The sequence below is a fragment of the Genypterus blacodes genome, unplaced genomic scaffold (genome assembly GCF_046128005.1).
Source record: "Genypterus blacodes isolate CSIRO-AG114 ecotype Tasmania unplaced genomic scaffold, CSIRO-AGI_Gbla_v1 ptg000156l_1, whole genome shotgun sequence".
Taxonomy (NCBI): Eukaryota; Metazoa; Chordata; class Actinopteri; order Ophidiiformes; family Ophidiidae; genus Genypterus; species Genypterus blacodes.
Window position 1 is genome coordinate 3402689 of NW_027466957.1, and position 72089 is coordinate 3474777.

Sequence of the window (72089 nt, forward strand, 5' to 3'; positions counted from 1 at the left end):
CTCTCCAGTGTTTATTTAGCTCACTGTTTCTCTAAGTTGAGCCCAATAAATATGTATCATTAAAGTAAGCAGGTCTTTTGTTAATTCATGTAGAACTAATTAGAATTTAATGACAGCTTTTTATGGGGCTGAATCTGAATCATCCAATTAATCACAATTTTCTAAACAATATATCAGTATGTTTATAACTTAAGTTATGATAATGCACATACATTTGTGGAGTGAGATGGTGACAAACTCTGCTCTTTGATGTCTTAGAACAATGTTTCTGCCTGGTCAAAGCAGAAAGCCAAAGACGATCACATAACATAAAAAAGGTCACATTCACAGTTAAACATTTTCAGTACATCTTGATTTACCAATTTTCCTTTGAGGGTTTTTTTGTGTTGTGCAAATCAACCTTCATTGGTGAGGTTTCAGCAGTTTCTATTAGCCTCATCTTAGAGCAGCTCTGTTTAGTGCTCTGCCTCTCTGGCCATGCAGACTGTGAGGCTCATCAGACAATTCCATTATACAAAGAACACATGGATTTGCAAAGTTAAGGTACCAAATAATCATATAAAGAAAAACATTGAAACATTTGATTGAATGCTCATTTACAATGAATATTAAAGTTGAAGGGCTAATTTAGACTTAATAGGCTGTGTTTCCTTCAAAATAAGGTTCAAATATGTTTCACAGCTCCAGACAGATTTTGTTTTGGGCCAAAATGGTCATAAATGTCTATTTTGATAAAGGTTGCTGACCTCTGCACTACATGATTAGAGCTGATGCCTGTTTGGATTCACTTCCCAAGGCAAACCTCAGGCAATAGCACAGGATTTGACCTTACTCAATGAGAATCACTATTGTTTTGACCTGACCTAATTTCTAGTGTTCTATGTCGGATGTTGTTTCAGAGAAACCATATGCACCGGTAAGGACCCTGTTGGCAGTAGCTCAGTCCATAGGGATTCAGCTTGGGAACCGGAGGGTCGCTTGTTCGAATCCCGTATGGACCAAGTAAGTGGACCGGTAGGTGGTGAGCTGCCAGTTTGCCTCCAGGGCACTGCCGAGGTGCACGTGAGCAAGGCACCAAACCTCCAACTGCTCCATGGCCGCCGTATAATGGCTGCCCTGCACCCTCTCTGTAATGCATGTGTTAGTGTGTGTGATATGTAAGGGGGGGTGCATATGCGTGTGATTTGATCGTGAATTGCATGTAATATGACAATAAAAGTATCTTAATCTCTTAATCTTTATCTTAATCTTATTGTCTGTGGACTGCTGAAACAGTGTGATGCCAGTGTGGACTGTGGATAGTGGTCTCCTTCATTCAGGGCCACTGGGGCCCTACTTACTTAATTAGTTCATTGGGCTCATCTTTCTTCATTCGGTCATTGTGACTGTTTCAAACCAGACTTTGCATTCATCATCATCAAGAGAAATGTGTGGTTGGGCTGCAAATGTGATGTAAAGGCTGTAAAATGAAACATTTGATCAAGAGAGTCTCTGAAAGCAACACAGTCAGTGTGATGACCATATGTCCAAATGGTAGAAATATAATTAGAGCTGCTGTATGACGTTGAGATCACTGCCATATTCAGCCTTCCAATGCATTATTAATAAATGTTATAATTCTCAACCTTGCCAGTTTTGGCAATGTGGATTATGCCACTTTCTCTTTGTGGAGGGGTGAGATATAGCACTGATGAATTAAGTGGCTTTGTCATTTGCAGAGTATAAATGGAATGAACCCCAGAATAGAGAGCTCTTTCATCTTTTCAGATAAGGCCATCCTGATTACATCTAAATGTAGAGCAACATTTAGAGGACTATCAATCAAGTGACACTTTGGAAAAAAGGGGTGGGCACCGGAGGAATTATGCCTCCAAAATGGCCTCACTCCCTCTAATTTCCTGTGACAGCATGCATTAGCTCTCATCTCCACCTTACAGCCATTAGACTGGCAAATGAGAATGGCTGCTGCTTCCACCAGCAGCAGAGGCGAAGCCGTTGTGGTGTTTTTGTCTCAAAGCTCGCCCCCGCCAAGCTGCCTCTGCATCTCCGCCTCTTTTAAGTGTGTTTTCCACTTTATCCACTCTATCAGGTTTCATTCATTTTTGATCTTCTGGGCCCCATCAACCTGTTTGGCACTTGGGGTAAGCCTTTTAAAAGCTCAAAGTCTTTTTTTCTCACTTCCCCTTGCTAAGTACAGTAACTGCGGTCAGTCAAGCTTCAAACTAACTAACTATGTTGCAGAGTCCTTCTACAAAATCAGAATACGACTTCCAAGTGTGGCGATGTGTTCGCTTCAGCTTGAGTCGTTTGACAGGTTAGTTTTTGCTGCTTTAGTGGGATCGGAGGAGTGTGTGTGAATGTAAGAGAGAGAGAGTATTCCTTTCTCATCAGGTGTGCTTGTGTAAAATGTGTTGTAATAGAAAAGTGCTATCGTTCATATATTTTAGGATTAAATAATATTTTATTAATGCTTTATAAATTGGTTATAATCATGAGAACTGTTTGGTTTGACAGGTTGAGAAATTTTCATTTGGCTGGTTTTGGCTTCATTCTTTACATATATTGATTATAGACTTTTTTCATGTGGCATCACAGGTAATTTAATAATGTTGTTCTGTATGCTTAGCACTACTTTATTCCCTGTTGTATAATGCAAGATGTAGCTGTGTTGGAAACACTCCTTTCAGATTCTGCTCCATGTTGACATCACTGCATTGCATGACTCCTGAGGATTTGTCAGCTGCACATTCTTATACCACATCCCGAATGTGCTATATTGGCAGTAGTGGTCGCAGGTAACTTGGAGCCCTAGATGCCATAGGGAGGACTACCGTTTGAACTTTGGCTACTCTGTGACAATATTTGGGGACATTAAATACTACGTAGTAAAGAGTAAGCTTCCATGCTTTGCTAAGCTAACATCATCACAGTACTAGTTACTTTATAATATTACTACAACACAAGTAGAAACATGATGCATACAAAATCATTAACCACAGCTGAACCAGTCTCCCATTGAGTAAATTAAGGTAACAAGCTAATTATAAACCCCAGTCAGACCTCCTCCACTGTCATTCTAAACACAGGCCCTCCCCAAGGCTGCATTCTCAGTCCTGGGTGAAAGTGCAATTGCACAGCTGCAACACACTGATCAAATTTCACAATCATAGGGTGTCTGATACCCAACAATAATGGAAAGGTGTACAGGGAGGAGAAACACTTTCAACGTGATGTAGGATAAAGACCTGAACACCTCCTGCCTGTGCAAATAGGCCAAGAAGCATCTGTTCTTCCTGAGGACCTCGAAACGAAAATTACTCCCTCAAAAGTTGCTAATCAATTTCCATCACTGCACAATTGAAAACACTATCCCATCCTGGCACTCCAGCTGTACTGCAGCAAAGAGGAAGGACTTGCAGCGGGTTGTCCAAACGGCTCAGTGGATCATCGGCTCCTCACTTTCGCAAGTGTGACATCCACTTGAATCGTTGTTGGGTCCCTGGCCTCCAACATCATGAGAGACACTTCACACACTGGACACTCCATGTTTGTTTTATTATGCAAATGACAAATTTAGTATTATTATTTGTTTGATTATTATTGCTTATCTTGTAAACACAACGGAGGAGCTACTGTAGCAGCGTCCTGCAGCGAGACTGTTAAACCGTTGAAAATATTGTCCAAACCATTGTCCAAAGGATCTTCATATGTTTCAGTGATTTGATTGATTGATTATCAATTTGTCAACTCTCTGACATTTAAAGAAATCTCATAAGCAGTGTTTCTAAAATCTTAGAGAAGACATGCTTTTTAAATACATTAAAAGTGGCCAACGGTAAATTGTAAAAAATGTATAGTGTTGGGACCTAATGTGAGCAAATCATGCTTTGGTTGCTCAGAAGAGGGGATTCAAATTTCAAAGAGACACGATTACTCAAAAAGTAGTGTCAGCTTACCATTACAAACATTAAGAAGTACAAATAATCTGTTTTATCTGCCATCTTGACCAGGACACCCCAGAACAAGAGATAACAACAAGTTGTTGTTATAATAGCGCAATACCAATCGATAAGTAATTGGTAAATGTTGTAATTAGTAAAAACTGCTGTCCTTAATAACAGATGTGATTACAACTTTGAAATGATTTATAAAGTGTACTTTGTTAGATACTGTGGTAACAAAGACAGTTTGTGAGTAAGACAATGATGGAATTATTTGATTTTTCATTTAAATTCTAAGTGCTATGACCACCTCCAGTTTGTGTGCGTGTGTGTGTGTGTGTGTGTATGCATGTGTTAATTTGAGGACCATCACTAGGGAATTACTTCAAAGGCTGCCTCCCATCATTGATGATGAGGTTTGTCCCAGTTTAGATTCCCATTGGACAGCTAATTAGGATCTGCAGCTGGTTTACATTGTCATTTCATTTCACAGAGCGCCACATTATGTCATGTTCACTATAATGCCTGTATGAATGTTCACACTGCAGATGATTTTATCATTGAATTTACAGTATTTCTCCATTTATCTCCAGTATAACTAATTGCCATGATGACGAATTGCAGTGATACTGGCTTTCGCTCGGACCTTAAGTTCTATGATATTGTGTTGCTAGCCCAGCTCATCCACCCATTCCTAATGGGGACTTTGACAGCAGCAACTCACAGGGAAGCCTGTTTGCCATGTGACATCAACCACTTCATTTGATTTGCCCATGTCCATGGAGGGGCAGTTTAGTTTCTTTTAAATAACAGTCTGACAAAGCATGAATCACTAGCCACTGAGCCTCCCTGCCACCCCACTTCTTCATTTGAGAATTGCTTATGACTTGCAAGACAGTGACCTGGTTTCACCTCTCGTCTGTGCATGGCAAGCTAAGCTTCCTAAGGTTTTGTGCAGGTTCACCGTGTACACGTAACACTGGGTACATTATACACTAGTCACATAATTACACAGTTGCATTGATTGTGGGGAACACCAGCCAGTGAGGGGTAACAGAATATAAATGTTGTAGTGCCCCAGTGTAAGTATAAATGCACACCCACATAGCCACAGCGACTGGATGTAAAATAACAGCAGGTGCTGCTGAGACCACAAAATGCATAATTGAGCACTTTGAGTTACTGCTGTTTCCCTGTTGTGCCTTTAAAAAAAGGAAACAACCATTACAAACACATTAACTAGGTTTCCACCTTTTCCATCTCAGGTATGAAAATGCTTTGTTAACATTTTTAGTTTTTCTATGCATTTCCATTTTTACTGCTCAAATTCAGTTTAGTACGATGTTCTTGTGGAGTTTTAAAGATTATGAGCTTTGGTTTGACATATTAGAATGATTATGTATGCAATTGTGCTTGTCATGTTTGTTAGTAAAACTGTTTTTCTATTCATTGTATAACCCTTGTGTCATAAATCATATGGCTTTGCTGATTTTGTTTTGATATTGTCTATAATGTTGTACTTTCTGCCACATCCATTGTGATGTCATATAAACTCCAGCCACATGACCCAGATTACAAATCACAAATGTGTAACTCTACTGGACATAACAAAAAAGACTTGAACATTAGAAATCATACAATTCTACAAATGTTAAGTTATAATATTTCTAGTTTTTGATCAGATTATATAGTTTATCTGCAAAGAATTAAGGCCTCTTTGACTGCTAACTGAGTTAAGTTTCAAGGATTGAGACTTCCACATATGTTATAAAGCCACATTCAAGATCTTGTCAAAAGTCTGCAAAGTTATGAGAAAAGTGGGTGTATACTTTTCACAAACATCCTAACTGCTCTAGCGAGTCGAAGGCTCAATCTCATATCATCTGTCAAAGAGCTCATCACACAGTCATGATTAATTCATTCACCGTGAACAGTGGACTGCACATGTAAATGTACACTTTAAATTCTGAATTTAAAAAATCCAGAATTTTAAACAGAACAATCCCAAATTTGCTTTTACAGTTGAAGTCCTCGAATCAGTCCACACACGTTGACAAAACACTACATCTTGTCTGTTTCAGACAAGATGAGAAAATAAGAAATCATAACAAATAAAAACCCACAATTCCAAACAATGTTGCCAAAACAAAGAGTTGAAGCGACTCATATTGACTGATATTTACACACAAAGCTTCATCCACCTGCTCCTCCTCCGAATTCCACCGAATAAAGAAGGATGCAGGCACAAACATTAAACCTGCTTTTCTGCTGTATCCTTTCTTGACTCTTTTTTGTCCTGCATGTGGGTCCTCCTCCTAGCTCTTGATCAAGCTCGGTTTTCTTGCTCTGAGCTAAATTCTTGCAGTTGTTGCTGTTGATATTTTGCAGATAACATACATATCTTAAGTGACCAGTGTTCGTCCAGCTACTTTGAAAATGCAGCTTTTCAATGTATGTGCTACTTGTGCTGTAATTTAAAGTTTTGTCTACAGTAGTTCAGCTGTTGCCAAGCTATTCCCTAACACACGACAGGCTGGTGAGAAAGGATAGCTAACCACATTGCAGTTACTCCAACAGGCATCAAATATGTGTGCAGTTTCACAATCAAAGCAAATATCTAGATTGACACCATTTATAATTTCAAAAGAGTGCATGTAGTCTATGGAATCCTCAAAACAACTCACAAGCCTCCGGCTGAGTGCTGGGCTGTTGGATTTCACCCCGGGGAATTAGAGGGTCACAATTACAATTTCTCATCTGAAACACAAAATGTGCTTTGAAAAGTTCATCAAATGCCCCGAGTGAGCGGTTTGCCTGGCATGGAATGAGATGCTTATCCATGGCGATGTAGAAGTTGTCAATCTTGCTCTTCTGACGCCCAACAGCGAGGAGGTATGCTGCTGACCTTCATGGTTACGGAGATGCTCCTCCAGACTGCAGCATGACTGGTGTTGAGATAAGGAACAAGAAAAAGTTATTCACAAGAATGATCTGCAGCCATAGAGAAAACTAAAAAGTAGAAATGATTGTTCAAATATCTTCTGACTGGCTATTTACACGTTACTCATTTACACTTGTAGCTAAGAAGGTGACTTGCAAAATTATTAAAATAACCATAATATTATAATTATCTTCTGAAAGGTTACAAGCCTGTCAACTGCATCACTTCCACTGATTTTTTGCGCAACACAAGGGAAAAAAACGCACATTAGCGCCAGCGCCAATCAACAGTTCATACATTAAAAATTCAGGCTTTGTTTTTCATCGCCTTGTGCTTTCATATGATTTGTTAAATCATTGATAAAGTCTGAAGCAGCTGCTATCGCCAGCTAGCTAAAATGAGCTAATCACCGAGACACATTCACTGTTCAGTCCGAGCCACAAACAAAGGCTTTGTATAGCATATATCCTCCAAAGCTGTTTGGTTGCACGTAGTGCAGTTCACAGCATCAGTTTATAATTTTTCAGTAAGTTTGACTTAATTCCACTTACCATGTAAAACACTGAGCACCATTTAACTCATAATATGTTAAAATCACACTTCCAGAGTTGAATTCAACTCTGAAATGTTTAACTCTGAAATTTCAACACTCCAATTTTTGCTGTGTGGAGGTGAGTTGGATCAGGTGGCAGGGAAGGCAGCCGGACAGACCCAGCAAACCCTAGCATGGATCTGCATGGTCCTCAACTCCCACCTACGGAAGATCTCCACGAGCATTCCGGGGGAGATTGGGGACACGGAATCCAAGTGGACCATATTCAGAGCCTCCATTGGAGAGGCGGCTGGTAGTTGCTGCGGCCAGAAGACCATTGGTGCCTGTCGTGGAGGCAATCCAAGATCCCCCTGGTAGACACTGGTGGGGCCTGTGCATAGAAGGTGTTGAGTTCATCTGGGAGAGAGGCGGCGGGTGGGGCATCACTACTATTGTAGCCTGTGATGGAACGTAGTACATTCCACATGCGTCTGGGGTCAGGGCTGTGGTAAACAGACTCCGGCTTGTCCCTGTAGGATCTTTTGGTGTCTCTGATGGCCCTCTGGAGGTTGTATCTGGATCTCCTCAAGGCCTCCAGGTCCCCTGAGTTGTAGGCAGACGACCGTGCCAAGAGCTAAGCACGGACTTCGCCCTTTACCCAGGGTTTCTGGTTGGGGAAACACCTGACACTGACATTCGGAACGACATCATTGATGCACTAAGAGATGTAGGCAGAGACAGACTGTGTATTCGTAGCAAAGAGATAGAAAGACACCTCTGAGGCTCCCCGGGCGTCATATGTTATATAATCATACTGTAGAGGTTGGTTCTTTAGAATGCTCAATTTTAACACATTAAACACATAAATTGCTCCATATGCAGAAAGTTATTTTTCCACAACAAATCTCTTGTTTGGTGGTGTATGGTGGATTGGATGATTGAAGTAAATGAATCAATTGTAAAATTGCCAATATGTCTTGTTTCTTCCTTGTTACTGATAGACTTCAATCATCCAATCCACCAAACAACACCAAACAAGAGTCAATGGCAACAGCAGAATAAGCTGTTTGGCATTGGCAGAGAAGATTTGGCAAATTTTTCATGAGCGCAACCCACATACTCAGCTGTGCTGCTAATCCCACAAATGCATGTTCCTTACAAATGAGGCACCATTTAAAAGGGGACTAAACAGTCTTTCCAATGGTATAAAATGTATCGCCAAGAAGCATTGTTACAATAGAGAAATAATCAATCAAACACAAATTTCCAAATTTCCACAAATTGTTTTTGTTCGATGTTTAGATTCTACAGCGGTTCCCAGAACCTGCCCTGTTGACAATATCTGATACAATCCACCGTCAGGTGATTGAGCATCTTTTTGCACACTCACCAAATATTGCTACTTCCCACAGCCACCTGGTTCGTTAGATCACAGCGGTAAGCAACCCCCTCTCAAATGAGCTGCTCGACAGCATTTTGGTGCAGTCTGTTAGAAATGATTAAGCAAAGGCACAATTTGTGATTTGAGAAGGTTTAATTCACGCTTTCATGTAAGCAGACTCAAGTAGAGCAAATATCTGAGCTTAATGCTAAAAAAATATCTGACTGAGCCCTGAGCTGCATAGTATTTTATCCATTGGATAGATACAGGCGAGGTCGTATCTGACTGAGACAGATAGACAAATCAAATAATGCTTTGACTTAATTAAAAACACATTCGTGGGATTCACTGAATATCTAGACAAATGCTGACATACCCAGAGATCATATGAGAACCTTGTGACCAATAAGTAATGCATGTTGTATGAAATACAGACATCAGAGGTCACAACATATTCACAGCAAGACAAAATGCAACCTGAGAAGAGATAAATTAGGTTTTCCCAGTATAGCTGTTTCTAACATGCCTGTGTTTTTGGATAAATCAGTGCCTATTCAGGGCAGGAGGTGATGAATTGTGTTTCTTATTGTTATAACTTTATCTTCAAAGAAGCTCATTACGATCATTTTATCCAAAGCGACTTACATTACATTACCACCCTTCGCAGAGGGGGGAGCAACTGAGGGTTCGGTGTCTTGCTCAGCGGCAGGTACTCGAACCGGCGACCCTCTGGTTCCCAAGCGGAAGCTCTACCCACTGAGCTACTGCCTCCCTACTGATGAAAAATGTTACTACTGAGAGATCCTTTTTAAAGGAGGGGTGGAGTCAAGTCATTTGCACATGAGGAGGCACTCACATATCACATTGTTTCTACTTTTCTAAACTTGTACAAAATGTAGTCATGTGTAGTCAGATATGGGCTTTTCAAGTTTTCTCTAGTTTCAACAATCGATGACCCGCGGGTCAACGTTTTTTCAAATTTTTTCAATATTCCCCAATTTGCTCCAAATTGATGCCATTTCTGCCTGGATGCTGCATCTGAAATTTTAGCTCTCTATCTCCTTCCTTGTCCGAGATATGGGCTTTTCAAGTTTTCTCTAGTTTGACCCACGGGTCCACATATAGACTCCCTGTACTTCTCTACTTCTAGGATCAACTTTTTGTCATTCTTCTTCAACAGTTTCTCACTGTTGTGGTTTGTTGTCGGGCAGTCACATTGGTTATCATGGGTGCTGATATGAAAATAACAATATCAGATTGATTTACTAATTTCCTTCACAGTGAGTACATGCAAGAAAAGTTCTCCTGTTCGCCTGAAATGCCATTCCCTTACAATCTGCCCCATGCCACCATGCAATCATTTATATATATATAAGTGGAAATTCCACCAAGTGTGGCAATGTCCAGTGTCAGGCAAACCTGGGAAAGACATCCTCCTTGCACACTGCAACTTCAACATTTAGTCCTGTTCACCGAGCTGGAAAATCAAACTCAAAATCAAAAAAAGTTCTAAGGCAATGTGATGCGTGTGGCCACAGGAGGATCCAGCCTCAGGCAATAGGATGTGTGTGGCCACAGGAGGATCCAGCTAGCCAACTATGGAAAGATAATACATTAAAACCTTTGCGTGCCTGTATTTGTGACCCATGAATTGAAGTGGGAGGAAATACCAAGGGAAATATTGTGGTGTGGTATTGATAATTTTCTGGAATGAATATGCAAGCACAATGCATCATATACACAGAGGTGGATAACATATAAACAATTTATTGGTATTTACTAATACTTTTGGTTATGTGAACAGTCTGGTTGGTCCAATGGCCATTTCTGATGATGATGATGATGATGATGATGGGCCCTTGTAAGACAATTTCTACTGGCATGCAACCAGACCTATTCATCACTCAGATATCCTTGTGGCACATCCCTGATGAGACAGCTCAAGAATGTGTTCTGAAAAGACAGAGCGAGAGGAAATAAATTCAAAGTGTGGATAACCACTATTATTGTCACCAGGCTGTGGCCTGTTTGGTATGACACCTGTCCACACATCAGCCCTGTCATGGATCTGGAAATTTGTCCTGTTTCATCTCCTTTACAGATGTCTTTTGCAGTGCCGCTCTCTCTGCTGTATCCTCCAAATATATTTAGAACTTGGGTTCATGCTTGTAGCAGCAGTCAAGTCTTGTGGCTTGTGGAGTACAAATGGAGAGCTTGTCTGGGGCTGCTAGCCCACTGGCTCGCTAGAAAGCCTGTTCAGTGGCAGCTGGCCAAAACAGGATATCAGGGAACACGTCTTGCTTGCTGCACATGCATTAAAAAGTTGAAAAAGTTTTCAAAAACGTGTTTAAATTTTGTTTACCGAGCCATTGTGAAGAAAACATTGCCTCAATGATAAATTGTTCAATTAAAAAGTTGATATTTCCCCTTAAGCTGTCTCTGCTCTACTTCCCAGAAGTAGAACAGAGACAGTGTTTTATATAGTCATGCTACATGTACTTTGGCATACATTCGAAATACCCTGAATCAAGATTAGACTCTGGTAGTCTGGCTCTCCTCAGCTCCTCACTGAGGTTGACTTTTGACAGCATGATGGTAAGTAAAGTTATGAAAAATACCTAGAGCTGTTTTTAGCCAGGCTCGTGATTTGGATGTCAAAGTCAGTCAGTGAAATGGTAAGGTAGTCAAGATGTGTTGTCAGCAGGTGATTGTCGTGGAAAAAACTTGGAATCTCTATTTGTGAGTAATCCAATTATCATAATGGGATGTGTTCCAATATGCTATGTTCTATTATACAATTTTTACAGTGGTATGAACATATTTCATGTAATTCAACCAATCTGCAATTGGCTGATAGTGACTTAATCGGGAACGGTACGTCTGGGTATTTTTCATGTGAGATGTTGAGATGTTCATGTTCTGTGGTTGCCAGACTAAATTCTTCTTTGACTGTAGCAACTAAAAACATCTGTCCATATGTTATCTCATCAGTGTAACTTTTGTATTTATTTCAGAGGTGTTTGCTGATTTAAGAGAGAAAAGCAACTCCAAAGAGAGATAACTGCATATCACAGGTGAGTCGTACTTCAAAATCATAACTGAGGACCCTGTCATCCTATATGTTCCTTTTGTTCCCTGGTTGTTTCTAATGATGAAGCTGTTTTTTTTTTTTTTGCTTTTTCTTTGACGCTTTCATCTTATAAATATGAGAGAGACCACGAGCTGCACAGCCCTCAGTGAGGTCAATCAAAGCTCTACAAATGTACAGCCATTCTTTCAAAGCACACAATAATCTTTCTGTTTTCATTTTGCATCCTCTCAATTGGAAGTGTATCACTTCTGAGAGTAAAGGCTCTCTCGGCTGGTGATGAAGTTTGTTTATTATGAAATACGTAAAGTTCAGGTATGGATGTGGCTGTGGCAGTATAAAACTGTATGCACTTTGTACTCCATAGGTCAGTTGTCATAGTAGTGTATGACATCACTCAAGATTGCATGATGACAAAATATGTATATACATATATTAAAATCAGACACCTTTTTCTCTGTATTGCCAAATATAGCATATGCATGTTAGATGTAAATTCTACAATATGAAAATTCTGTACACCAACAGAAAAATATGTGAGCTCGAGTTGGGGCTGAGCCGCACGTCAGCCGGGAAAGAGCCGCATGGCATAGAGGCACATCACATGATCTATACTGTGGGAGTATATTCAGTGATTGGCTGCATTTTGGTATTGGATACCATTTTATTTACTCTGTGTGGGTTTAATCTTTAAAGAAACATGTTATAAGGGCATAATGTGTCTGCTGAATAGGAGAATTTCTTCTTGCGTGTTCTCTCTGTGAAGGTTATTCTGATCATCTGGTACTGCTCGTGGGCCTGAAGAAGGATGAGAAAGCGGTCGTTAAGAACACATATAATGAGATAAACTGCATCCTGGTCATGTATGTGTAGTACAGTAAGACCCACAGTTATTTGGACGTGTGCGTGCATGTGTGTGCGTTCAGTCTGTGTGTCTGAATGTCTGTGTGTGTGTGTTTGTGTGTGTGTGTGTGTGTCTGTGTGTCTGTGTGTCTGTGTGCGTGTGTGTGAGCCCTTTGGTGGGTGAAGGGATGAAGTGTTAAAAGCCTTTGTCTTGAAGCTCAGGTAGTTCTTCTACTCATATGTATGTTTTCTGGGTCTCCCATGGTGACGAGCTATCAGTCTTCTGGGGCTTGTATATTAGGCTGAGATTGTTGGAGCCAGTATTCTGATTGGGAATGTAACCTTATGTTGACCATATAATTCTTATAGTATTTATAAAAGATAGATGTATATTTTACATCTTACAATCGCATATAAGTTGAAGTGCTTATTTCAAATTTGGAATTTGCATTTGGAGTCTGTTGTAGTTAAATATGCAGTCATCACTACATGAGATCATTACTTTAATACATTGTACATTTAACTGAAAGTTGCCACAGGAGGCACAAACCTGTCCAAAATGTGTTCCTATTGATTCCACAATATGGGCTATACATAACAACCTTCGAACTACATCAGCTGTGAAAACAGAAATCATTCCCCATTTATTATGACCTCTCGGCAACCCCAACCTCTGTTATTTCTTGGGGGGTTGTTTATATTCAGTGTATCAGTGGTTTTAGTTGTCTAATGTTGCACCAAAAGCATGATCAACTTTATTAACTTTTATGTAAGAGCACATCATTATCATTATCATTAATGGTTAAGTGGTTTTGTGACTATCATGACCCTCTCTGTGTCTATCTGTGTCCCAACATTATGGGCAACAGTGTATATCTGGCGTGGGTTCAATGTGAAGAAAAAAGGGATGTGAATCCTTGCACTAAATTTCACCATGTTCAGTTTTCAATGCATTTGCCATAAAAGCAATATTACGAGAATTAACTTGTAATATTATGAGACACATCACACATACATACACAAATCCACCCACCTACCCATCCATCAGTTCTCTATGCCTGCTCGTCCTATCGTGGGTTACAATTATTATACTATTGTTACATTATTATAGTATTGACAAAGCAGCCTAGGGACACAGGCCTTACATGTGTCAAAACAGACTGCCAGATATTTCTCTGTAGACATGAAGTTATTGACTTTTTGGAGATCATTCCATCTCCTAGGATTATAGATTTCCTTTTTTCTATGCACTGCAGCAATTAGGCATGTAATACTCTTGCATTTTCCTTACCAGGGTTGTATTGGCACTCATTTTCATGAATCAAAGTTTTCTTAATTACTTTAATTGTTCTGTACTAATACAGCTGTGATTTAGTCTTCACCAGATTCATCAGATAGACAACTTGTTGGAAAGACTTGTTTACACTGGAACAAAGTGATTTACTTCAAGGGATGGGGCTATAAAAGAGAGTTTGAATGAAGCATCAAAGGAGGGAAGGGGGTGTTTTGGTGTAGGTTTGCCTTCACAATACAACCCTGTGTATTTTACCATACTTTTACCATACGTATTTTAACATACATATCATACCACAAAAACTTACCAAAAACTCTACCGTCTAACTGAATAACATGCCACCTTGTGAGAAGTGAAGTAAATGACATCCAGGTTTGTACAGCCTTTTGTGATTTGCTATTGGAAAGAGATTCTTGGGAAGTTTTCCTGAAATTTCACTTTCCCTGTTCGTTTAATTTACGTGAATCATTTGTATGCTTCTCAATTCTTTCCTATATGTTGCTTCAGGAAATAAATGGTAGTGAGTGGAAACAAACAAGAGCGTAGACAAAATGTTGTCTTCTTTGCAACAAAAAGCATCTGCATCTATGGCAAATCTGAGGATAAATGTTCTGCATTTTACAACACCATGAAAAGCCCAAGAAACTATGCAGAGTTATCTTTGTGCTGTGAACTTTAGAATAGAGTGAAGAATAAAACAGTAGTGCTTCTCTGGCCTGAACAAAGACAAATAAAAAACAGTTGATGAAATAGAAGAGCCACAACACCTCTCCAATCCTAGACCCAGATGGTCTGTCTCTGTGTAATAGCCCCCCCATGCAAGGCTGGGTTAACACAGGTTAACCAGCGAGTATTTCCACTGGGGTTAAATGTTCCCAACCCTCGACAATTCCAAACATCTCCTTATTAGGGAATCTTCTGCAGTGTCTCCCACAAGAAATCTTCCCCCCAAAGGGCCAAAGGAATATTGAGTCGCTGCGAGGTAAATAGATGTTAAAGGGAGCGGTGGGGTATTTCTTTTTTCCTCACTGCAACTTCTGTGCTTAAAGGATTGATTGTGTCTCCCATCAGACCAGTGTTTGCACACTCTCTGATCCCCTAAAAGAAGCAATGGTGGCTGCAAAAAGAGCAAAGCATTTAGCTTGACAGTTGTGTGTGGAGCAAAAGGGATAAAGGCTTAGGAGGCAGAGACAAATAAACCCTTCTGCACCAACTGAGCTCTGACTTCAGAGTTTAAATTAAAATATTTTCACTGCACAAACAAGCTCCTACATAAACAAAAGCCCCTTGGTTCTCTGACATTTGAGTGTGTGAACTGATGCAATGTATTCTTCAACTGTTATCTGAAACAAGGGTTGGATCTGACTTTATTCTCCCCCTTCTTCTCACACAACTGTCACTATAGTGCTTCACATTTTTCTTTCATTATTATTTCAGTATATAGTTGGCCTCCAACTCACCAATTGGCTGTCACAAGGTCTGACTTCTAGGAAATCTATTTTCCTCACTAGCAAGCATAACTTATTATGCAGTCTCTTACAAGTTAAAGCACCATTAAATGGGAAAGTTATTACCCACATAGTGTAAGGCACATACAAACACAACCCGTTGGCTTTTTCGTGAGCATGAAAAAAAAAAAAAAAATCTTTATAGAATAAATGTACAAAATAAAACTCTACAGTACCAACAATACCAACACTGCACCCTATGAAATATATTCTACAGATACACCCATTATCTAATATATCCAATTATTTTATAAATGTGTGTCCACATGAAGCTCTGTTGACTGAACATTTCCCTTGGTCTTTCCCTCCACTTCCTCACTCTGTGGCTCACTGAAATGACATAAAATAAGACAGATACTAACACACAAGTTATGATCATCATTTTGTGCAAAAGCAACATGGAAATCTTATTTTACGAATCTTCAAAACATGTATTTACTTTCCATGGAGGGCTGACTGAATCCTCTTGTGACTAGACTTATCCCACCGCTTAAGAACTCTCTCCTTGTCCAGTTTAATTTTACAGTGAACATGCATAATGGCTCCATTTTACAATATATCGTTCATGCACTCAGGTGTATCAGCAAGGGACAACTATGTTAACTTTCTGCAGCATTAGTGGCATTATGACACTGGTCATATCAACCCAAGGTTTTTACTTTCCTGGCTACAGTGATGCACTAGATACTGTACCTATAAAGGTTTCTTAGCAAAAATGTTATTATATGTAAATAAACCTTTTACTTAAGTTAACATCTGACTGCTTGCGATAACACTAGCTGCTTGATATACTGTATGTAAGTTTCATGACCAGCTAGGTAGGAAGTGCCGCACCAGTGTGCTCAATCACCACACACACATAGCTGCCAGGTAGATACTCATAGGAGACATTTTCAACCCTCGACTCTGTACACAGTTAGATAGCCAAATTTTTATTTTTCACTCCGAAATAATTACTAAGATCCAGACCTCATAGCTGGCTACGACCATGCACATAAATAACCATATGTTGTGAAGATGTCAGGTTCATGCTTTATTTAGAAATATATGCAATGGAGCATGCCTGGTGAAAATGATGCGGAAAAAGAGGACAGCAGTTCTTCACATTTGTTGTCTGCATGTTGATGCATTACAAATCCCGCCTGCTTTCTTGTTTTTCAGGTTGGAGTCCTGCATCATCATGCACACCCGATGAAATTAAAAAAAGACCATTTTGTCGTTCTGGGGCTGGTGTTGATGTGGCTGTCTGGCTGATTCATTATTTCTTTTTGGTGCTAATGGTGAGACCATGCAGGGCATTCATGGGATAACTTCTCAATGCTGTATGTTGTGTGCCAGCATTTCACACACACGATCATCAGTAAACAGAAAGTCCCTTGGTTAGGTTTAACGGCTTGCTATCAGTGCAGAAAACTGATAGGGATGCCAACATCATTTTTTCTGAATACATCAATATGCATTGCCGAGAACATAAGGTTGAAGAGAGTTTGAGCAAGGACACACTCCTACTTTATACCATAGGAATCAACTAACAATGGTAGGGCTTGCCTTGAACTCTGCTGACTGTGTCAAAGTCTTTGGTCAGGTCAACAAAGGTGGAGAACAGGTCAGAATCATGTTTCTTGACACTTCTCCGAAGCTGAAACACTATGTCAATTGTTTTCCACTCTTTCCTGAATCCAAATAGACTTTCTGTCAGAGGACTAAGCACAAGGTGATTTTGAAGACAGTTGAAGAGAATCCTGTTTTTTCCTGAAATTGAGAGCATAGCTATATCTTGATGGTTGTCACAGGCCAGACGTTCCCTTTTGTGTTTGAATGATGGAAGCATCTTTGAGGTCTTGTGGAACTGTTTCTTGCTGTTCTTGTTGTGACAAGGCAACAGTGCGACAAGGCAATAGCGTAAGCCTAACTCGAGATGATAAAATGTGAAATAAACTGAAACTTGGTAAAAAATGTACAGGAGTAGCAGCTGGCCAAAATACAAACATAGGCAGGTTTATGTTTTGTTAGTGGGACAAAAAAGGATGCAATAAAATCAAACTTTATTCATATAGCACCAAATTACTATTTTATTAGAGTTGTTTTCAAGGCATACCCCCATGAGCAAGCACTTGGCAACAGCAGCAAGTAAAAACTCCCCTTTAACAGGAAAATTGTGCCCTGACCAGTCGGGTTTAGAGAGAAAGATAGACAACACAGAGAGACACAGCAACAACAATGGTACCTATGTTAATATGACTAAGGACATTAATACAAATAGAATGCATGGGTCTCAAGCAGGACAGGGTCTTCTTCTCAACAGTCGTGTTTGCATTGCTGCCCATAGACAGACAGGAGCAGAACTGAAATATGATCTGATTTGTTCAAGGGGGGGCCAAGGAGGGCCTTAAATCTGCCCAGGGAGTACAAAATGAGTTGGTTGAAAAACAGTGCCATAGATAGTGACATTTGCAGCTTTGTGAATGAAACTCAGCCAAAGGGCAATAGGCCTTTAGCACAATATAATTTATATGCATTCACATTGCCATGGATGAAATGCAGTGGAATTCACTGCCCATAGGATATGCCTGCACAGACCATAACCCCAGCACCAGAATGGGCCACTCTGTTCATTGACATTCGTTGACAACAGGAAACCTATCACCCGCCCAGCACCATACGCGCTGCCTGCCATTGGCAATGTTCAACTGAAACCACAATTCATCTGTGTAGTGATCATGGCTTCTCTTCCTCATCTTGATATACCACATCTGTGCAGGAGGTTGATGACATAGGGGAAACATTTTTGTGGAGATTGGAATGGAATTTGTATAAAGACGCTTGCACATTAAGACAAGGTTTGTGTTTGGAATTTGGTTTCATTGTATTGTGAAAGGTATGTGTCATATGTATTTGTTTATTGTAAAATATGAAATATGACATTAAGCTGTATTAAATTATGTCTGGCTGGGGTTTATTGGGCTGGTCTGGGTCAAAGGGAAGGATTTGCTTTTTTTTGGATCTGCTAAATGAATATAATATCTGTCCACATCATTTGTGCTCAAAATCAGTTTAACTACACTAATTAAACTTTTTTTTTTAAATTGTCCTACAATATAACATGTCGAAATCCACAATTACTTTCCACAGCCATAACTACGGTGGCCGAGAACCGCCACCGCTGCAAATAAAAGAAGCGCTGCAAAAATAAAAAGCTGGTGCAAAAATAAAAAAGGCGATGCAAATAAAAGAAAGTCTGCAAAAAAGAAACGCTACTGCAAATAAAAGAAAGTCTGCAAAAATAAAAAAGTCGGTGCAAAAATAAAAACGGTGATGCAAATAAAAAAGCCACAACGGAAGTGGGTTACCGGGGACTGTTTTTGCCGATGCACCTGTGTGAGTAGAAGACGACGCCGACGCACCTGTGTGAGGAGAAGAAGACGGCGACGACGACGACGAGAAGAAACTACGAGTAGGAAAACGAACTAGAAAGTAAGTGAACATGATAGTGTTTAATGTCGCTACGTGTACTTTTTAATGTGTTATTTGGTTAGGCCAGGTAACCCCAGGTTTGAAGGTGAACTGGAGAATGCCGGTGTATTGTTAGCTTCGGCTAACACGGGGAGACCACTAACCAGATGTCAGTTTGACATCATAGCTGGAGTTTGAGTTATTGGATGACATCGTTTTGTTAGCGTGATGCCATCACACTCATTTATTTAAGTAGCTTCAGATTCAAACAGCTTCAGCAGCATTGGAGACACACTTTCTGGACCAACATCTGACTGTGACTCTGTGAGTGAGCTCGTTTTGTGGTGACTATCTACAGTGAAGACAGCTTATTACTGTCGTTGTTGTTGTTTGTATCATTAATAATCATGCTAACAATAATCTAAGGCGTGGGTAACAGAAGTTATGTGGATGAATGTGAAGTTTAAGCTGTGTGGGGTGGCCAGGGACCTTTGAGAAAGAACCATGACCATAATGTCAGATTGAATCCTAAACTTGACTGTTTTTGCTTTGTCATTTACCAGGTCATGTTTTGTCCATTCTGTGGGGTGAACCTTCCATCCGTCCTGGTATATTGTGGCTCATGCTGTAGAAATGTCAGGTTCCTAAGGAGTCTTCAAGATGAAGGTACATTTCTTTCTGACAGTTAATGAGGTTCTTAAACATGATGGATTGCTATGCTTTTTCAGAGAATATACTGTCTGTTAGTCATGAATATACCACTTCATATGGTGAAATCCATAACAGAGGCATGTGGAATACAATGAATTTGAAGACATGAAAAATTAAGAAAGTTTCTTAGTCTAGTAGGCTACTGATCCCTGTAAAAAAATCCTATGCAACAATTTTGAGTGTTTTGCACTATGCTACTTTTATATAAAGACATTTTCAATTAATTAACTTTAACGAGTGCATTGAATAGCTTGATTCCTCAATAACTAATCACTAACTACCATGTCACCCACACATGATAATCTTAACAATCTCATTTATTCACCTCTGTAAAAATTGAAAATGTTCATTATGCAGTTCATCATTTAGCCTCTAATATAGTGTCCTCCGTCCTACCCCTCAGGTCCTGAAGCTAGTACTCCAGTGGATGAACTTATCCAAAAATATTTCACAGAGGGCCATAGTTATGAAATAATAGTGGACTTACTGAAAACCAAACACAACACATCAGTCAGTTTTCGCAATCTACAAAAAAGACTAAAACATGCAAGCCTGACCAGAAGGATCAACTACACTCCAATTGCTACTGTGCAGGCAGCTATTTCCGAGGAGCTAAAGGGATCAGGCCAGCTTTTAGGGTATAGAGCGATGTTGCAGATTCTGAAACGGAAACACTCTCTTGTCGTCAGACAAGACGATGCACCTAATGGCAGAGCTGGATCCATGTGGAACAGAGAATCGCTGCAGACGTAGATTTGTTCGAAGGGCATATCATTCAATGGGACCAAACGAAACCTGGCACGTTGATGGGTATAATAAATTAAAACCTTTTGGAATTGGCATAAGTGGCTGCATTGATGGCTTCTCCAGAAAAATTATGTGGCTGAATTGTGGAAAGACGAACAACGACCCTTCAGTAATTGCTCAAAACTACATCAACTGTGTAGTTGAGCATGGAGTTTTTCCAAAGCGGCTCCGCACAGATTGCGGCACTGAAAATGGAATAATGGCCGCCATTCAATGTACCATGAGATCAGAGCATGCAGACGAGTTTGCAGGAGCTTAAAGCCACATGTATGGCACTTCAACATCCAACCAGCGGATTGAAAGCTGGTTCCGGAAACAAAGGTTTCTGTCACTTTTAATTCATTTATGTTTTACTTGACCCTGGATTATTGTATTTGCTGTATGCATTTATATTATTTCTCAGTTTAATGTATATTGCTGTGCTTTTTAAAGGAAAGGGTATATTGTAGTGAAATCTCCAAAAGGCATGAGTCAGTAGTAAGTGGACTTGTACATTAATCTAAACCTCTTGAAGAACGATGACCTGGATGAATTTGTGTTTTCTATCTAGGAGCCAATTTTGGATGGATCTGTTCAGTGACTTGAGGGAGAGGCATCTCTTCAATGGCAGCCCTGCAAACACAAAGTTCACCTCCTGGAGTCACCTTATTTATTATTAATTACGTAAAAACTGAAATAATGTGGTGCTCTAAAATGTGGGTACTTAACTGCACTTGAAAATATTTTGTAACATTTTGATTATAAAATTTAAGATTCACAATAAAGTTTTCCCTCATGTGCAATGCTTTCTCTAATATTTGATACTTAGTTTAACCTAAGATCATTGCTTGTCTTTGGGTCTCTGCATCCTTGTCCTGTAAGAAACTCTGGAGATAATTGTAATGACCATGAAAGTGAAACTTAATTGATGTGTTGCTCAGTGTGAACACTTTCCTGTACTTGCTCCTAGCAATTGTGGTTTCCCAGCATCTGCCCAAACCCTGAACCACATCACCAGCATCATGCCAGTGCCAGCAACTCCTGCTGGGGATGAGCATGAAACTCTTTTTGGAGAACTGCAACGACAGAGTGGTGTAAGAGCTCCTTTGCAGTGGGAATCAGCTGTAGAGAACTACATCACCCTGAAAAACATGGCTGGTCTGTAAAAATTTTAGGGACATATTTGTGTTGTGACAACACCAAAACAAACTTCTTTTTATGTGTTGTATTTGCTGCTGCTGTATATTGCTGCTGTCATTTTCTTCTCTCCCCTGTCATTTGGCAGAGGCTTTTGTCCAAAGCAACGTACAAATGTCTGTAATAAAGTTGTCTATGCCTGAAAAAATCTTAAAAAAAAAAAAAAAGAACAGTCTGTAGTTTTTTTATTTATTTTTTATTTAAAGAAACAAGCTGAAGCTGCAAGCACATTCCTGATATCAAATACAATAAAAATGTGCGGTCTTGACAACAGTCTAAAAATGAAATGTTTAATATAATGTACACAAACATGGATCTCTAGGTCAGAGCGTGACACATTCTTTTAAGTAGTTTAAGCCTTGATTGTGTGACAATATTTTCAGACAAGGCTAAGTGTGAACGATAGACTATGTTTCGGAGCTACAATTACCAGAGCTGCTGAATCAGTGCTTGACTCTCCATCTGCAGGTTCCCATATCTGGAAGTAAAAAACAATATATCAGTGAGCACTTCAAATTTGATTGACAGAACTAGAGCTGAACAAATTTGAACATAAATATTGAAGTTTGTAAAATATGTGTAGGCCAGGACACTGCAACATTTACTGTAATTTAAAATGCTATTTTGGCACGTTTCATCAGAAACATGGCTTCTATGTAAAATCTAGAAACATTTTCATTTTCAGACAGAACTTACAATATAATCAATGTAAGACACAACAAATGTGGCACTCACCAATGTATCAGCTGCACTGAATTCTGCAGAGCTTGGACTCATGATGATCACCTCTGAATCCGACAAAGTAGTTTCGGAGGCTGCTGGTGTCCACAAAAAGGACAATTCATTATGATCTGCAAAAAACAAACAAAAAAAACAAGTATCATTAGGTTGCTTTGGACTTAAATTGCATGAACATTTTAGCCGTCAGTTCAATACCTCAATCTGACATTATGGTCATGGTATTTTCACAAAAGTCCCTGGCCACCTCACACAGCTTAAACTTCACATTCATCCAAATAACTATTGTTACCCACGCCTTAGATTATTGTTAGCATGACTATTAATGATACAAGCAACAACAACAACGATAGTAATAAGCTGTAGCCGTCAGTTGCTTCCACTCTCGTTAGTGGTCTCCCCGTGTTAGCCGAAGCTAACAATACACCGGCATTCTCCAGTTCAACTTCAAACCTGGGGTTACCTGGCCTAACCAAATAACACATTAAAAAGTACACGTAGCGACATTAAACACTATCATGTTCACTTACTTTCTAGTTCGTTTTCCTATTCGTAGTTTCTTCTCGTCGTCGTCGCCGTCTTCTTCTCCTCACACAGGTGCGTCGGCGTCGTCTTCTACTCACACAGGTGCATCGGCAAAAACAGTCCCCGGTAACCCTCTTCCGTTGTGGCTTTTTTATTTGCATCACCGTTTTTATTTTTGCACCGACTTTTTTATTTTTGCAGACTTTCTTTTATTTGCAGTAGCGTTTCTTTTTTGCAGACTTTCTTTTATTTGCATCGCCTTTTTTATTTTTGCACCAGCTTTTTATTTTTGCACACCAGCTTTTTTATTTTTGCAGCGCTTCTTTTATTTGCAGCGGTGGCGGTTCTCGGCCACCGTACATAACACTGAGCCACCACAAATAGATTGCTAGGTCATTTGTTATAGTTGCAGGTTGGGACTTCTCTTCAATCATCCACAGTCACTATCAGCCAATGTAATTCCAAATAGATTTAATTACAGTTACCTCTCCAGGACCATGACTCCCACCCACACAAACCAATACGCACACATTTTTGGAGGAATGGAGAATGTCGTGTCTGGGGGCCATCAGCAAGGAGCCTTGCGCCATGGGAATAATTGAGATGGCCTGTGAAAAGGGTAGTGAGGCTTAACCAACCATCGACACAAGTTCTTCTATACTGTCCAATTATAACCGGCAGCCGCAGCTACCTCCTGAACTCTAATTATGGCCAGCAAAGCTCGGCTGGTCAGGGAACCTGTCACCCCTCTTCCCTTCCACCATCCCAGCCTGTAAGAAAATAGCAAAGTCAAAGATAATGTGTAATGTCTTCTGGTGTTTCAATGTGTGTGTGTGTGTGTGTGTGTGTGTATGTGTGTGTGTGTGTGCGTGTGCAAGAGAGAGAAAGAGATATACAGGATGAAGTCTGCAATGGGCCACAGGATTAATTCAACCTTTTGTATTGGTTAATTAGGCAATAGGTAGTTTATTGGTACAGATAAAATACAATTTGTAACCTGATTAATGTAAAATAATGACTGTAGAAAATCATAGAACACAGAAGTCACCATGGTGATAAAAATATCTCAGTTCATGATTCTGCATGTAATTGATTAATTGAACAAATTAACGATTAATGGATTTCAAGATTCTTTTTAATGTTGTTTGTTATATTTCATTTTGTGATCATTTAATTTAAAGACAGCTCATTTAGGTAAAGATTTACAGTCAGTCTGCTTATAAATCAAAAGACGTCCAACCTTCAGAGCAGAAAAAGCAGCTCTAATTGGGCAACCTTCATTTTTACACATCAACATAGTACAAAATTTAAGGGCCACTCAAAACAAAGCTTTCAGAGCAGTCCAGGATTTATGGGTTTGTCTTACTGAATTAATTTCTATTGGCACCAACAGATTTGCAACTGACAATGTTCAGCACATACATCTACTTTCCACACTATTTAAATGAGGGAAATAACAAAAAGCAGAATGTGTCCCCTTTAAATGAAAGGGAAACTGGATATTAAAACACAATAAAAGGTGAGACAGCACATGGTAGGAAACATTTATATATGATTAAAGCAACATAAAGTACAAACAGATGAAATAATAATCAAATATCATAGTTAACGGTCACCTATAGATTTTTAAGAGCATAATTTAAATATATCTTGAATTAATCACTGTGAACATAAACATGAATCCTTAATATTATTCAACCCTTCAAAGAGTATAGGCTCTCAACAGCTGCTACCGTAAAGCTCCATTTTTTTCCTAGAATATATACAAAGGGAGGCTGATGCATAACAAAGTAACAGGCAGCAATACAGAGACAAACTAAATCCTGGAGTAAGCACTGACTTGTAGAGTCATGACACTGCAAATTGATACAGTTAAAAACAGTTATAAAACTTGAAATATGCAGTATCCTGGGCCTTAAATCAGAGTAAATGTAATGCTCAGAGCTTGGTTCATTTCCACCACTGACCCACGACTCAGATTTGCCTTCCTATTTCAGTTTCAATATGCCCACACAGTCTAATCCAGAGGTGGGGAACCTTTTTCCTATAGAGCAAGGGTGTCAAACTCAAATACACAGTGGGCCAAAATAAAATACTGGGACTAAATCTAAGCCAGACTCCATATTTCTTGATAAATGGACTACAATTGTGCATGTTTTCCCTTCTTTCCAGATATACGATGATCAACTTTTTCATATGGAAACATACTTAAGTTTAGCTTAAACATTAAGTCTGGAACAAGCACAGCTTAATATTAGAAAAAAGGCTCTTATTTTATCTTGATGCCCTTTATTGCTTTGCACTATCCACTTTGCTGTTGCAACATGTGCATTTCCCCCGAATAAAGGATTATCTTATCTTATCTCTTATCTTAAACACATGAGAAATGGATTTTCAAAAAAGAGTGGCATACGTTTCTTCTTTTTATTTAGATAAATAAAAGAATACTTTATGCCTCTTTCTATCTGTAACCTTTCAAGTTAATTTTCAATGGGAACCTTTTTTTCACAGACGACAAAACAACCAAAATTAAATAAAAATTTCCTTCAATGAAAATCCAACAATTCAACTATTCACAGTCCATGCCTTGGAGTAGTAAGACAAAAGTGCATAAAGAAAGGCTCAGAGTGCTACACTCTGATTTACTCTGATGCACATAGATATGTGCTGCCGAATATAGAGAGCATTTGAGCAGCTTGTGGACGGAGATGGGGAATTGTGTTGGGGACGAAACGAGAAAACAGAGTCATACTTTGACTTTGGAGTCAAAGTTTCACTGGAGTTCAATCAGCTCCATTTGGATGTTGGTTGGTGCGCGTTCCACGTCAACTGCAAACTGATTACTATGCAGTCCAAACTTACATTTCTGGGCTTCAAAGTGGACAAATCACCAGGTAAACTCGGCGCTGAGTATGTGGAGTTATTTTTGTTACATGAAAAAAATATTTTTCTGATGACTACATATATGGTACAATATCACAGATCACTGGAGATAATGTAGGGATACATACAATTCTTGGTTTTAATGATTCATTTAGTAGCCATCATTTTAGTCGCCTTTGTTTGATTTGACAAAGATCATTTTGGAAAGTGCTGGCAATGGCATTGGTCTATTCTGACATTGTGTCTTGTGAAAAACATCCCACTGTTTGGTGACATTATTCCTGCAGGGAACAAAAACTGGAATTTGTTAGTATTGATACTTTGAATAATGAACATAGTTTTTTCACCTTCTCTCAGTGTAGGAATGACTATTTTTAAAGCATTTGATTGTTGACCACCACAAACTATTCAACAAACACTTATATCCACATAGAAACTTGATACCAAGCATCATTTTATGATTTTATTATCCATCTTCTATAAGGAAAATTGGCCCCTTGTTACATATGTGGTGTCTGAGGTTTGCAGCCAAGCACAAGCTGTTTAAAGATTCTCTTAAAAATTTCAAAAACATAACCAAATCACTTGCTTAAAGGCATCAGATGACAATTGCCTATCCCTGGGAAACCTTCACCAATAATCAATAATCAAACGCTTGAAATTATTTTGTCAAAAGAAGTTTTCTCAAATAGTTGGGTTAAAGTTGATGGTGTATAAAGGTGGACCTCTTGTTTGCAGTACAATGGAAGAAGACAGTCTTCAGTCATCTTCCTTTTCAGCAGTTCCTCACCCAGGGCATATGATGTGTAAAAATTATCAGACGTAATGTTATGACCCCTCAGTCCTTCAGCCTTGTCTGGTACCACCCTCATGCCCTGATTTTTTTCGGGTGCTTCCCCAGGGGATTTCCAATGTACACCTGCATATTCCAGGCATAGCTGGACTTTGCATCACATGCTGCCCATATTTTATAACCGTATTTGGGCGGTTTGCTCGGTATGTATTGTCTGAAGGGACAACGCCCACGAAATGCAACCAGACATTCATCCACAGTCACGTGGGGTCCTAGATTATACAGGAATATCGTCCTGTTTCAAAGCCAACTGCTAAAGGCCGTCCTAACAGGTGCAATCATAGACTATCAGCAAAACAGGAAATTCTCTTCAGTGTGATAAGTGATCTTAGTGATTTTAAATAAAGTCTTATAAAATTTCATATTTTCACGTTGCTACGGTTGGGCTGCAGAACCCATTTTAGGTCAATTCTGGAAGAAAAAGAAACATATAGAATTCAGACCAAAAACAATAGGGTTCCAGCACCTGTGGCTTGGACCGCTAATAATACTCACAAAGCGGTTCAAGGACGATTACAATCCAATGTTTTCACATGTAAATGAAGCCAAGAACTACATATACATATCCTTTGGGATCAAGAAGGAATCTTATAACTCAAAAATGCACAGCAACCTTACTACAGTTACAATATATAATTAGTATTTATATAGCACAACTTCACAAAAGTTGTTTGTTGGCTTTGTTGTTCTGCTGTGTCGCTAAGGTTTATTGTCCTATTACCTCGCCTCCTTTTCCAAGTTCTGTTTTCTGCTATTGAAAAGCTTGCTCTATCATGGCCTGAGGAGTCTTTGGAGATTGCCATCTTTATCAAATGTATTTGATCATTTGCTGTGTATTGTTGTATTATTGTGCAGTTGTATGCCTTCTTTTTTTAGACCCCTCTGTGGGCTTCATTTGTCCGTTGGGACTCATAACCAATCCCAGCTTTTTGATTGATGCCTTCATTTCCCACTTTCTGCTCACCCCTAAAGCGATACTTGCACTCCTTTCTTTCACGCGCCAAACACTACGACAACCATCAGCACAAACCATTGCATATATGAAAAAGTGAGGTATTATTCAAAATAGGTTCTCTTAATGACTGCCACATGGAACGAAGTAACTTGGCCTACATTTTTTGAGTGAGAGCTTTATGAGGCGCTGTCTCTGTTTGTTACTGCTAGTGGTTAAAATGTATACCTAACCAAGATCAATTAAATACAACATTCATATTCCATTTGTGTTTTTTCTTTTTTTTGTATACTTTTCCTTTATCGCTCTTTCTCTCTCTTGCCCTCATTGTGTGTTTTTGTGTCAGAGGGGAGTGATAGCAGAAAAGAAAGAGTGATAGCAGGAAATGGAATGCAGAAGATGTATGCGGAAGAATTGTGAATAGCACCGATTGTGGTACCAAGGACAGTGTCACTGCCTCACAATGTGCTCAGAACTTAAGACATTACTTTTACCAAGCCCCTCAATATTGATTTCTGTCGGCTTGTATTGGTGTATATTCATTTAGACCTCAGGGTTGTATCTCTGCTTTTGCAGATGATGTAATATCTATAATGCCAAATCAAGATGCCTCTTGATTCTATTGGGAGGTGTTCCAGGCATGTCCAGCTGCAAGGTGGCTTTTACAATCACAATCAGAAGAACTTTATTGCCGAGTAGGTTTTCACTTGCAAGGAATTTGTCTTGGTAGTTGCTGCAATCAACATATTAAGAGCAATATATCTTGAAATAAAACATACACCGTTATTTACAGAAAGTATAAATACAATTAATAATTGTACAGATGAATGGGTCTATGGAGAGTCTATGGAGATTGGAGTATGGAGTATGTACTCTATGGCTATGAGTGTATAGGGTGTAAATTAGGTAGATCCAGCATACACTACAGAGATAATGTACACTATCCAACCTATCTGCCCAGAAAGAGCTGGGGAATGTAGATTAAAGAGATACATCTGGGCTACTTTGCTTAATTTAGCAATAATATTTATGTGTTTTAGCTATACACTCTTCTAAACCCACAGTGCTCCAGCTTGAAAAGAACAGGAATAAATAATTAGCAGTAACAAAGAAGGTATTAACAATACTTCAAAATATAAATAAATAAATCTAATAATATATGTATTGTGCATTGTCTCTCTAACTTACTAGTAACAAACATCTTGTGTGATTGAATTTTAATTGAAAATTGAAATTTACTTATTCATGTTAATGGTTAAGTTGGCAAAAACCACTTCCTTATGCATTTTCTCATGCTCAAAATACTCAATGCTTCTTGTACATTCGGTGCTGTCCATGATTTGATTATTTTGATCCATAAGTCTAACTCAGTGTGCATGTATACATACAGCTGTTCCAGAAAGTTCAAGTCTCCATATCATGTGGTCCTCATATGATTTACCCTTCCTGTTTTATTGGGAAACTCTCTGTGTAGTCTCTGTTTCAGGCCTCTTCACTTCTGATCCTCCTGTGCTTCGCGACAGTGTGATTACCTGCCTTCCCTAATGTCATTCACCTCTGTCTCGTTGTCTCCTCCCCTGTCTTGTATATATACAGTGCTGTGAAAAAGTGTTGCCACTCTTACATATTAATTCTGTTTTTGCTTTTTTGTCACACTTAAATGTTTCAGATTATCAAACAAATTGTAATATCAGACAAAGATAACATGAGTAAATACAAAAAGCTGTTTTTAAATGATAATTTCATTTATTAAGGGAAAAAAGCTATCCAAACCAACCTGACCCTATGTCAAGGGTCGGGAACCTTTTGAACTGGGTGAGCCAAAAAAGTGAAATACTTTTACATGTATTTCCTTTCAGCAATATGTGCCGCGATCAGTTGGTGTGGTAGAGGGGCGGGGGGGGTCGTCAGCCGGTCTTCAGCTGGCAAAGAGCCGCCTGCGTGTTCAACAATGTCAGCTCAGAACTGTCTGTGAGCTAGTGATGTGTCCTTTCGTGTCGAGGCTTTGAAGCCTGTGCCGAGTAATCCAGGAAGATTTTTGCGAAGTGCTTATTGAAGTGTGTTGGTGATGTATGTGGTGACGTTCGTAGTGCGAGCCATATGCGGTCATCAAAAGAGCCATATATGGCTCGTGAGCCATAGGTTCCCAACCCCTGCCCTATGTATTATATATTATATTACGGTCATTTAGCAGGCGCTTTTATCCAAAGCGACTTCCAATTAATGCAGGGCAGCCATTATTCGGCGCCCTGGAGCAGTTGGGGGTTTGGTGCCTTGCTCAGGGGCACCTCGGCATTGCCCTGGAGGCAAACTAGCAACTCACCAGCTACCAGTCCACTTACTTGGTCCATACGGGACTCGAACCAGCATCCCTCCGGTTCCCAAGCGGAATCCCTACCGACTGAGCTACTGCCGCCCTATGTGAACAAGTATTTGCCTCCCCCTTGTTAGATCATAAATTAACTGTGATTTACCAATTTTTAGGAAAGTTGAGTTCAATTTCACTAGCCACACCCAGGCCTGATTACTGCCAGACCTGAAGAATCAAGAAATAACTTGAATAGAACCTGTCTGACAACATGAAGTAGGCTCAAAGCAACACATCATGCCCCCATACTCCAAGAGCGCATCGACGACTCATCCAGGAGGTCACAAAAGAACCCGGAACAACAGCTAAAGCACTACAGGCGTCACTCGCCTCATTTAAGGTCAGTGTTCATGATTCTACAATAAGAAAGAGTCTGGGCAAAAATGGTAACCATGGGAGAGTTCCAAGGTGAAAACCACTGCTGACCAAAAAGAACACAAAGGCCCGTCTCACATTTGCCAAAAAACATCTTGATGATCCTCAAAACTTTTGGGAAAAGTCTGTCTCTTGCCGCCAGCCCTCGGATCTACCCTGCTTGTCCAGAAGAGGCCTGACTCTCCAAAGAATGTCTTTCTTCATAGCTTCCTCTGTTACATCCAGGTCATTGACAATCTTCAGTGAGTTTCTCAACTTGAAGAACCTGTTCCTTGTCATTTTCCGGCTTATTATTGGCACTTTGGTTTTGCTGGCCCTAAACATTTTGATTCTGGGAAAGCCAAGGCAGGCCATGTGGATTGACGTGCCAAATAAGATCCTCATTTGTTCAGCGGTGGTGTTAAGGGAGACGCCCCTCATCTGTAGCTCTCTCTGATTTGTGAATGCTGCCAAGTCTTCAAAGACTTTGTCGTCAATGTACAGTGAAATGTACTGAAAAGGACTCCAGTTTCTATGAATGGTGGGGTCATCTTTGCAGTCAGGAGGCCTGGGTAGCACAGGTTGGAATCTATGATGGGGACACAAACAATCAATGAGGTGATGAACACAATATCTAACCTATCTTATCTGTCTATTGATCTATCACACGTGCTGGTCTTGGCCCACAGAGGACGATGGTTTTGCTGTTCATCATCTGTTCGTCAGCGCATCTGATGAGCCTCCTGCCTCTTCTTCTGAGCTTTCCCTCTGCAGTAGCAAGCTCATTGTTATCATTTTCCTCATTGACAATTCAAGATTTGAATCTCCATCAACTATTCGGTACAAAATTATCTCTGCCTCGGTTCTGCCTCCTACAATAGTGTCAAAATGAAAGAGGTTGAATGAAATATAGTTATAAACAACTATTTATTTATTACATCTATTACTTTACATAGAAAATACATTCAACTTGTTTATTACTCCATAAAAGGAAATGTGTTGTGGGGCCAAGATTTGAATGTAAACAAAGAACAAGCAATCTAGTTAGCTGTTTAGCTAACCCCATTAAATCATCCTCATGTCCATTACAGTTGACATTCATAAAATTGCTATTATTTTCTAACAAAAAGTTTAACTGAACTCTGACTCCAATTTATGATTCCTGCCATGTTCATAAACAAGAAAATATATGATTACCAAAGTAAAAAAAACCCCAATATCTTAACAATTTGACTTACCTTTTCTCGTTTCCTGGCATTTGTGTTTTGCTGCCGTCGCCATTTTGTCTCATACCTTTTACGTTCTTTGTTTTTGTCAAGTACGAGTACATTTTCTTCTCAGTTCCCATTTTCATTTAATTTCTGCTGTCTGAGACCGACAGGCCTACTGGCGAGAATCCTTATTCATTGGTCTGATAGGCATATGCATATAGATGAAGTTCATTTTCCACCCTCATGTAAACAGCAAACAGAGTATAGCAAGCTGTGCTTGTGTGACTAGGGATATTTACAAAAAGTATCTATATCTATGGCATTTATTAACTGTCCTTTAAAATCATCATTAGAGTGGAGACAACTGGCCAGTGTGGACATAGTTTTAGGCCAACAGGTCAACTTCTGTCGTGTTTGCAACAATTGGATGTTCATTTTGTCTTACGTATGTGCTCAAACTCCAAACTTATCAATGACTGCATGTGATGTTGAAGTAACACAGTCTGAACCTGGTCAGTGCATTGTAAAACAGCATGTCTTAACCACTTGGCTTCAGGTAAAGTTCAGACTTTAGCTGCAAAGCAATTTATTTTGTGAAAAAGTCATCTTATACTACTCAAAACTTTGCTTAATATAACTGCGCGAAGTGTGTCATTATCGAATTTATACAGTGCCGCAGAATTATTGCTGACAGAAAATCTATATAGCCAAATGTATAATCAGTTGAGGTACCAGTGCAATTCTGCTGCCAGCCTTAAATCTTTTCTTATGTAAATGTGGAATAAATGACAAGGGCTGAGGATGAGATAGCTTCTCAAGGCAACTTCCAATCTTAATTCAGTCCTATGTGTCCCCCACAAAGATGATACCACAGGAGGCGCAATGAAGCAAATTCCCTGGAAGTGTATTCATGTGAATACTGAATGAGCAGGAAGATCCCTGTGTGGGCCAGTAAGGGTTTACAGGTTACAGTTTACTTCTTCTCGCATGCTGCGCCCAACATGACACTGAAGATAAGAATAAATCAAGGATTAAGGGTATGAAAAAAGATAACAAGAATGTGACAAATCAGGTTAGCTTCTTGTAGATATGTGTTTTTGGAACTCATAAAAGGCTTATCTCAAACAACAGAACAGCAACTTGTTCCCAGTGGAGAGCAGCAGATATTTGAATGTGTCTACCATACACTGTTGGGAGATTCTCCAGCCACAGCGAGCGAGTGCCTAAAAGTTTCTCTAAGAGCCTGTGACCTGGCAAGCTCTACGCTAGCGAGTCAATTAAGTTAAGCACAATCTGTTTTTTGACAATAGGTGGGCTCCAGCAGCATTAGGGTGTAGGCCATGCCTTTTCAGCAGCAACCCCAGAAGGAGGACCAATAGTCCACAAACACCAAGTTCTGCTCCTTTCCGATCACTCATTGTTACCCTTTGCAGGGAGAGGGCCATATACTCGATGCTGACACACCTTTCTAATGAGGTCACACACCCTAGCCAAACTCAATTTGGTGTCCTCCGACTGCCTCATCCTAGTATCGTTAGTTGACGGCTATCTCTGAAGGACCAGCTGCTGCTAGCAACTGGCTAACCTGGCTGCCCTGTCTTTCTTGGGGCAGGCAAATCAGTATTTCTAACTCAAAGAGCTTAGAGCAGCAAGAACAAGAGTAAGAGCAGGAGGGAGAGGATGGAAGAGCCATACTTACAAGCAGGTCAAAAGCTAAAATGGTGTCTTGTTGCTAATGGTGATTGTTGCTTACGCTCTCCAAAGTGCACCATCTATGCATGAACCATTCTGCGGTTCAATGCTTGTGACAAAAAAAATCTAATGGACATCTAAATTTACACCAAGTTTGTTTGGTTGCTTCTCCACTTCTTCAGATTCTTGTATTCACTGTTTCTTTGATTAAAAGAAACATAATTCTCTTAGTTAACATCGGAGCCTGTCACTCTAGAAACATGAATCTGCTGGAAGTGAAAATTGAGTCAGGAGCTTCTAAAAAGAACAGGAAAATACTAAATATCTCCAGAGGAAGAAGTTAGATGATTTACAAAGAGTAATGAAAGCATGATGTGATCATCTTTATACAGACAGAGAGCTCACTGCATCATGTGAAGCATTGACTCCGTTGGTGTAAAAATTGTTCAGTGCAGGCAGAAAAATGAAGTCGAAACTCTACAACCTGCTTACTATTGAGCACAAAAACTATTGAATGAACTTTTATGTTGAGGGACTGTGCAGCCGTTTAATCTGTTATTTTGAAAGGGGTGTTGCCTCTGTCTGAAACTTCCTCTACTGAATTGACGGTGCTAGTTTGTGGGGTAATCCATCCCCCCACTAGAATCATTTTGCACTCTACTGCCATTTGCACAACTGTTTCTGTATTTGCATCAATTCATTTCAGTTTTGCGCAAAAAGCCTTTGCACTATTTTACACACTATTTATTAAATTATTACCTGTATATCCTGGCTATATAGTTTATTCTGTATATAATATAATACATTTTTGCACTTCTGGTTGAATGCTAACTGCGTTTCAGTGGTTTGTACCTGTACTCTGCTCAATGACAATAAAGTAGAATCTGATCTAATCTATAAAATATAAATGGCTGGCAGTACAAAGCAAACTACTCTTTTGAGATAGATCCACTGTTTGCCTGAAATCAGCCTCCGTGATTATGGTCTCCAAACACAACTACCGCACCAATAGCAGCCTCCACCACAAAAACCCCAGGCTAACCCTTAAAGGTTCTGGTTTCTAAAGCGCTCCCAGCCTCATTGACCAATGTTTGGATCCTAAAGAATGTCACAGAACCCATTTGCTACTCCACAATCATTTGGATACTATTGTCCTGTGAATTAGGTTGTTTTAAGCAGCAAAATTTGTTCTATATTGAGGAAAATGGTGTGACAGCTTGCAATGATCTCTGCAATGTAAAAAAATAATGCTTTAGAGTTTCCAACTTCTTTGGCGAAGTTGTAAAATGGTCAGCAGTTGAACAACATTGCAGCAAGTGCTTAAAAGGGGGTATTAAAATTCTGCCAATGCTCAGCAAATCTTCAATGATGTTCTGGGTTAGTAGGGGCGATATTAAAGCACAGAGGGACAGAATGGTATTCCGTTGAAGCACAGTAATGTAAAATGATGTTACAACTTGCTCTGATTATTTGCTCTCACCCTGCCAAGACGTAATGTGAATGACTGATTCTATTTTACTTGTGCATGTATCTTCAGTTACTTTAGACATTTTCATTGCCTCCACCAGGGGGTTATGTTTAATATCGGTCTGTCTGAACCTTTGTTTTGTAGGAGACCTCAAAAACAACTTACAGATTTCAGTAATATTTTGAATAAACTTAGACATGGTCAAAGCACCGTACTAACTCCTGAGCATCTAGCAGCAGTAGTGGAGTTTGGAGATTTTTCATAACATTATCATCTTCACACAAGTTGTCATCCAAACAAAACAATTTTGGTTCATATTTATTTATTCAATTTTAGATAATTATGGATAATTGTCATAATTTTCATACTGGACATACACACATACCAAACTGTTAACGGATCCACCTGAAAGTGGCCAAGGATAAATGTTCTTTGCTTTGTGCAACAGTGAGCATGTGTGTGTGAGCAAACTGTCTGTAAGTGGGCGGTCATGTATTCTGGCTGTTTATAGGACCAGACATCAGAGGAATCAGTGAAGTAATTGACATGAAATGACTTCCAATATGTTTTTGCATGTTGAAAAACGTTGTTAGGTCACCTGCCAGCCTGTCTGTTTTGGCCAATGTAGAGCACAAATGTCATCCTCAGATGCACTACCAAATCTTCCACTGCCACTGGTATGGCTCCAATGTGAGTTTACATAAAATGTGACATTTTCAGCATGCAACTCCAGAGTGACTGGCAGTTCGAAGTTATGATCGGGCACTGTGATTGGCCCATCTGAAAAAATTTGATATGCTAGTTTTAAGCTCTGTCATCAGCCTAATAGTGTTGGGTTTTTCTGCCCCTCTCAAGAACACAGGTGTGAAGTGTAATTGTTAATGTATTTAGCATGTTTCAGTGAAACATGTTCAGGTGTAGAAGTAGGTATGCTTGCTTTCTCAACCACACACCTCTGTTCTGTTCTGTAATAAAGCATTGTTACAGTTACTGCATCACATTTATGGGATGTTGAAAGTAGATGATGACGATGACTGTAGTGAAATGAATTTTGATTTTGTTTACTGATTATGATTAAACAGAGGCTGAAAATTGAAGAGTTTTCTCTAGATGCCTTCTGGTCAGATTCAGGTAAATCATGCAAAGCTCTGGATATCATACGTATAAGTATGTTTTTTCACAATTGTGAGAGGATGTCCTTTAAACAAGACATCTAGTGCAGTTTCTTGTTTGCAGAATGAGACAGCGCTGCCAAGATAAGATGAAGATAGCTTGAAGATAGCTTTAGATAGTTTTGTTGTAATGGCATGGAGAAGACAATGGCTGTTTAAGGAGAAGGTCACACTGGTTTCACAATGCTATTTAAAAAAATGACTCAAAACTTCTTCAAGAGGATACAGCTGGATTCAAATTGTGTATGTGGGTATAAGCTTGTGTTGGCCTGTTTGTGTGTGCAGGAGCGTGAAGGGGAGCAGAATGGCCTACAAGGCACACCGTGTATCAACTTGTGGCTAGGTGTAAGTGCATACCCCAAATCATTGTTTTAACAGGAGCATCCAGCTGCCCTCAGGACAAACTGTACACAAACCCTGCAGACCAGCCATGTCCAAACATTTCTCAAATTGTAACGATCCAAGCTAAATAACCCTGTGCAGAACACCGCAGAATAATTGTGTTTGCCCTGCATGAAGCGTGCCAGGAGAGCAAAACATTTATAATAACTTCAGCAGGGCAACACAGCACTTCGGCAAGTGCTCTGTATGGCCTAATGTTGTAGGAGACAAATTTAAGGTTGAACTTTATAGTCTCAGTGCTGAAGGTCTGAGGAGTCTATGTGAATACACATAACTGATTAGTGAAATGGCTACTTCGGCAAATAAACTTTATGTCAGGAGATGTTTCTTTAAAGGGCAATTCTTCAATAAACAAATAGCAAAAAAAAAGAAAAAGAAAATTGGGCTGCCATAAATTTAGACCATTAATCAGAGTGTCAACTGAGTGGTGCTGTAGCCCTTGTGGAATTGGAAGTGATAAGAAGTCCCAGAGGTCCCTGTGAACACAAAATGCTGCTGATGCTTGGTGGAGGTAGCTCCATGAAGCCTTTTACAGAGTATCAAGCTCCCTTTACCCACAAATAATGCTCCTCACCCAGTATGAGCAGGAAAGAAGGTCAGCAAACAGTGCTGGAGGTTTGCTTGTCTCTGGACAAGGCTTCTAGAAACAACTATAACCTCACCAATAAAGGTCAAATTTGCACAAAGATCTGTATGAAACAGTAACAGAAACAGTATGAAAGTATGTTTAAAAGTTCCTTATGGGCTACAGGAGTATACTGCATATCTGTTCATAACTAAACTACATTTCACAGTGTGCACTGACCTGTGCACTCACCTGAGATGAGTTGGCTTTTGCACACCCACTCGTCAATAGGTTTTAGGGAGGTGAGTTGTCACGGTTGAGGCCTCTCTGTCGTTACAAGTGTGACTCTAAAAGGTTAATGAACATGCTTTGAGAGGTGTTCGACCTTTTGTTATGTTGTATTGTTTCTTTTTGGTTCTGTTGGTTTTACATTGAATGACTGGTGGTGGATTTGAAAAGCAGAGAAACACTCCTGGACAACCTGATTAATGGCTGAAAGCATAGCGAGAGCAGCCCAATCCTGTCTATCCCCTGGATGGGGAGAATGAGGGCACTGCTGTGTATAGCAGCAATCATAATTAAAGAAGAAGACTTTTTTCCTAGATAACAAGATATTGTCATCTGTAGTTGCTGGCATGATATTGTGGTCCACTGAGAAAAGAGACAGCCATTAAGCTGGTCATATGAGAAAACAAAACCATGTGTGAAATCAGATGCCAAGAAATAGCAAAAGGTACCGGAATCGGATATCAGCTGTTTTCCTCTCGAATACAAATTAGTAGCTGGGAAATTTGTTTAATACTTCTGGTTGGAGATAAGGAACCTGGTTTCTCGCCCTACACCAAAGGAGAGCAGCTAAGAGCAGACAGGATATTTACTGCTTTCATTTTGTTTTGAGACAGCAGCTTATTGCTTATTGTGTTCCATTATTACTGCCTCCAACTGGGGCTAATTTATTTAGATTAAACAACACTGTTGTTTACTTAATGCCTTTCGGAAAAAAATCATCATTTTGTCTGAGGTTGGATGAGGAACAAAATGTAAGAAAGAGGTTGTTTTATGAAGTAGCACAAAAATGCATGCATGCAAAGCATTGCCAAGTAGATTCCAAGAGCAAGAGAGAAATAAAGGTCTGTCACTGTTGTAGCCTGGAGGCTGTCATCTGGTTCCAGCAGTAGCATCATTGGTCAATAATAACCCAGATAACTCAGGTATTCACTAATAGGGCAGTTTCTATTCCATCCTACTGTGATGGCAAAAGTGCTCAAATCCTTGTATTTAAATTCAAACACTTTTCAAGCTATTGTTGATTGTTGTTTTGGTATCCATCAATGTTTTCCTTTCCTTTAAACAATGTCATAGATGCAAAGCTTAAAAGATTTTTTTTTTTACCAATAAATGCCAATATTTGAAGACATTCTGATCTATTCTTAATTCTGATCATTTTAATGTGCCAGTATGCAATGTGTCTAGGCGCACCTAGAAATTTGCGATCTGCCAGTCTGTCTCGCGGACTAATTAAGTGAAGTTGGATAATTTCCCACGGCACACCTGACGATCTCTAGTGTGTTGCGGCACACAGGTTGACAAAACACTGCTGTAGGGAACCCAATGTTACATTTTTGTGGAATTCTAAAGGGAATAATTAATGTTTCATTTTCTACTTAGTGACCAAAACAAACTGGCCAGGTTTAACATAATATTGACAGCAAATTCAATTTATGGATCCAAATTTATAACATAAATAAAATAAAGGGTCATAAGCTATATAATCATAAGTAAAATAAAGTGCAGTCAAAATTGCACTGTCCTTCTTCAGTGAATAAACCAACCTAAATTTACCCAGTTCCTACATCAACCTGGGGACTTCAGCTTCAAGTAGTCACAACTTAACCAGAATAAACAATACAAAGTAAACCATGGTGCAAATATGAATAACTGTTACATGAGAGAAATAAGCATTAATACGCAACCAGTTTAAACATTATATACAGAAATCTGTGTACCCACTTCACAAACCTCCTAATTTTGACGTGGATGAGTCCTCTGTATAACCTCCCCAGTCATGAACAACCACAGCCAAAATAGCCAAACTCTTCAGTGCATGGCCACAGTTCACATTTCTTTTCATAATGTAAAATAAAAACAGGTACAATGAAATTAATTTTGGAACTGACCTGCTACTCCTAGTAACTTGTCAGACCATACTTCTCAGCACCCGACATTAAATCTTCACTCATCCATGCTATGGCAATCACGTACACTGTTGTGCAGACTGAGGTTTGCCTTAGCTACAGAATCTAACTCACACACACACATTGGGAATATCCCAATATGTATGACTCAATGTGCTTGACTCTAACAACATCTCATCATGGCTGAAGTCTGTTAGTGGCTCACTTCCTTCCACCTACACCAAACTCAAGGCAGACAATGGCTGGGTGAGTACCGAGCTTACACAGCAACTTTTGACACTGTACATTACCATAGGACTCCAAATTAGCAAATGTAGGTCAAGTCATCACTGGTTGCACGTCCCATTTTTGTCAGTTGGAGTTGGTGTTCAATAAGCAAATTTGAGTTAAAATTTAGAAAAAATAAAGTTCATAAAATGTTTTCCGCACTTTGTTAATTAAGTAGTCATGATTTCATAGATCCTAAGCTTCCATCATCTACCGTCACTATTTTCGAAGTTCACTGCATGTTAAATTGTTAAAATATCGTACATTATGTTCTGACTGGGATCATTGCTCCATTCATTTGATTAGTAAATGTCCCTTTTATTTGTAATAACTTGTCTGTTCACATTTCTTAAAATACTGAGCTAATAGTAAATTAAATTCACTGCTTCCGATGAGATTGATTAGAATAGAATTTACGCAATAATGATCTGTAGAAATAAAAATGGATGTACATATAGAAGAAGCTACTGATAATAGAAGGGACCATTTTGAGTGTATAAAAAAATATTTTTCATTCGTATACGGATACTCAATTGTATGTTTCCATAAATCCCAACAATCACTCTGGGATCTCCAACCTGGAGTCCTGCCTGTAATTTCCTCTGCTCTGGCTTGAGCGCCTCTGCTCTGAAAAAATGCATCTTGTTCATGACACTGCAGCAAGAACCCAGGTTTAGTTCAGGGCTTAGATAGACTCTGTCCACTCTTGGTTAGTGAGAGTCTGTGCGTGTCTTGAGAGGATGGGGCAGATCAGCTGATTTTCTCTCTCAATCCTTCTTTGACCGCTCAGATTACATCCTGCGACTCGATTGACTGACTTATCTGGCCTATGGGCTCAACACCCTTGAGTGTGATGTCCACAGGTCATCTATGTTTCAGCTGTGTGGCTCCTGAGCTGTCTCAGCGATAGACTGAGCTCAGCTCAACTTCTCGCCCAGAGGGGCACCGGGGGGTGTGTCCACCTACAGGTCCCATCTTCCATGGAAGACCCCTCTTTGCCACCTCCTCCTCCAGGAGAGAGACTCTCACTGATAGGACTGCACTGTATTGGGCTAATGTCATTATCTCTCTCTCTCTCTCTCTCGATCTCTCTCTTTCTGACTGTCTTTCTCTCCCTTGTCTCTGTCTTGCATGATATTTCCTAATGCATGCCTGTTAGTGTTTACTGCATTGCATGCTTTTTTGTACCTTTGAATTATCCCACTGAAGGTTCCAATTGCACAACAAGTCATTTGTGGAGGGGGAATCTCTCTTGGAATTGCCTTTCCTAAGATTTATTCCTTTGTTACTTATACATTAAGGTTTTCTCTGGAGTTTTTCCTCGTCTTCCTACAAAACTTTGAGCGGAGTCGCGAAATTTCCTGAAGTTGTGGGCCTGAAAAGCCCTTTGAGACATTGTATGTGATAATGGTTGACTAGGCAAAAATAAAGAATGAAGGAAAGGAGGCTGTGTAAGGAAAGATACATGAGAGGATTAGAAAGAAAAAGGTGAAATTAAAATCAGCTATATCACTTAGTAAATGCCACCTTATACAACTAGGAAACATATTCCACCTTATAAATCCAATATGTGCCAAAACATTGTTATTGAGAATATGTCAAAACTAAACTCATACAGATAATATATGCAAGATATTGATACCAACTGTAGCACATGTGTAGAATGTCTTGACGATTTGCCTTTTTTTTTCATAGACAAAGTTGTCTATACACAGGAGGAACTCAGGAGCTATGCTTTCTTTTAAACAAAGGAACGAGGACTCATTCTGCTATATGGAATATGCAGTCGTGACTGTACTGCTTTTTTTTGCAAGCCCAAACATCACTGATTGGTCGGATGCAGGCTCCCCCCAAACCATAAAGGTAGACGACTGCCATCTTCAAATGTTGGAACGTTTTGGGGAAGCTAGCAAGATTTTGTGAGACTTCTGAACATGAAGTCTCACAGATTAAGACAGAGGGTGAGATTGAGTCATCCTCTGAAAATTCAATGTGAAGCATTACAGAGAACAAAAAGTCTCGAAAAGACTGCAGAAACAAAAAGATCAGAAGAACTGAAGAGGCTCAAATTGATAATCCCCCATGGAACCATGAATATCCACGTAAAGTAGTCCTTAATTTACCTTGTGAACCTTTGGTCTAAATTCACCTGGGTGTTGGGTTATAAAATATTACAGTATTAAAGTTAGTTCCTAAATATGGTGGTAACTTTGTGAAGGTAAGGAAAAGTGTAGAGTAAATGTAGAGTAGAGGATAAAAAACAAAAGAGGAAAAACATAAAGTCATGCTCAATAGAATAGAAATACTTGCGCAAATGCACTCAGATCATGCCCTGATCATACATCAGTTCACCCCTCATAGTCTTATACACTGTATGAGTTTACACTTTATTTTTAGTGAACTGCATTATTTTGTATTCTATGTAACTAAAATACTGTGTATCCTGTTATTTTTATTTTGTGTAAACAAAAGGGCTTTTTTCAAAAGGCATCTCTCTCTGACTCTGCAGCAGTCTCTCTTAAAATGAGAAAAAACACATGAAAATAATCCCTGAGGCCCAGCATCTCCAAACAGTACACAAGGGGATTATTGATTCCATGTCATGGAAAATATAAATCCAAAATAAAAAAATCAAGACAATTCTTCCTCAATGGAGAGATGAGAGAAGAGGGTAATGGACTCCAGTGTGGTGTTACACCTAATAACATGCTCAGCACTGCTCTGAATGAGGATTTAGACTTCAGCATGAAATTATTACAAGCCACTAGTGGATAACTGCTGTAACTTTCCAGCACTACATATTACGGTCTTGAACATTTTCATAAATTGCTCAGTAGTCATAATATATTCAGTTTAAACCAGGGGTTACCTAGAGAGCTCATACAGGCCCTAAAGACTCCAATTTCTTTTCTTGCTGACATGAAATAATAATAATAATAATAAAAAAACCTTCACCAAGTTATCACCACCCTCTGTATCTTTATCCATTAGCGTTGAAAATAATCTAAAATCTCTTCGTCTCGGACCTCAAAATCTAATCAAGTGGGCAGCAAGGCATGGAAATGTGGGAGACCAAAGGCCACAGCTTCAGCCAAACTGAACTGAAAAATAGTCCATCATAGAGTGGGGGGCTTGACAGTGCCAGCAATTCTCTCACATTTGTGACTAAAAATACCTTTGTGCAAACTGTGAAATGAATTAAAGAGCACTTGTGTGAATAAAAAGTATTAAACCAGACCAAGCAACCTCTCTTTTTTCAACTTAAAGGTTGGTAACGATGATGAACAAAGAAAGGGTCACTGCACTCATCAAATGTCCATTGAAAAAATCATGTGAGCCACTCGTCATCATGATCCACAGCAGTGTTGCCAAGTCCGCTTATTATAAGCGACTTTGGGCTTGTTTTTTTGTAAAGTCGCTTGCAAATTTCGTCAGCCGCGGGTTGCGGGTTTTTGGGCTTGTTTTCTAAACTGTAGTCGCTTATTTGGGCTTGTTTTGCTGCCTGCATGATCCCCGCCTCTCCCAGCTCTCGACTCCACCACGGTCTATGTTAAGGAGAGACACAAACACGACACCGCTATAGTTTGTCCTATTCCAAGACCCGTCCACACCCCCGTTTACTGGTTACCGGCCAGACCATTTAGCAATGTAACTCAGTGAGTGACAGGTGTCCAGCCACTGATAGGGTTCACTTAGGCTACGCGACGATCGCGGACAGCACTCCCCCCCCCCCCGTCGACGGTTAGAGGGATCATTGGTGGTAGGTCACCTGTTGGGCTTCTTTTGCGCTTGTTTCTTTAAACCTGGTCGCTTGTTTCTATCGCGAGATCTGGCAACACTGATCCACAGTTGACTTTGTTTTTTTGAGTAAGTCATGCATATGATGATTGCCCTCGTGGAATAATATAATAATACCTAATTTTAAATATTGAATATGTTAATCATTCTAATAATTATAATATTAAAAGAAGAACGAATAATCTGCTTGGTTAGAATTAATCCTTGGAAGGTGCACAGTATCTTTTTTTCAATCTCATCTGTTGTTGGAGTTACCAATGGCCTAAGGAAACATGGCTCTTGACAATGCATACTATGCCATACAGTTGAACGTTAATTTAAAACCTAGTGTCCTTTTTGTATTTAAATAACTAAATAATTTCTCTTGTAAATGTCTCCTCATATCCCTTTATTAAGTCAAAATATATTATTTGATGAACGTTTTTTATTGAAGAATGCATCTGAACACATAACAATGAGTATGCTGTGATAAACAATTTGAGATTTTTATACTTAGAGGGGAAAATAACTACAATGTAGTCACATTTTGATAAATTTCCATTGTGTTAAGGTCTGTATGCACTTATGCTCTTTGGAAGAAAAAAAATGTCGATCCTGATTGGTGCGGTGTTCGTCTGTGTGTGTGTGTGTGTGTGAATGCCTTTGTTCAGTATTTTCAATGTGATTAATCACAAAACGCACAAATGTTCAGTTTCGGGGAGGGGAGGAAGTATTATCAGGGTATTATCTGAGAACTTGAGACAGAAATGTAGCTGTTAGGTGGATTCTGAAATCACACCTTTCTTTGGGACACAGACCCACCCCCCTGCCAAATGAATACAGTGCACCAAAATTCCCTTAATTTGAATTATTGAATATTGAATCAATATAAAATGTTGAAACTGAATAATTTTTAAATGAAATGTAATAATAACATTTTTTAAAACAAAGGATGAGAAGCAAAGCAACATACCTGTATAGGCCTTTACATTGGTCTGTTAAGTATCAATTAACGTTGTAGTCCTCATTAATGTAAACTTATTCTGATATGCAAAAATAGCATATAAAAGCAAATAAAACTTAATCTCATTGAGGGAGGCTTTTGATGTGTAAAATTCTATGAATGTGGTGCAGAATAAAAACATTACCCCAGACTCCATGGAAACAGAGATTCTGCTGTGAGGAAATGAGTGAGGCTTTCACTCCCACACAGCTTTGTCTCACATTTCCTTTCCAAAATAAAAGATTCAGGCAATAGCTAATGTTGTGATCAGCCTTGACAGTCAAAAAGCACTTACGCCAACACACTGGACAAAGCCCTTCCAGCTCCACTTATGCATATTTAATAATGCTCTTTTCTCAAAATTGTGAAGCTAACATCTTAAAGGAATTGAGCAGTACAGAGGACAACTGAACAATTTTTCAAAAATAAAACTGTCTTATGTGTAAAAACTGGCCGCTCCAGTGGAACAGCTTATCACTAAAAGGCCAAAACTGTAATAGCTAGTAACCAAGGAGAATTAGAAAAGCAGGATTAGATGTCAATTCAAAAACTGGCGGAAAACAAAAGGAAGAACATTTACAAAAACCGTAAAAAGATACTACAAAATAAAACAGGAAATGTCAATCACCGTCCACCTGAGTTGTAGCGAAAACTTTTTCATCTGTCCTTCCATTTGGCATTCAGATTGTCAGAGGCCATTTAGATTCTGCTGCATGTGTTAGGTGTTCTGTAAAAGTAGAGTGAGATTGCATGTTGTGCTGATAGCTGTAGGGCTGTGCGGGGGTTGAGTGTGTGTGCCTTTTTTTCCCTCTCCACAGTGACATGCTGTCCTCCATTAAGGCATAAGAGCATAGTGGGTAATCATGCAAGATGGTGTCTCAGCCGAATTTGACCTCTTCATTAACATTAAGGTTGTGTTTTTCGACACATTTGTCTGTGTGACAGGTAGGACAGCCCACTATTGATTTCAAGGATAATGAGAGAGTTGCAGAGGTGCATGGTATTCCTTTGCTTGTGAACCATTAGTGATCACCTGTGACTCTATATAACTGTGCAACTATTGTTCTGCCACTTGGGTCACCTGATGTCCTGTTTACCCAAAGCTCTTGCCTCACCCCTTCTCTATCTGGGTTGGAGGTATGTAGCATTAATTTTACTGCTCATGCCACCCTCCTACACAGGCACTGGGGGGGGGGGGGGTTCTATTTGTACTGCAGAAATGCTGTTAGATTGCCTGTGATCGAATATATGGCAACATGTATTGATGCACATTTCTTATTGTACACATGTATGTTTGATATGTAAATATTGCATTTGTTTATTGACTATTACTAAAGATGGCATGTCTTGGAGGTGGGGCTTCTGTTATAAAGCCAGGGAGAACCCCAAACGAACATCCAACGAGCTCCTAATGAAGGACTCTCAGGACTGATGGTAATGCATGTTCACTGGAAAATGAAACCTCATAAAGAGTTCTTAGGCGGTGGGATGCATCTGGCCACAGGAGGATCCAGCCAGACAGCCATGGGAAGGTCATACGTGTCTTGAAGATAAGTAAACCAAGATTTCCATGTTTCTTTTGCACTAACTGATGATCGTCTCTTATGTGTGTCTATCTGTCTTATTTTATGTCCTTTCAATACACCATGAACCGAAGAGGTGGAGTGAACAATGAAGAGAAATGTTCAATGAAAACAGGTTATTGTATACACATTCGTAAAGAATATTGGATTATATACATGCTTGTATGTGTAGTGTTTAGTTAATGGCTTGTGGACTTTTATTGTTTGTTCTGTACAGGTTTATTTTGTATGTTTATGTTATAAACTTCACAAAAATATATACAAAAAGATCATATTCACAGACATTGTGTGTGTGTCGTCTGCTACACAACTAAGACTCAGTACTCTATGTACACATGCAAATACCAATGTTACGTGGGAGACCTTTAGTGGAGGCATAAGTGGAGGCATTTTGTTCCCCCTTTGACACTTTAGAACTCCCTACTTCATATTCATATTCACGCCTCAAAGCAGCTTAATATAAGACATCTGTCTTCTTCCAACAGCTATTGGAAACTGGCAGGGTTAAGTGCCTCAATAGAACCTGTGTTCTGTGATGGGAGGGGGGGTTAAGTGCCTCAGGAACACCTCTGTGATAACTGCTGAGACAAGGGAGTGTGTTATTCACTTTACCCACTCACATTTTTACAGCTGCTCTGAGGATTGAAAGCTGTGACCTTATAGTTTCAACCATAACTGCCATAACCTCTCCACCACCCAGGGGTGCAGGCACTGTGTGCAAATCATCCATATATTGCAAAGAATCCACATATTGTCTGTGCATAGCCATAATGCACCATACCAATAAACTTTTTGTTTGTAACTATGACTTATTAATGAAATAAAAGCAGCATATATTACCACCCTTGTGTTACTGGCTGTGCATACCCAGAGAACAATATCACTAAATGAAAGAAGAGTAGCAGATAAAAGTTAAGCAATATTGTGCAAGCTTCAGGCCCTAGGCACTTAATACTGGTGGGTGAATTTGGTTGCCAGGGCAACAGAGAATCTGTTATTGCAGACGTGCAGCAGCAAATGATCAGAGCGTATATACATTTATGATATTGTGTAAAATGGGGGTAAGCAGGAGAAAGGAGAGCAATGGTGGCATGATGGTTTGCATAACTGCTGTACACACCAACAGTAGCAGGTGCGCGCGTCATTTACCAAGTCCCCCACTTGAGGTGATCACAGCAGTGTGGTGCTTAGAAAACGATCATTTCATAATCCAGTGAAAATAAACAGCCCAAAGGTAATGTAAGCAGGAGGTGGTCATGGAAAATCCCTTATGTTAATAGTAAGGAAAAATGTGTTTTGCTTGTATGATACTCTAATTGTTATGCACTCAGTGTGAAGGGAATGGATCCTGTATAAACATGTGTAAAGGTAAAGCTATATGTGTGAATAGGTGTGTGTGTGTGTGTGTTAAACCTCACAGTTGGCTCGTCAGAAAGTTGTGTTAAACCTCACAGTTGGCTCGTCAGAAAGTTGTGCGCATCAAAAATGATGACTCATATTTCTAGTAGCAATACATATCAAAGTGACATTTCACCATCAAATACAGCACCAAAACCATTTTGCAAATGACTGAGTACTGGGATAAAAGATCATAGCGAGCAGGATATGAGATGAAGCTGCAGGTCCCCTGTGCTGTCCAGCCAAAACAGTACTTTGAAATTTCCAATCTCGGTATCGTTTAGCCTTTCCTCTTTTAACAAGCCTTAACAGCTGTCTGAGGGCAACAGCTGGTAAAATGACAGATGTTTTTAGGTCACTATTGTAGGTGCATCAGGCTATAGAGATCAGTTTTCCTATCTTTCATCGAATTAGTTTAAGTTCCTCGGGAACCACCCTTTTTTACAAGGGGAAAGCACAGAGAGTGACCTCAAGGGTTTACCATAAATTTTGAATATTCTAATTCAGATAAGGGACTTAAAGGAATAGGGTACAAATTCAACAGTAATCTAATTACAGCGATGGATCCAACAACATTCAAACAAGCAAAACTGGAGACTTCTTGTTATATATATGATAGTTATATGATATAACTATCACGGTTTGCTTAAACAGATGGACCCAAGCGCAGATTCAATAGAACCAAGCATTAAAACTGAGCAGAGGTATCCAGAAAAGCGGGCAAGAAGCGATGCTAGGGGACAGGCAGTGCGACACTGTGTGAGTGGGACTGTTGACTGGGAGGTGAGGACGTCTCTCTGTGCAGCCCGCCAAGCGGTCCCAACGGCAGAACTGCAGTTCCTTGCCAATTTGCAGAGCCAAAGAGGCCATAGGCGGCAGATGCGGTGGTGAATCCCAGTTGTCCTGAATCTGCTTATTGAGTCTTCTGAAAAAAATCGTTCCAACTATAGCCCAAGGCAAGCGTGCAAAACTCCCCGAAATATTCAGACACGTGTCTGCTCCCCTGCTGGGTATGCAGGTGGCAGCTCCATTGCTGGACATTCAGGAGGCGGCTCCCGGCCGACCTACCCAAAACCGGGTGGCGAGAGACCTTCCTTGATCCTTCACAATTACCCCGACATCTGTTCAACTCACCCCTGAACGGCTCCAGGTTAGCCGTGTATGCTTCACTGAAAAACTGCGGCAGTGAAGTGCAGATCTGGGGCAAAGATCAAGGTGGTGACCGGGCTGAGGTGAGAACAAATTGGACAAGAACTGAATCTGCTGGGTCCATATTGGTCAGATCGTTCTGCTGAAACAGACAGACCCAAGCACAGATTCAATAGAACCAAAAGCGTTTATTAAACCGGGCAGGGGTATCCAGAGCGGGTGAGAGGCGGCATCGGGGACAGGCAGAGGGCTGGAGGCAAGAGACGAGGTTGGATACAGGCGTAAGCGGGTACACTGGTAAACACTGGAAATCAAGAGGGAGATGCTGCCACGGAGGACTCGAGAAACACAAGGGAACATAAAGGAAGCCAGGAAACTGGAAAATTAACTTTACAGGAATGGTATGAGTTGTAATGATCTGACAAAGAACACATGGGTATACTATACATAAATGACAGGGGAGGAGATGAGACACAGGTGAATGACATCAGGGAGGGCATGTAATCAATCAGCGGCAGAATGACGCAGAGGAAACTCGGTCGTTCTTGGTGCTTTATTTTCACCAGTCTCTGGCACACTGTACATTCATTTCTGAATACGTAACCCGTAACCGTAACATTGCTCCCGCCAACGATCTAGGTAACACAAACTCTCTCTCTCGCCCGTCCACACACACACCGAGACGCGATACCTGCGTCTCCCTGCAGAAAAAGTTTGGGAACCACTGGATTATGCAACGTAGGGTAAAATTACATCCAGCTCAGAGTTTTCCTCTTTTCGCCTTATCCTGGATCTGTTGAAGCAGGCTGGTATTTTTTCCTGTTAAATCCGGCGATCCACCGCAGTATCCCTGCTCTAGTGAGTCTAGTCCCTTGTATTTATCAGCTTTAGTAATTGGCCAGACAGTGGGGCCGTAAGCCGAAGCAGGACTGCTTCTTTGGTGGGCTTGGACAGGAGAGCGATATCTGGTCTAAGGGCGGTGGTCAGATGGTTGTGCATAAACGGAAACTCGAAGGAATATGGCATTCCACAAAAGAGGAGGTATCACACTCAATTTGGCAAGACAGCTTTAAAGCATATAGGAAGACCCTCTGTAATGAAACAGCTGCCTACTACTCATCACTAATTGAAGAGAACAAAAACAGCCACCCGTTTCAACCCACTTTTCAGCAGTTTGGCCAAGCTGACTAAGAACCATAACTCTTTCGCCCATGTATATATATGGATCAGTAGTAAGGACTTCATGAGCTTTTTTGACAATGAAATAAGAACAATTACAACTAAAATTCATCACCTCTTACCCTCAATAGGCACTCGTTTATCCTCAATCACAGGCCCCTTGGAAACAGCTGTAAAACTCGATATACAGTATATTTAGATTGTTTCTCTCTAATTGACCCTGATTTCCTCATCTCAATCAGCAATCTGTCCTTGACCCAATTCCAACTAGGCAGTGCACATCTTTCATTCAATTAGCACTTCTCTACTAAATATGATCAATCTTTCTTTGGTGAAAGCCTATGTACAACAGTCCTTTAAAGTAGCTGTAATTAAACATCCTATTGAATTGGCATCCTGGCCAACTACAGGCCTATATCTAACCTTCCCTTTCTCTCCAAGATCCTTGAATCGGTTATGTGAATTTCTACTTGACAATAGTTTATTCAAGGTTTTTCACTCCGGATTTAGAGCCCACCATAGCACAAAGACAGCACTTGTGAAAGTCTCAAATGGCCTTCTAATTGCATCGGACAAATTACTTCCCTCTGTGCTTGTTTTATTAGATCTTAGTGCTGGATGATGCTTTTAACTGGTTTAAATCTTATTTGTCAGATTGATTTCCGTTTGTACATGTCAATAATGAATCCTACACACACACAGAAGTTAGACATTCCTCAAGGTTTAGTGCTTGGACCAATACTGTTCACTCTATATCTACTTCCTTTAGGGAAAATTATTCAGAAACACACCCAACTTTAACTATCAATAAAGCCAGACGAATAAATAAACTCCAAGCATGCCTTTGAGACATGTACCTGGATGTCCTGTAATTTTGTCCTGCTTAACTCTGACAAAACTAAGGTTATTGTGCTTGGCCCTAAACACCCTAGATATACATTATCTAATCAGGTAGCCATCATGGATGACATTGCCTTGGCCTTGAGTGCCACCTTAACAAATCTAGGAGTTATCTTTGATCAGGATTTGTCATTTAACACTTTTCAAAGAGTGCATTCTTTCACTTACTCAACATTGCAAAAATGCAAGATGCAGAAAATCTTATCTGTGCATTTTATGCATTTTGTGCAAATCATTATTATCAGGCTGCCCTATTGATCCTCTAAAGCAGGGGTGGGGAACCTTTTTGCTATCACGGGCCATTTTGATGTTGCCATCAGCCCGCAGGGGCCATACTAAATTATCGGACCAAACTTTTGGGGGGTCGGAATTTGCGGAGCGATCTGCCGGTTGCAAACTTTTGTTTGAGGGGGATGCGCGCGCGTCGACATTTGCAGAGCGATCTGGGTGCTGAAACGCAGGCCGGGCAGGCCGAACCAAATTGCGAATCACCAGAACCGTTCGTGGGCCGGAGGTTCCCCACCCCTGGTCTAAAGAGCCGGACCAAAGCTAGGAAATCATATTTCTCTCATTTTAGCTTTGCTGCACTGGCTTCCTGTAAAATCCAGAATATACTGTAATTTAAAATCCTCCTGCTCATTTTCAAAGCTTCCCAGAGGTCAGGCACTATCTTACCTTAAAGAGCTCATAGTACCATATTGCCACCTAGAATGCTGCTCTCCCAGAATGCAGGCTTACTTGTGGTTACAAGTATCTCCAAAAAGTAAAACGGGGGGGAAGAGCCTTCAGTTATCAGCCTCCTCTCTTTTGGTACCATCTCCCAGGTTCCATCGGCAGATGGCAGGTGGCCGCCCACCTGTATGGCAGGGTTCCCCAGAGCAAATTTTGCTATCTCACAAATACAGAAAATTGTATTTGTGAGATACAATTTCACTCCATTCTGCCCCATCCTACATGTAATGTGTAAAGATGATAGGCGTGTTGGTGCTGCCAGATTTAGTTGTCGATCTCTCTTCCAACCTCCACCTATTCATAGTCATGAGGTCTGGATTGTGAGTAAAATAATTATATTACATGTACAAGCAATTGAATTGAATTAAATATCTGCAATAAAAAATCTGCTAAAATCACTGCATGGAGCCTGTTAATGGTTGCAACATCCAAACATAACGACACCTGAGCACATTCCTGGGAAGGATTCCAGATATGTCAGTGGGAGGAGACCTTGGAGCACACCTTGAATACTCTGGAGGAATGCTATATTTCAAAAAGAAAAATGTCTTGGGATTGTCTGGGAAGAGCAGAAGAACATGACTAGGGAGAGGAACGTCTAGGCTATGTTGCTTAGCGTGCCACCTTCACGACTCAGACCTAGGCAGGCATAACAATGCATGGGTCACGGCAGATCAAAGATATCTTGTATTATTTATAGCTTGTTTATATCTGTTGAGAGCCAAAGAATCCTTACTTGGTTTGAATGTCTTTTGCTGTACAATCTATTAGTTGATAGGTCATCCCCATCTCTAAGGCCTAGAGTTTTAACAGGTCGACCACAGATTTATCTGTCATCTCTCTGTCAGATGAGATAATATTTACTTTCTTCTTTGCCCCAAAGGGGATATGTGATGACAACTGCAGCTGTGCTTGAGTATTCCCCAGCACTCATCTCGTCACTAAGATACATCTCCTGTTCGCTCTATGGCTGTTTGATTTGCTTTCATTGAAGATGAAAAAAAAACAACTGGATGAAAAAAGTGCTCTTACCAGTGACTCTTTAATACATCCCCAGATGTCAGAAGTAGTGATTTTCTTACTGAAGAGAGCGTGTCTAACTCTCAAGTGACCACTTGGCTGAAATTCAAAGTGCTATGTTACTTCCTTTCGAATGTTCATCACATCACAGTGGCTTTTTAAGAAAGCCTCCAGTCTTGCCGATTGTTGAACTGCCAAATCACACAGATGTTAGCTGAATTAACATATTCCCTTCAAAAATTCCCTGCAAAGTCCAGCATATGAGGCTGATTTGTTGTCAGGGTACAAAGGAAGAATGTGTCTTTTTAATAACTGGCATAAGTCCCGCTGAGGCAGTGTACAAGAAAGGACAGAGTGGACTCTACTTCCTGAGGAGGCTCTGATCCTTCAATGTATGTAACACCATGCTGAGGATGTTTTACCAGTCTGTGGTTGCCAGTGCCATCTTCTTCGAGGTTGTGTTTGGGCAGTAGGGCGAGGTCAGCAGACGCCAACAGGATCAATAAGATTGCCAGGAATTGTCGATTATTCACCATTTATGTAACTTCTGTTGTGCCATGCCTCTCTGCAAAGCTAAATCAGCAACACTAAATCACAGTGCCATTCTTATTATTTAATGGAGTCAGATGAAACAATGTAAGCTATCTGTGTTCATATTTCTGCAAATCCACCAAGGGAAAGCTTGGCTGAGGATCTCCCCCCAAGATGTGGTCTCGGAAGTGACCAGAATAGGATAAGGATAAGACCTACTCGATCAAAGCTGTAAGCCAGCGACAAGGGAGGTGGACAAGTGGGAGTGGTCTTCCCTGACACCTGGGAGTGGAACAAGAGCATCGATTTGGCCTGGCAGCTCCAGTTCCCTCGCAAGATCACTATAACATCCCTTAAGCTAGACATTGTTCTGTGGTCAACCTCTGCGAAGTCAGTGATCATGGGCAAACTCACTGTGCTATGGGAGGAAGACATGGAGACAGCATACGAGAGAAAGAAGGAGAATAACAGTGAGCTAACAGCAGCATGCACAGAAGCTGTGTGGAAAGCGTCCATCTACCCGGTGGAAGTGCAGAGGATTCACTGGAAGATTAATCCAACATTACCTGAAGGTTCTCAGAATTACGGGGTCCAGATAGTGGAAGGCTCTCAAGGAGCTGGCTGAGGATGGCGGAGCAAGGGAGTTTTTGGCTTTGGCTCAGAAGGAAAGACACAGTGGGACAAAAAAGCTGCAGCAAGGAAGAAATCCCTACCAGGGTTTTGAAAGGTTTGGTACTATGGCAGTATTTCCAGTTTATTTACCATATGAAGCTGCCTTTCTGCATTTGCTTACATGCAACCGGTTGATCTGTAATGGTTTAAAAATCATATTCTCTGTATGTATACATGTATCGTTGACTAATTGAGACCCCATCTTGACTTTGACCAAGTCTTGACACAGATGCTATGTTGTGACAACAGATTTAAAGCAGAGTACAGAGCATTTGTGCAGGTTTCTGAGAAAAGTACAGCTCTGTGCTTGCTCAGAAGCAGGAGTTTCAGACAAACACGTCCGATTGCCTCCCTTGACAAATCACTTTGATGGTTATGCGCTTGTCTGTTTATAGTGAAGCAACTGTTCTGAATATTATTAGCGCAAATCTCCCAGCTTGTATGCATGTGGTACTTTAAAATTGTCTAATTTGCTGTGTAGAACTGTCATGGGCAACATTGAAATTCTCAAGGTTAAAATAATTATACCTTAGAAGGTGGTGTGATAGGTTTGTAGCTGTCACTCAGGCTTAGGTTGATTTATATTTAAACTATAATTTATGTTGCTGCTCTCTTTTGTATTGTGCTCCAATTTTGTCATATGGTTGCTATAGAAACAAAGCTGAGGGATCCATTGAGTTACTCTTGCCTTGATGATGTCTGGTGTCAGCCTTGTGGGAGAGGAACACTCAGTTTTCTGAGATTTGCTTTCACACCACCTGATATCCACACTTCACCCTAAAAATGAGGCAGTGTCTGCAAAGATGAGCCTTATACCATGGAACTGTCATGTGAAGCATATTTCACGTTAAAAGAAGCAAAGCATTAAGTTAGTTGCCTCCTCTAAACCTACTACTTGCTTGTTAAAATATCTGCCTGCTAAAGATCTATGCCCAGCACTTATTGCTTGCATAATATTATTAAGTCACTCACCACGAGGGCTGTGCCTGCTGCATAACAGTTGTAATCCTAATCAACTACAGGCTTATTTTAAACCTTCCATTCCTTGCCAAAATCCTTGAACTTCCCGTCGCCAACCAGTTGACAAACTATCTTCCCTCTAAAATGTAAGCCATTTCATACCACTGAACTGGTTAAGTGGTGGTAAATGTTTTGTACTTATATAGCGCTATTATCCAAAGTGCTTTTCAATGACTCCACTTCCACCTTACATTCACACAGTGATGACAGGGGAATATCATGGACCTTGACATGAGAAGCAGTTAGGGATTTAGTGTCTTGCTCAACAACACTTCGACAGACTCTCAAGGAGGATCCAAAAAACCTTACAATCCCCATTAGATTTTCATTCTTATGTGGATGACCCTCAGTTGTATGTCTCCTCAAACCCAAAAGATAATTCAGGGCTCTCCAATCTAGAGTCCTGCCTTCTAGCTGTTGAAGGCTGGATGACAAAGAACTTTTTGCTTCTTAAACAGTCTAATCTGAGGTTCAAAGAAGCACAGATTGACACTTCAGATATAGCTCATGTAACCAGGTTAAAATTGTAAATATGTTTGTTACATTTTGCTAACTGTCCTACAACAAACAACATATACAAAATCTAGGCAAAACATTCAACGAAAGACCTGACCTTCAACCCATATTATTAAACATAACTTATCTCTGCAATATAGCCATTCTTCAGCATGGAAGATGCTGAAACTCTAGTCCATGCAAACATTTCTTCTAGACTGTGCTCTTGTAATGTTCTATTTTCCAGCTTGAGCTGTTTAAACAACAAGCTTCTTCAAGCATGACTCCTAACAAAAACATGTAAATTTGATGATATTCCTTTAGCTCTTGCTTCGCTACACTGGCTTCCTGTTAATGCCAGGGTTGATTTTAAGGACTTACTTTTGTTTTTTTGAGGTCTTACTTTTGACTTTGAAAATATTACATGCCTCGCTCCATTATATCTAACTTATCCTATATTCTAATGTTCCTATGGTGCCCTAAGATATGAGCAGGCATGTCTGATTGCTATCCCAAAAACGACATAAAATCTTTCAGAAATACAGCATTCTCATTCTGTGCAGCTTTTCTTTGGAACAAACTTCCTGCACTAGTGAAAGAGGCAAACTCTCTTGCAATCTTTTTTGCGTGAACACAGGCTTTTTTTTTGCAGGAGAATTGGAGTAGTTTAGGTTTAGATAGCCTTAGCTTAGCATTGCTTTACCTCTTGGTTGAGTAAGGAACTGTCTGATATTGTGGGTCTGTAAAGCCCTTTATCATATGTGATATTTTGCTATAAACATACATTTGATAGGATTTGATTTGATGATCCTGTTGGGCCTACAGAGTAGGCCCCAAGCCTGTTGCCATGTGCTTCCTTTGTTCAAACAGACAAAAACACTACAATCCTCAGAGTTGTAGAGGACCAACCCCCTCTTCACACCTTGATGTGAAGATGTCAAAGACTCCGCTGGGGCTGCATTGGTCAAATGATGACCTACAGCCTGTGATGTCATCCTTGTTATATAAGCCAAGACAACTTTGAGTATTTCCTTTCCCTGCGGAACAACTGACGTGGATCGGAGACAAAATCCTGCCCTGGACTTTCCAGCCCAGTGAACCCAGAACCTCCAAGGCCTGCACATCCGTTTGCTTTCATCTTTTGTCTGACCGTGACTCAACTTGTGGACCAAGGAGCGACTTACTTCCCCCTTTTTCTCCACATCAAGACGACCATTTTCCAACTTCTTCAAACCCAGGACCGAAGACTTGGAGCAAATCCTCTACTCACTGGACCCTCAGCTCAGCAGACCGCTCTATCCATTCGGATACTGGAACTTAATTCCCCACTTTGGCCTAGCAAGTTAGGACCCCGCCCTTGTGGGAGTGTCAGCAACTTGGCCACTTCCTGTACTCGTCATGCACACACACATACTCAAGCTTAATTACCAAATTCCCTTGGGATTGAATCCCTTATTATTCAAAGTCTTTGTTATTGTTTATGGCTTTCTGATTCATTATATTTATGGTGATGACTCTTAATTATTATTGTGAGTTAATAAATCTTTCCATATTATAGCAGAAGTGTCTGGTTTTGCATATTTGTATGATTCAACCTCTGCCACGTCAAGTCCTCACCCTTCCAGACTGATTTCAAGTGCATAAACTAATTCTTTATTTGTTACCATTAAATTAATTAATTTGATAATTTTAATTGATAATTTATAGTGAATCCTTTAGGTTTAGGTCAATTATCTGCTATCCTTTCCCTAATGGGTGGGCTAATAAGCCTCTACGCGCGTCAAGTCTCACCCTTCTAGATTGATTTCGAGCGCAAAACTAATCTTTAATTATTCCCGTTTTATTAATTTATTAATTAATCTGATAATTTTAATTGATAATTAAGACTTATGGTGAATCTTTAAGGTTATGTCAATTATCTGCTATCTTGGTTCCCTGTGCCAACAAACAGGGTGGTGCCCCGAGGACTTTAATTTATTAAAGTTATTAATTTTTTTTTTTTTTTTTTTTTCTTTTATTTCATTTTTGATAGCAATCTTTGATAAAGTAATATCACCAACACTGGCAGTCCAGGTTGGGAGTTTGAGTGTGGGGTTGTGTGCCTGTGGGGTTGTGTGCCTGCTGGGGTGTGGGAGGGTTTTCCCCCTGTCTCCTTCCCCTTTTTTCCTTACATGGCAGCTCACAATGCATTTTGAAATTGCTTATACGGTGGTATGATGCCACATGTGTATCACATTTCCTAGGTCTCACTGATATGATTTCCATGTCTCCAAAATGTCTCATAACTGCATGCTCATTGTTCTGTCAAATCCTTTCTTCAATAACAATATTTGTTGTTGAGTGATAAGCCATTGAGGTGCCCACATTTTAGTCATAGACTGGCCTGTCACTATATTTAATTCGAGGTGTCATTAGTACAACATGTACATTCCATCAAATTCTGCAATAATTGTATTTCCATGCCTCAAGTCCTTTCCGCTGTTTCTTTTTTTGTAACACTTATCACTGCAATGAATAGAATGGAGCAGAATAGAGGCTTCATTCATTCTTTCATTTCACTCCTCACGACACTTGAACTGCAGTCACTCTGTCAATTATGGCCTCTTGCAGTAATAGGCAGATTTGATAAATTATTAATACATGTAAGGAAATTCACCTTCCTGGGAGGTCAGAAGTCAGACTGAAGTACAGAATAGAAACCCTGGCACTGGCTTGAATTCAGTGTCGTGCACAAGGACGTTTGAGACCAATGTTTCCTCAAATTTTTCATGTGTCTGGACATACACACAAGCTCCTTGAGCACACTGAGGACCACTGTGAGCAACATCTGAGGGGGGGTTTGCTGTCCGCGATTGTCGGCGGCGGGGGGGGGGGGGGTGCTGTCCGCGTAGCATAAGTGACACCTGTCACTCACTGAGTTACATTGCAAAATGGTACAGAAAAAAAGGTTATTGGTCTAATTCATTTACAGTTTATGTTGAATTTTATTTTATGCCCAGCATAGATTTTCTTGTGCGAGTAGTGCGCGATTGCGCATGCGCGCAGCTTAGAGGGAACATGGTTTGAGACGATTTCAAGTGAGGCACAATAATCAAGAATGTCGTAGGAATCGTAAGGGGTTGGGAAATACAGTGAAAAATGTGAACATCTACCAGAATTTGTTGAAGGCAACCAGTATTTTCTTTATTCTTCTCTCTTTAATCTTTGCTGTTGGCTTGCTGTCTGTTTTCCATCAACTCCCTATGGGTGGGCAATACTCATTTAGTTTTTAACAAGAGAATATTTAAAATATTTAATGTATTTTTAATAAATATGTACAGTTCAATACAAATTTGACTAAAATAACGCAAGCTGGGCATTACAGCAAATGAATTACAAAATAATAATAATAATATGCTACAATTTTCAATCCTTACTGTGCTTATTACATTATTGTCACTGTGCCCCCCTTTGGAAAACAGCATCTGTCTAAATGTATATATTATAAATTCACTTGCTACTAAATCCTTTTGAAGTGAGTTTATTTTGACACTATTAATTTCACTTCCACTTAAATTTTCAATATAGTTTTCCATCCTTGTGGTAAAAACAACAATGTTGTTCAACATCTCCTCTACAAATTGTTTGGTGAGGATTCAATTGGCCCTTCCTCCTCTGGTCAGTGTGGCCTACTGCACGGGCAAGATAAATGATGAAGGTGATCGCTGTTTGACAGTCAAGATGATCAGCATGGAAACTAAAACGAAGATTCAGCGTCTTGCAGCCCAAAAGAAAGGGAAGCTAACCTATCAAGATCAGATGCTGAGCATCTACCCGGACATCCCCAAAGAGCTGCATCTGCAGCGTTTGACCCAGTCCGCAACCCGTTGAGCAATACTGGAGTGACATATGGAGTTGCTTACCCGGCGAAGCTGCTGATCACCTTCAACGTCGTGAAATATTCCTTCACGAAGGCTGAGGAAGTGATGGCTTTCTACAACACAAAGATCAAACCTACTCTAACTACGGTGTATACCCCTGGATACTGATTTTCTGAACTTGAACCCACAGTAGGCTATACATGAACTGCAGGCGGACATTACAACTGCCTATCGCAAATTTAACTTACTTACAGTCTGTTCTCTATTGCAACATGAAGATCCTCGCTATGTAATCCCACAAGTAGCAAATCTCATTTTGTTGATGCTAAACATGATCGGAGCTTATTTCTGTATGTAAACAATGGCCTACTGAGCTCACGTGTTGGTCTGCGTGCGCATGCGACTGTGTGTGTGCCTGTTGTGCGTGCATACGTTGACTGATGTAATTGTAGGCTATGCGCGCATGTGGATGTGCGTGCTTACATTTTAGGCTGATAAACCAACAGTGGCTATTTATATACATACTTATATAGGAGGATTGAGATCATCTTTTGGAATGAAAAGGTTCACTTGTTCTGCTGTCAGGTCAAAAAAATAAAATAAATTATCTTTGGAGTGAAAATAGGCGAGGGTGGATGGTTGCTGTCACGACTATCGAATTCTATCGAATATCTATCGGAATTGAAGTGACATACAGTAAACGTGTGTGTGTGTGGGGGGGGGTTGTTCTGATCGGTTGTATTACTTTACAACATATAACAACACTGTCTTGTGCACTCTCTACTTTATTCTCATAGACCATTAGATGAGGGTGCCGACTCGGCCGGGTGTGCAAAGGCGTACTTGCAGGTGTCGGCTAACTTTTAACGATATGCTTAAAAAAAACAGAAAAAAAACACATTGCCTTCGCGGTCGACCGGTCGATCGCTATCGACGTATTGGGCACCCCTGAGCTACTTCATGACAAAAATAGACAAATTGGAAAGTAGTGTCAGCTTACAGTCCAATAATAAAGACTTATCTCTTCGGTTGATAACAGAGATTATGGAAGGCAAAGAGTGTAGTTTTGAATTCAATCAAGTTAGTGTTGCTAAAATTGAACTGATGTTAATGACATGCAAGGATAAACCTCCAGGAGTTGATGATTTTGACGGCAAACTCCTCAAACCTATTACTGCACTAATTGCACCTATGGTCGCACACATTATCAATCATTGTTTCAAGGAAAACAAGTGTCCACAACCATGGAAGATATCCAAAGTAGTGCCTTTGCCAAAAAATAATAGACTACCGTTTTCTGAAACCAACAGCCAACCCATTAGCCTACTGCCTATTCTAAGTAAAATAATAGAGAAAATTGTGCATGAACAGATTCAGTCTTACTTTGCCCAAAATAATACAATGACCAATTTTCAGCATGCATATAGAGGTAAACATTCAACTGCTACGGCTCTAACACAGATGGTTGATGACTGGTTTCGGGAAATGGTACAGAAACACATTATAGGTGCCTCAGGGTAGTTGCCTGGGGCCACTCCTTTATTCCATATTTACTAATGACCTTCCACTTGTATTAAGCAAAGCTCATATCTCAATGTATGCTGATGACTCGACTTTATATTTAGCAGCAGCGACAATTGATGATTTAAATGCAAATTTAGCCAGTGAGATGACTAAGGTGGTAGACTGGATCAATGACAATAAACTAATCTTGAATGTGTCTAAAACAAATTGTATAGTAATCGGTACAAATCATTCCTTAAGTTTAAAACCAAAGCTTAATCTCACAATAAATAAAACAGTGATAAAGCAACTTGAAGAAGTAAAACTTCTAGGAGTCATTATTGACAATAAATTATCATGGGATAAACATGTACAAAAGGTTGTGACTAAAATGGGAAACAAAATGATTAAAAGATGAAATATTTACCGCACCAACTTGTTAAGCAAGTGATACAGGCTTTGGTTTTGTCTAATTTGGACTACTGCTCTATAGTCTAGTCCACTACTTCATTGAGCAATATAAGGAAATTGCAACTCGTCCAGAATAAAGCAACAAGTGTAGCTCTTTCTTGTGGATGGAGAACTGATGTTATTATGATGCACGAATCAATAGGTTGGTTAGATTTAAAAACTAGATTTTGTAATTATTGATGGTTTTTATTAAGAATGTCATAATAACCAAATCACCTTTTATTAATTATAGAAATTTGTCTTTCAGTTCAGTGGCACATAAATATTCAACAAGGCATGCGGTTGTTTCACTTTACCAAGATCCAACGATTCAACGTACAAGTATATATAGGGCAATGCAACAGTGGAACTCACTCCCTTATCCTTTTACTCAATTAAATCTTCATGGCTTTAAAAAACAACTTAAAAGTCATTATCTAAATATATCAACTTAGATTGATGCTGCTGACAAGTCTTTTACGTTGTTTTGTTTTGTCTTGTGATGTTAACCATGTTTTTATGTGAAATGTAATTACGTATTGTCTGTGTGTTGTCCATGTATGTATGTATCCATGTAATGCATGTCATGCCCGTTGTCATCTGTGTATTTCTATATTGTATTTGTCACGTTGAAATATGATAGACCCCAGGAAGAATAGCTGCTGCTTTGCAAAAGCTAATGGGGATCTAAATAAAAACAAACAAACAAACAAACCACCTCTTGCACGTTTATTATTAGCTCTTGCACATTTACTAACAAACTCTCACCATCAAACTATCACATACAGTGAGCGCATTGAGTGACGGTGTGCGTTTGATAGTAAATGTGCAAGAGAAAGTCTGTTAGTAAATGTGCGAGTTTGGTAAAGCATGAGTGAGTGTGATAGTGCATGCGTGAGAGTTTGATGGTTAACTTGCAAGACTTTGATACTGCATGTGTGAGAATTTGATTGTATAGTATAGTATGATTAATGTCTCATACAGCCTCCCGTATGGCTGCCCTTAATGTGTTGAGCGTGTTCATGTCACAACAATCACAGCTGTAAAAATAAATTAACCAGAGCTAAATACCATTTCCAAGCCAATGTTTATGGAATACTGATATGGAAAACAACAGAGGTCTAAATCAAAACAATTTAGGGGTTTTTATCCTGAAATTCATTTGATGAAATGAATGTTCCACTTCACTAGCCTGGGTGTATAAAAAATGAGGCTACCATTTCCAAGCCAATGTTTATGGAATACTGATATGGAAAACAACAGAGGTCTAAATCAAAACAATTTAGGGGTTGTTATCCTGAAATTCATTTGATGAAATGAATGTTCCACTTCACTAGCCTGGGTGTATTAAAAATGAGGCTATGTGTCCATTTCAAGCTGAATTTATTTATCTCCAATGCAAGTATAGCCTACCTAACAAATGCAATCAGACATTTCATCACAACAAGATACAAGAGGTGAGTGATCATTACACACACAAATCAAAACATTTCAAAAGTAGTAAATCAAACCATATCACCCGAGCTGACAGAAAGTCATCCCACCCACTAGTGAAATACATTGGTTAGTGCTTTTCTATTCAAATGCAAATTAAGTAACAGGCACTGGCCAGGTCCTGGCCAAGGTGATTTGTTTGATGAAAATTTTAAATATAAAACAAAATGCTTAATTACAGCATCAAGCAAACCGCATCAAATGCACAAGTGGACTCAGTGTAATCACAGAGACAATGTCATTACAATTGGGATGGCAAGTATAGCACTTAACCTCAGCCATGCTTGTTCAATGAGCGTATTTAATAAGATATGCCCATATGGTGCAGTCTCATACTGACTTAATTATTCTCCTATAAAAAACCATTCGGTTTGACAGGGAAAACACAACCAAAAACGCCAATTTTTCTTATAAAGAAACTTTTCCCACTGTTTTGTTAACATATCTCTTTTGTTTTCTTTGTTTTGTTTCACATTACATTTGCTGGAACTACAAGGGCACTGAACTCATTAACATTTTCAATAACACAGTGACCGTAAGCTCACTGTGTTGCAATATGATTATGTCATTTAATGGTATTACAACAAACTGACGAGGATATAGCATCTGTACTGATGTCATAATATGGGACATTCTGTTCTGCTTTTTCAGAGGGCATTGCATGCTTTAATTTAATTTTGTCTAAGCCAGGGGTGTCCAAACTGCGGCCCGTGATCCATTTTTAATTGGCCCACAGCAAATCCTAAAAATATAATAAAATATGGCCCGCACATGAAACTTGCACTTGACTGTATTGTATTTCCTAGTCTTACAGCTATTTGGAGCTACTGTTGAACAAGGCAACTTCTCAATAAAACAAGGGCAATCAAACAAAATCTTTACTATGGGTGACCAAAACGCAAAACCAAAGAAACGCAAAATAGCAAGTGAGTGCAGAAAATTTCCGACACGGGAAAATGAATATTACTTTATAGAAGTCAATGCCACGATCACAGATGCCGCAGACACTGCACAGTGAGTGAGCTAAGAGTGGAGGTGAGGCTGTTCAAATGCACTGTATCATCCAACAAGAAGCCCTCTGTGCCATTACAGCCCATTTTTGGGAAGTGATGAACACTGTTGTGTAAACTGTCAACATAATTCGAGCACAAGGGCTCTACCACAGAGAGTTTCAAGCTTTCCCATCTGATGTCGATGCTGAATACGGGGAGCTACTCTACCATTATGATGTGGGCTGGATAAGTCGGGGGTCCCTGCTGCAGTGGTTTTATTCCCCAAGATCGGATTTGAAAGAGAGGGGCCAACCTCTTCATGAGCTGAGTGACCCTCTATGGGTGGCAGATTTAGCTATTTTAGTTGATCATCCTGATCATCTTAACACACTAAAGAAGAGCCTACAAGGCAAAGACCAGCTTGGACCACAACATTATGCACACATGGAAGCATTCTGTGTGAAGCCCCTCTCTTTGAGACGCAACTAAGCAACTTTAATGTTGTGCACTTCCCCGTGCTGCCCGAAATCAAATTTGCTTTTCCACAGGCCAAGCTTTCTGCTAAAAAGGGAAATATGTGTCCATGATCACATCTCTCATGACAGAATTCAGTCAGCAATTCCAAGATTTTTGAGAAAGAAATCACGCTGTTCTCGACTCCCTTCCTGATTGATCCAGAAGTGGAGGCGAGTCTGCAATTACAACTTATAGAAATGCAGTGTGATATTTCTCTGCAGGATCAACATCAGAAGGGGGATCACCATCCTGACTAAGAAGCAATCTGAGACTGCTGTTTTGATAATGTGCTGCCAACCAATTTTGTAACAAAAAACGCATTCACGGAAAGCTGTGAAGGAGGCTGTTTTTTCTTCAAGCATATTCAATTCCCAGGCATAATTTACCTACATTTTATTGATTTTGCTAACTTTAATACACTAGAGGTGAGGCAATATACTCATACATATATTTTTCTGTATGTGGCCCTCAGTGAAAAAAGTTTGGACACCCCTGGCCTAACCGTACGCAGGGGATCACCTTACTGGCACAATGAAGAGGAGGAAGATGTGAAACAAGATCACTGGGTCTGGCTCGCCATTCTATGTCTAGCCTGTGTGTGTGCCGCCTGCACACCACAGAGGAATCTTCGCGCTGACCGAGTTTCCAAGATTTAAGATTAAGAGATAGTTTATTCAAGTCATTTGCATGCAATTGACAGCAATCACACACAATTGAAATTTGTCTTGCACCCCCTATATATCATACACACAAACACATGCACTACAGAGGGGGTGCAGGGCAGCCATTCTTTGGCGCCCGTGGAGCAGTTGGGGCTTCGGTGCCTTGCTCACGTTCACCTCGGCAGTGCTCTGGAGGCAGACTGGCAACTCACCAGCTACCAGTCTGCTTACTTGGTCCCACACTGGGGACTTGAACCGGCGACCCTCCGGTTCCCAGCTGTCCGGCCCAGCGGACTGAGCTACTCCTGCCCCCAACCGGGATAAATAAACAAAAAAAGCTGTGTGGCTTATTTTTTCTATATGCTCTTCGTCAATTCCCGCCATGGTAGGTGTCGTTTTTTCAGATCCTGATTCAACTTTTTAAAATAATATATCACTTGCTAATCTCCGCTTCTTGTCTCTGCTTTCCAGCTTGCTATGTTTCTCACGTCTGTGCTTTCCCAGCATCACTCAGGTGCTGAGGCTAGTTTCTTAAAGGGGTAGTCACGTGACTTTTTTCTGGATGCATACTCTTAATTGTCCTCATTATATTATTGTTTTCACATGTTTAAAGTGGCTTTTAATTAATTAATTAATTTAATTAAACATTTAGTGAAACATTTATTTTTGCATCTTAATCTTATTAAGTCTTATTAATGCCATGTTTTAAGAGAGAGAGCGGAGTGACTGCCAAGTCATTTTCAAAGGTAAGTTATCTAAACGACTGTGGAGTTTTTGGCCACGTTTTATCATAAAAAATTACACAAAATAATTTGTACATGAGCTGTATAAATGCATATTTTGACATTTCTGAACACCAATATTTTTCTCGGATTAGCATATTAGCTAGTTGTGTTGTAATGGGTTAGCTAGCCCTAACTTAATGCTAACATAGAAATAGAACAAATTAATTAATAGCAACCAGGTAATTAAAGTAATCTACCACCGTGGTTACTGGCACTTATCTCTCAGTAACTGGCTCGGCAGTAACTCGGTTCTTTTCACTTAGGGACCAAGGACCTGGAAGCATTTATTAAAGGGAAGCTTGTAAATACATGAAGAAAGCATACTGAGTACTTTGGCAGCTAATGACCCTGTCTACATACCATATACATATGCACCATATACAGCAGCTGCAAAAGTACCTTGAGTCACCAATCTACCTCACCACCTACCTTTGCAACAGTTGTTAGCATTGCAACTGTAGACCTACAGTCCAAGTAAAAAAATTCAATTATATTATAATTTCAGATTTCCTATGAGTCTTCAGCAACATAAATGGCATGAGTGTCCATCAAGAAATAAATATTTAATTTCATTCAGAGAAAAGTACCATGAGGTCCTAGGGAGGAACGCGCAGAAAAAAAAACCCGTCTGTAGTGTTCCCTGTCTGTTTGCTGATGAAACATTAGCATTCATACCTTGTTTCTGACGGAGGAGAGGTTGGCAATACCTGCAGAGCACAAGGTTTTCCTGCCTCGCCAGCTTTTCCCCTGTTTGAAAACTTTCCTTCCCTCAATCCTCGGGAGATGTAATTACTGTGAAGTCAACTCAAAAGACCCACAGTCCTGGGGAAAGTGTCTCCCTCATCGACCATTTCTGGCTTTTATTTTTAACAGCTCACATCAGAAAATGGCTGTTGTGCAGTTTTACTTTGTTAAAATTAATAACTTGTATTGCATCCTGTCATGGCAGAGAGCACAAGATATTAATTTACCTACACAATTAATTGTGTATTTATTTTATCTAGACTCAGGCTTTACAACATAATGTGTAATATCAGACAGACAGTCAAATAAAAGCATTATAATATACTGGAGTATTCATTTATTTATTCATATATTTATCACTTTAATTATTTCTTTAATGTAACACTTTCTCCTTTTTGTCTAAAACATTATATGACACTTTTTACTCCACTATTTAATTTAGTGTATGAACTGTTATTTCACTATATACTGACATAAGATCCGAACATATCATGACAGTGAATCTAAAATCGTGGTGCATGTAACACTGGTACGGTATTGGTGTGCCCGGCAGTATGCTTCATTATTCTGGATTTGTTTTGTGTCAAATGAAAACCATTTTAAGGATTCAGGCATTTGCTGTGTTTTTGGAATTACTGTTCAAATATTCAGCTTGCGAAATGTCTTTGTTGCAGTTGGCTATCAAATACATCACTCGCATGTGGGGACTGTAGCTTTTTCTACAAATTAAAGAACTAAATGTTCCCCTCACTGAGATTTAAATGTAATCTAAAATTAAACTCTATACTTCGCTATGATTCCTTTTATTATGGTTTATTAAGTAACTTTTTGTTTACTTGTACTTAATTCCATTTTTTTTTAATTTTGCATTTGAAGAGTCATATAATCATGAGTCATTATTTTCTTCTGCATTCTGCATCAATCAAAACTAACTGATAAGTTGACTGACTATTTTAAGTTTAGCTCAGTTAAATTTGTTTAATGTATCTTAATCCTGGATGATGGATGACCGCTGGGATTGCACCATCAAAAACATTATTTTAGAGCTATTCATTTAGGTATTGTATGTGTTGTTTTTTGAGTTGTTGCCCTGTTGCGAGACAATTTCCCCCCTGTGGGACCAAAATGGACTCTACTGCATTGAGGCCTCGAACACTTCTTCTACCAGTATTGATGAATGAGAAATTATAATTTCACATTACCACCAACTTTCATTTTCGTTTAATGAGAAGGAGTTGACACAATCTCTTTAATAGTGCTGCAGTCAATACAGTCGTGACTTCCCAATCATTCAGGCCTTTCCACAGCTCATTGGTTTCATATTGAGTTTCATTATTTACTGAGCCTTATGGCTACAGTGGAAAATTATCATTCTGGCCTCTGCAAATTAGAAATAAGAAAAACCATGAAGGCTGTTGTTCATTCCAGATCTTTCCCTTCTTTCATCTGCTGTATTCAGAAAACAATTGGGGATCCTGAACACATACACAGAGATGTGTATTCAGAGATCCCTGTGAATCGTGAGTCTATGAACTCACAATTCACAGGGAGATTTCTCTTGGGGTTGGGGGTCCTGTGTATCTTACAAACATTTTACAGACAGAAAATTGCACAACCAAAATTATTTGTGCATGTTCTTGTTTGTTTATTTTGTATGATGGATAGAATTTAGTGTGATAGAATGTGATTGAATTCATTGTGGGAGATTTGCAAACTGCTGACTGATTGATCATTGATGATGTAATCATACACTCCTGGATTTATGCATACATACTTTTATATGTTATATGTTAAACGCACCAAGGACCAGAGCAAATTCCTTTTAAGTCTACACTTAATTGGGGAATAAAGCTATTCCGATTCTGATTCTGATACAAGCCATGAAGAAAAATCTAGAAACAAACATTTACAGTAGTCTGCATTTCAATGTTACAGGCTACTTTATAAATTATGTAGGCTGTTACAATATGCTAGTAGAAAATAAACATTTTCCAAGGTGATTATTTTTTTAATAATATTTTTGAAAATTCATACAAATAATTGTTAGTACTCATGACATCTGGGTGCTGAAGAGTGGTACAGCTTTTAAAGTCCTTATCCAGAAATACAGTATGTACAGTGTACACTTTCAACATTTATTTCACTGTATTATGTTCAAAATGTTCAGAACAGATCAGTTAACATTGCAAAGGACACTACCAGAGAAGAACAAACAAAGGGGAAAAGACAAACTATTATACTGAATACAGCTCTCTCTATTAATCTCAGTAACAAACGTCAGTGGGTCACATCAATATTCCCCTGAAAGGAGTTATCGAAAAAATGCATTTGCATGTCATTAAGCTGCCTAGGAATAGCTCCTATTCTGTCAACTCTGGTCTGTTGGATTGTAACCTCAGCAAAAGTACAAAAATGTATATAAATTTATGTGTTACCCTTAATACAACGCTGCATTCACAAAATAATTTAATCAGATTGAAATAGATGTTCTGATTGACTGGATAAAAGCATAAGGACATTGTCATTGTAGGGTTTAAGGTTTGTTTACTATTGCAGAAAGAATTTTACTGTTCCAGTTTGTGTATATACAGTATTGAGTATTGAGTTAGATCCCTGTAGGTTAAGAGGGAAGATATGTTAAAACTACTGATGTAACACAGGATTGAGATGTCCAATGATCTGTACAGTTTAAACGTCTCTTCAGTGCAGCAAAAAATTTCCAGATCTTGAATTCCTGTCCCATCTGCATTTTAGAGACAAAACATGCCGTGCAGCACTGTGCAAAAAGCACAAACAGATGTCCCAGTGAGCCTTCAATAAGCTTTCAATATGGTCCTTGAGCTCTCAGCTTACATAACATAATTAAGCAGTTTAAACTGGCTTTATTGATGCAAGCAGTGAATGCAGCAGTGTTTGGGGGGATCCCATCAGAGCCTCCCAGTCTCCTCCACCCACCCATTTCCCCGTTTTCCTCCTCAACATAAGTGGTTTGATAACACGAAAGTCTTATTCTTGCATGGCTGTGTCAGGGATTGCCAGGAGGAATTGGTTTGTTCTGCTGCTCTGCATTCGCGTTTACTTGCTGGTGTTGCATCCTACCGGGGAGAAAGAGTGAGGTGCGTTGCCTCAGATAAAAAAAAGTGAATACATTTGCTGCAGTATCCATTCCATTTGATTATTGCAAATGAATGCTAGATTGGGCGGAGGTGGTGGTAGTTGGTGGAAGGTGGAGGATGATATCAGGCATACGTGAAAGGTTGAGGGAAAAAATATCCTGAGTGATTAGTTTAAAAATGAAATACATTATTCATGACTAATCACTTCTGGCAGTGATTGCATTAACACAAATTGCAAGTGGTGGGGAACTGATGAATCTGCAACAAACACATCATAGAAATCTGTAAATAATTCTATTAAGAAGAACATGTAAGGTTAATTTGAGGCAATAATTGGTGACATAACTTGATTTTTGATTCATGGACTCAGTAGGAGGCTCTTCTTAAAGATGATGAAGAGCTCTAATCTTAGCACAAAGGAATATATAAATATTTATACCCAAAATGTTGTCAACATTCAGCTTATTATTGTTACATATATATTGTACCGTATATGTCATGTAACAACATACAGATAAAGTGGACAATATGACATGGCATTACAGTAGAGATTTGCTGCACGCGTGTTTTAGACCAATATGCTTCCCTATGGCAATAACTCTCCACAACTCTTCCCTGCCGCGCAAATGTTGCATCACAAATTGCCAAACACCACTGTGACACTGATGGATTTACAAGACTCACTTTGAGACCTGAGAGCTTGAAGCTTCAAGATTAGACCTTAACTTCCATTGCTCAGTGCAGGAATTAAATCCCTATCTGGGCTAATATGTCATGGTTTGGATCTCTGATGTCAGTAATCAGAGTGATGTGTGGAGTCGCTGGTGGGATTGGAGAGCTGGACGAACCCTGGAGGAGGGAGGCAAACCTATTTTAGTCTGGACGAATTAGCTGTGAAGATGCAGCGCTTGTGAATGTGTGAACGCCCACGTCACATGTCAGGGAAGATGAAACGTGCTGAAGTGCAACTGTGGTGCTGAAGAAAGAGAACTGTCAACTGAAGAGGAAAAGTACTCCTCCATTGTGATGATTCTAAAAAGACTCTCCCTGTAATGCTGCATAGGTTTCAATAGAATGCACCCGGGATTGGTAAACACCAATGCTTTGTAGTTGCAATCAGAAACTGAGATGTAACTGAATTTTATTTTTTTATTCAACAGGCAGAAACATGTTATTTAAAATCTTCAAAAACAACAAATACCTGAATCTTCAACACTATGGTTCTTATGTTGGCAGCATTTAAATTTGGGTCTTTGCCCAACAAAATATGCCAAATCGATAGGCAAACATTCATTTCATTCAGTGATTGGCTACATTACTGTGGTGTCAAAGTTGTAGTGATAAAAGCTGTCTGTGAAGGTTCTCAGTCTTCCAGGTCATGGTATCCAAGGAAAGATAATCTTAGGCAACTGGACTTGCTAGTGAAGGCTTAAGTAAAGGCTTGTCACTTCTCATCTGAAAGTCTTCTTCTGTTCTGACAGACAGGTAGGGATTCCCAGGATTTAACCTCTGTGGAGTCGTCAGGTTCATTGCTATTCCTGATTCGTTACAACCAGGACTAGTCAGGAGTATCCATATCTCATTTAACCACTGCTGTGACCCGTGTGTATTAACCATCCAGATGGGTGATCTTTAAGTGTGTCTGCCTTTTTGCCTGTTTGTCAAAGGGCAGCATGTCACCAGAAATTAATCACACAATCTGAGATAAATGAAACTTGATTTATATAGATTACATCAAAGATTTTATTTTAGCCATCTTGCATTATCTAAAAGTATGAGCTGCATACGCAGATGAGAAACATCTATCAAGTGCACATATGTTGTCTTGTGCAAAGATTGATGGATTGCCTAGTGTGTTTGCTGTGTAAGGTCGCCACTAAACTTAATTCTACATTCTTGGCTTCAAATGTCATTTAGACACATTGGAGACAGAATCAGTTGCTCAATTCATGAGAGAGGAAATTAATGGAACAATATGTGACCAGACTGACAAGGACATGGGACCTAAATCCAATACTTGATGAATTGGAGCACACAGTTCTTAATCCAATTTTATCCTGTATGTTCACCCTGTCTAAGCTTGCCATTTTCACATGAGTGTGGTGCATGAGGCAAACATGCATTTACATAAGGATATTACATTGCATTAACCAATGCATTCACATAACAGATATTTTTGCTGTGATTTATGACGAGTGGCTTTTAAGTTTAAGATTGTGGGGATTGTTCCATCCGCAAACAATTCAATCACTCTGTCCTGGTTTCTTGTAGAGGGCACAGGGGATAACGAGTGGGGGTTGGGGGACAGATGAGTACTGGGGCTGAATAATTATGTGTGCCTCATGGGAGGTCTTTGCATACTCTTCAGGATCACGGAGAGAGAAACAACTGCCTCCCTCATTCCTCATTCATGTAAATGGCCAGTTTCATCCCAAGTCATATGGCTCTAATCTAAAAATACCCAGAGGTCATTTGCCATGCTTATGACGATCAATATTTCCTCTCTCTGTCTCCTCACCCAGCAGCTTTGCTTTGGGTTGGTGTTGCACACTGTGAGGGTCCAGAAATTGTAGTGGAGTACACAAGCTCAGATGTGACAAATCAACTCTGGCTTACGGTCACAATAAGTGCATAACAGGCAAACATCAATAACAATAATAATACAATAATAACAATAAAAATTAACTTCTATTATGAGGCCTATTATGAGGCCTGTACTATGAAGGAAGCTCAACAGATCTCATCCTTATTTGCTAGCTTGACCAAAACCCTGCAATCAGGCTTATCACAAAGTGTCACAACGCCACTAATCAGCAAGATTTGTTACTATCAACCTTATTACTCCAGAGAAATGGGCTTGCACACAAAAGGTAGCCTCTAGGAACAAGATGGTTCCCACCACTTGCAGATACGTAATTCACGTCGACGACGACATTCATGTAAAATGCAATTACTATAAAGCTGGATTATATTTGACTTTATTTGCTGAATACAAGTCATCAATGTCATTACTGTATCTTTTTGATCAAATATCACATGTAAGAAGTACCATAGACTACACATTATTCTCATCACCTGAAGATGTCCTCTATGGATAACGGACGAATGATGAAGAGATCACCCTTTCACCTTACATCCAGCCACCAATCGAGAAACAACGCCTAGACAGTCAGTCTTGAGCAAAGTAG

At 39.7% G+C, this 72089-nt stretch overlaps 2 long non-coding RNA genes across 3 annotated transcripts; one reads left to right on the forward strand and one right to left on the reverse strand.

Moving 5' to 3' along the window:
• The first annotated feature begins 18853 nt into the window (after positions 1–18853).
• On the forward strand, positions 18854–22552 carry LOC143012835 (uncharacterized). Of its 2 annotated transcripts, XR_012965089.1 has the most exons (4): positions 18854–19002; positions 19545–19647; positions 21050–21194; positions 21449–22552. It is a non-coding gene; the product is annotated as an uncharacterized LOC143012835 (long non-coding RNA). The 2 variants fall into 2 exon arrangements; XR_012965088.1 differs by lacking the exon at positions 21449–22552 and having other exon boundaries at positions 21050–21281.
• LOC143012836 (uncharacterized) lies at positions 22016–23189 on the reverse strand. Its single transcript, XR_012965090.1, has 3 exons — positions 22944–23189; positions 22411–22526; positions 22016–22153 (listed from the first exon to the last, which is right to left on the reverse strand). It is a non-coding gene; the product is annotated as an uncharacterized LOC143012836 (long non-coding RNA).
• Between the last annotated feature and the right edge of the window lie 48900 nt (positions 23190–72089).